The 72,089-nt window shown below is 42.1% G+C and overlaps 1 protein-coding gene across 4 annotated transcripts; it reads right to left on the minus strand.

The window, feature by feature from the left end:
- Positions 1 to 14,163: 14,163 nt before the first annotated feature.
- Positions 14,164 to 37,655, minus strand: LOC308085871 (cytoskeleton-associated protein 5-like). 4 transcript variants are annotated; one of them, XM_080429185.1, is made up of 43 exons: positions 37,583 to 37,655; positions 36,688 to 36,760; positions 35,784 to 35,977; positions 35,206 to 35,412; positions 34,743 to 34,914; positions 34,443 to 34,581; positions 34,246 to 34,343; positions 34,052 to 34,165; positions 33,852 to 33,956; positions 33,389 to 33,478; positions 32,643 to 32,807; positions 32,357 to 32,485; positions 31,059 to 31,190; positions 30,768 to 30,884; positions 29,747 to 29,857; positions 29,542 to 29,634; positions 28,986 to 29,171; positions 28,653 to 28,747; positions 28,494 to 28,551; positions 28,188 to 28,313; positions 27,573 to 27,709; positions 26,780 to 26,954; positions 26,558 to 26,671; positions 26,237 to 26,365; positions 25,383 to 25,577; positions 24,957 to 25,107; positions 24,465 to 24,547; positions 24,110 to 24,232; positions 22,749 to 22,898; positions 22,252 to 22,455; positions 21,826 to 21,961; positions 20,889 to 21,082; positions 20,455 to 20,597; positions 19,569 to 19,727; positions 19,200 to 19,320; positions 18,882 to 19,061; positions 18,352 to 18,539; positions 18,164 to 18,239; positions 17,495 to 17,683; positions 16,395 to 16,505; positions 15,531 to 15,593; positions 14,729 to 14,803; positions 14,164 to 14,433 (listed from the first exon to the last, which is right to left on the minus strand). In XM_080429185.1, exons 2-43 carry the CDS (start codon positions 36,742 to 36,744, stop codon positions 14,290 to 14,292), a joined length of 5,628 nt encoding a protein of 1,875 aa, XP_080285311.1. In that variant the 5' UTR covers positions 36,745 to 36,760; positions 37,583 to 37,655; the 3' UTR covers positions 14,164 to 14,289. The 4 variants fall into 4 exon arrangements, with proteins under 4 accessions (XP_080285311.1, XP_080285312.1, XP_080285309.1 ...); XM_080429186.1 differs by having other exon boundaries at positions 19,569 to 19,724; positions 24,465 to 24,550; XM_080429183.1 differs by having other exon boundaries at positions 24,465 to 24,550.
- Positions 37,656 to 72,089: the final 34,434 nt, after the last annotated feature.

Raw genomic sequence — 72,089 nt, forward strand, 5'->3', positions numbered from 1 at the left:
CATGCAACACAGAGACACAGTGACTGAAGTTCATTATTAATACACAGAACTAAGACATTTAGAGCATACTGTTGAACATGAACAGATAATGAGACTGTTCTGATTCCATAAGATACAGTTAAATTCAATATGGTAGTATCTACTGTAGCACATGCATCTACTGCACAAGACTGTATTCTGCTATATAACAGACAGTAAATAGTAAAAAGAGAGAGAGACAGTCAATTACTGTATACAACTGTACAACTAGTAGATTAGAGCCAGAGAAAGACTATAGTAACTAGTCAACTTTGTTGGCTTTTTAATACTTTACTACTTACTGAGCATGTTATTACTGATTAATTACTTAACTCATAATATTTTAATTAAGTAATGTAAGAAATGCAATATAACTATTTCCTTCATTATAATAGAACATGCAATACAGTTATACTTTATTATTTCAAATCAAATAAGAACATTCTATCATCTAATTAACAAGTCAGCTTTTGTTCACACTGGTGATACTACACTATTACTATTCAAGTAAGTAAATCATATATATATATATATATATATATATATATATATATGTGTGTATATATATATGTATATATATACACTTCGTATAGTTAGACTGCAAGTCATGAATTTCATCCCAATTTTCTTCACAAACAATATATTAATAGATTAACTTTTGGAACAAATTCCTTCAGTCACACTTTTAGAACACAACCTAACACAGGTCACATAAAGAAACTATGAAGTTAAATGCAACAGAATAAATCAGTACTTACTTTTGATGTCGAGTCTGGTGCCTCCACCGAAAGTCCACCACAGTGATCCATTCTGGTTAAACCATCGTACAAAAACCTCCTTTCCACATGAATGACTTCACTCAGTCACTCTCATGTAGTGAACGGCCCACAGTACTGTAACAGCACTGGAAATGACTTAATAACACTTTAATAAGGAACTATACCTGTGATTTATATGACTTAATATGATCTATTACTTTGTAAATACATATGACTGTTCACACTGTCAGTGAAATACTTCATAATGTAAAAGATCATGGCTCGTGTCATTTCTATGTAGCCTATTCATAACACACAGCAAACATACAGAGTTATAAACACTCCACAACTTGAGAACCAGGATTTCCTTGTGGAGAATGTTCATTGAGAATATTGTTGTAATGAATTTGTGTTCCAAGATCTAAATAAAAAAAATGTGAATTCAAGGAGCTCAGGCCTTCGCAGCATGTTGTCCATCAATCAGTTGGTTCACAAAACTGCTTTAGGGTTCCTCAACTGTTTTATCCGGACATCCAAATTCAGTCTCATCCAGGAACACAGACTGGTTAAAACACCACAGCACTCTCATCATCAAACCAAATGGGAAAAATCTGGGTTCCTGGTCCATTCTCCATCCTGAATAAACGTTCTTATAGACAGGCAGCTCTAAAGAAGCTGGCACCAGCCAGGCTATTATGGACAAACTCCATCCATATTGGCTCCTATAGATCCAATAACATCCCAAACCCTCTGCTGATCCATGCCTGGTGCGTCAGCAAAGAGAACTGGGTCCTGGTTCCAACAGTAAGTAGCTTTGATAAATCCAGTGTAGAATCCAATCCAAGGTTCAGATAGACACCTTTCCTTCAGCTCTCCATCAAAATGAAATCTGTAAAACCTCATCATCCTTGTTTTACCAGTTGCGATTGCTCTTCAAAAGGTTGGTTGTGATGTCAATTGTCAAACATGCTGTTACGTTCCCCCTTGTTGAGTTGTTCAAGTCACTTCTGCTTTTATTGAGGGAGGTTTTTGTACGACTCTGTATCACTGTGTGAACACATATGGGCTCTCATGATAACTCTGACAGTAGTAAACACCTTTGTCTTCAGCCTGGACTCCACTGATGGTCAGGGTGAAGTCAGTCCCAGATCCACGACCACTAAACCTGGATGGGGTTCCTGACTGAAGGGTCGTTGTGTAATAAATTAGGAGTTTAGGAGCTTCTCCATGTTTCTGTTGGTACCAGGACAAACAAGGTCCTGGAGACCCGCAGGATGCAGGAGCACTACTTGGTCTGCATGCTAGACTCACTGAGTCTCCTACTTTAACAGATTTCACTGAAGGAGTCTGAGTCACAGTAACCTGGCCCCATGTTTCTGCAAACAAACAAACATATATACAGTATAAGCAGACAGTATAGAAATGTCTTCTAGCTAAAGCCAAACCCTTTAGATCAGGGTATAGGAGATGTATAAATGTTTCAGCGTTACCTTGAATGCAGACAGCACATGTCAAGATGAAGATGATGGTCAAACACATGATTTTGATAGGTATTGTCACGAGGAACAAGCTTCAGTCATGAAGGACTCAACTTACAGAACTATAAAGCCTCCCTGAGCACTGAAGTGTGTCCCTCAAACATAGTCTCCTCTCTATGCAAATCATCTTCCCGACAAACCTCATCCTCTATTACCTACATTACTACTAAATGTCTTTAATGGTCTTCAAGAAAACAGTTTATTACGTGAGGTATATGTTAACTATGCTAACATTACTCAACTAAACTTTCTCTGTTTCTTCTGCATACATTTAACAGCAGTAAGTGTTCATAACGAGGAAAATGCAACAGCTTTAAAATAAACCATAATTGATATCACAAGCAGTAACAAACGTTAAAGATAAACGTAAAAATCCTTCTCACCACCACCGTCTTTCAAGGCTCTGGATAACTTACCTATCCCACCTACTCCAGCAGCTCCCCTCATCTTCATCTGTTGACATTAATTCTGTAATTAATTTGTACTCATCATAGTCACCCATGTAAAGCATCCTTGAGTGTTTAGAAAAGCGCTACATAACTTTCCTGTGTTAGTATCATTTGTTACAATCTACAGTATAGCACTTCAGTGATACCCTCTCTCTCCATCTGTCTACCCATCTTTCTATGTATCAGTCTAATAATGTGGGATTAATTTTGGTCATTGTGTTTTTCTAATATATCATCAATGTTATGAGAAGACAGTAAATAAAACCTCAAGGTTTTGAAATGTATTGCATTAGGTCTATTAGTTTCTAAAATTAAGATTACATTCCATTTCAATTTAATTAGACAACATATTTTATTCTTCTTTCAGTCAAAGATATAGGTGTAAGGTATCACGTGGCAGCTAACCACGTACCACATAGTAATGGAATGGAGGTACTGTAATAGCAGTTAAGTTTCTTCAGGAAGTGGATTTGCATAAAGGAGACTTTATGTTTCAACACACTTCAGTGCTCAGGGAGAGTTTATAGTCCTGCAAGTTGAATCCTTCATGACTGAAGCGTGTTCTTTGTAACAATATCTCCCAAAACCATGTCTTTGACCAGCATCTTCATCTTGACATGTGTTATCTGCATTCAAGGTAAGACTAACACATTTATAGATCTCCTAACCCGAATCCGATTTAAACGTTGTTTTTTGCTAGCTGGTTTTGTGATCTGAAAAATTCTATTAATATATTAAAATGATCTTCACATAATTCCATCAGATAGAATTCAACACTGTTTGGATCACTGACGTGAAGTTAAATATTAATAAAGGATAAAGGATATCATGCTTAAAAACACAATATGCAACTGGAATATAAAATAATAATAATAAATATTTTGTTTGTTTGCAGAAACATGTGGCCAGGTCAGTGTGACTCAGACTCCTTCAGTGAAATCTGTTAATGTAGGAGACTCAGTGAGTCTAGCATGCAGACCAAGTAGTGCTCCTCACAACGGCAATTTTTTGTCCTGGTACCAACAAAAGTCTGGAGAAGCTCCCAAACTCCTCATTTATTATGCAACGACCCTTCAGTCAGGAACCCCATCCAGGTTTAGTGGTAGTGGATCTGGGACTGACTTCACTCTGACCATCAGTGGAGTCCAGGCTGAAGACAAAGGTGTTTACTACTGTCAGAGTTATCACAATAGCCCAGTAGTGTTCACACAGTGAAACAGAGTCGTACAAAAACCTCCCTCAATAAAAGAGGAAGTGACTTGAACCACTCAATGGAATCTGCCATATGGTCATAATCAAAATAATTATGTTGAAACATTAGAGAATGAAGGACTCACTGGACTCATAATCATGATAACTGAATGTTAAATAAGGTAAGAAATTACTAACATAATCTTGATAACGTGTTTTGATTATCTTGCTCTTGCAGTGAATATTTGAATATAATGATAATATAATGATATAATATAATACTAAATAATATGGTAATACTTTTTTTCTTTGAATAGCCCTTATTATTTTGTTATTCAACTGTTACAATCTGTTTTTATTACTTATCTTTAATGATCAAAATCTCAATATTAAGAAATTTAAAAAAATCCTTAATATTTATAATTTAATTGGTTTGTCTTTCCTCTTGTTAACAATATTATCAGATGGAGCTAATTGAACTCAGCAGACACTAATGTGACACAACCAAGCATATATATATATATATATATATATATATATATATATATATATATATATATATATATAAAGACATAAATAAACAGATACAAAATAAAGACTTTTTTTCACCTGAAGATGGAGTGCCTCAGTACTTTTCTCCCTACAGTCTGCATCACCAAAAGCACAACGTAATTTTTTTTCTTCAGTAGGTATTATTTAATATAATGGTGTTTACATATGTCCAAACATAAAGACGACACAGAAAGTCACACCTTGATCTATGGCAATGGTGCATAGGAGACCAGTGTGTGAGTTTTCTCCTGTGCTTCTGTCTGTGGACAATGGTGTGGTGTGGTGTGGTGTGGTCAAGCAGTAGCAACAAGCAGGCCCACTAATCTGATGCCAGTAATGACAGATTAAATGAGGGGGATCCCCCTCACAACCCCACACACACACTCAGAACAATCTGTCTATTGTGCTGCCGCCTCCAGTCAGCCACAAAGGGAAGTTAAATACGACATGTGACCAGAGACATGGAGGTAACTTGCCACTAGGCCCAATGCTGGTGGTACATTCTGAGTATGACTCGTCCATCTGCTCATTGCACCCACAGAAAGTAAGAAAGAAAGAACATAGTGAGATGAAGGAGATGACTGTAGAGGTAGGACATCAATGAGAGCAGTTAAGAGGATGTAATAAATGGAAGATAAAGACCAGACAAGAAATGGTACCAATCAACAACATTGACATCAGATGAAGCTAATTGAACTCAGCAGACACTAATGTGACTCAACACCAACCATATGGAAATGATAACAATATTTTATTGTATACTCTCCTCAGCCCTCAAACAGTTCAGAGAACAAAAATACATTTCAGATGTGTTTTATTTTTAAATTGTGATAGGGGGAAAATATTATACATTAGCAATGTCTTGCTGCCATCTTGTGTTAGGACACTAGACTGCAGTCATAGACACCAAATCCAGATGGCCTTTAATTAAAGGTAGGGTAACTTGTGATATTGTTTTGGGTTAAAACAAAACAAGTTAAAGCTCTATATTCTAATAGTAATCATTGCTATAGAGTGTTTGTTCAGTAACACTCTATAGGGCTTGATACCGTATCCTGTACCTTGGAGGGGGGTTATTTAATATAATTTTTTCTCCTTTCATAGGCTACACGTAGACTATAACGCCTGTTACTGTATATACGTTATAGATCATTTTGTATTTTATGAATTAATTATTTTGCTATGCATGCATGCATATTGTTCACTACTGTACATTAAAACACTGTTGTTGTTGCTTTTTTGTTTTACAAATTGTCCAATCCCTTCAATACGGCAAATATTATTATTATTATTATATTATTAATATTGTCCATGTATTCTCTCCCCTACGCCCTCCTTTGACCGATCTCAGGCAAGCTTCAAGTCCCTGCAAGTTGATTTTCATACCATACTGAAATGAATGGAAACCACTAGCTACCTTGAAGACCAAACAAACTACACTATGCGTTAGAAAGTGGTCTGCAGCAGGCCTCAAGTATAGGGTGAGTCATAATCAAGTTAAAACTATCACACTCCTTCCTCCCTCCACTAACCAACAGCTACACCTGCAGGTATTCAAGTTCCTTGGAACTTACCATCACCTGGTACCTTAAATGGGAGGCCAACATCAGCTCCACAGCTAGTGTAGTGGAGGGGGAGCATCCCATAGATATATATAAAGGCTAGATGGCTCAAGGGGGCAGCGCAAGCGTAGCTCAACCGCGGCCATCTTGAAACAGTCATTCATAACATTATGTCTATGGTGCATATACTTTGAAATAACCATAGCGTGCTCAATTTTCATCCGATTTTCAAACGGTTTGGTGTGTTGTAAACACCAAATATGTAGTTATGATACTGCATACTTATAATTATAATCATGTTTTTTTTTTTAAATAATTTTAAGTATGCAGTATCATAACTACATCTTTGGTGTTTACAACACACCAAACCGTTTGAAAATCGGATGAAAATTGAGCACGCTATGGTTATTTTAAAGTATATGCAACATAGACATAATGTTATGAATGACTGTTTCAAGATGGCCGCCATGTGGCACCGTCGTACTCCATTGGCCAGCAGCGCGGGTGAGTCATCTAGCCTTTATATATATCTATGGAGCATCCTCCTATAATTTGACAATGCTCTGTACTAGTAGGTAGGGTGGTGAGACCATCGCCATGGTTACGGGCGATGGTTAGCTACTCTGAGCTCAGGAAAAACAAAAGTGAGCAGCTACTTGAAAAGTGCAGAAATCTACGAAATGTAGTTACTAAATTGATCAGAAATGCCAAAAAGAATTTCTTAAATGAGAACATAGAGGCAAACAAAAGCCACCCACAAAAACTGTGGGAGGCACTAAAACAATTAGGCTGCAACGGAAAAATTCAGACTAAATCTACAAACATTTGCATTATTTCAAGTGGCTCACTCACTACCGACAAGCAATTGGTAGCGGACTGTTTTAACAGTTTCTTCACCACAGTTGCAACCCAGTTGGTAAGCAAACTCCCTCAGCATTCAGGTCTGTACGGCCCCGACCACATTCAAGCTCACTATGAGAAACTAGGGGCTAAAAAAGATTCCTTTTTTTCAAACCTGTATTGACTGAGGATGTGCAAAACAAACTCCTCGCCCTACAGCCAAACAAGGCCACCGGCCTTGACAACATCCCCACCAGATTCCTCAGAGACGCAGCGGTCTCCATTGCTCCCATAGTAGCCCACATTACAAACTTATCCATCAGTCAGTGTCACGTCCCACAAGAATTCAAGTTGGCAAGAGTAATCCCTCTATTTAAAAAAGGAAGCAAACTAGATCCTGGCAACTATAGGCCTGTTTCCATCCTTTGTTCCATCTCAAAGGTTATAGAGCGATCAATCCAAGAACAAATCAACAGCTACCTCAGCGAGCGTAAACTGTTGTTTGAATTCCAATCAGGCTTCAGAACATCCCACTCCACTGACACATGCCTACTATATTTGACCGACTACATCAAACGTGAGGTAGACTCGGGCAAATACTGTGGCATGGTCATGCTGGACCTCCAAAAGGCGTTTGACACTGTAAACCACGCAATTCTACTTGATAAGCTGAGGGCGATTGGTTTTGATTGCACATCACTAAATTGGATGAGATCTTACCTGGAGGGTAGAGAACAAGTGGTTGACATCAACGGAACCATGTCCTCATCCCTCCCGGTGAGCTGCGGGGTTCCTCAAGGCAGCATTCTAGGGCCGTTACTGTTCCTTCTATACATTAACGACATGAATGCTGCATGTAACTGCAAACTGTTCCTGTTCGCTGATGACTCGGCACTCCTGATCTCGGGTGAGGACAAGTTGCAAGTTGAGGAAGCTCTCAGCTCTGAACTCTCAAAAATCCGTACCTGGCTGACCGATAACAAACTGTCTCTACACCTTGGGAAAACTGAATCCATCCTATTTGGGACCAGACATTCCCTCAGTAAAATGAAGGTAAATGACTTCAAGGTCAAAGTCGATGACACAATCATCACTAGCAAAGAAGAGATTACCTATTTGGGATGTATTCTTGACAAATACCTGACAGGTGAAAGCATGGCAACAAAGGTGGTCAAAGGAGTAAACCAGAGAACCAGATTTATGGGCAGAGTTTCCTCTTTTGTCAACCCTTAAGCCCTCTCCAGACCAATCTGAGTCGGCCCGATTTTGGGCCGAATTGGCTTCGGGAAGCGTCGGCCAGTCGGTTAGGGGTCCGTCGGGGGGTCCGTCGGGACCTTTTCGGCCGACCCAGAGCCGACCGAACATGTTCAGCTTTTTAGCCGACTGGTAGCGCAGTGACAACAGAGGGCTGTCGGTGTTGCCAGATTATGTGAGAGAAACAAGCGACCATGTCTATGAAAACCTACATTCACTGTTTCTTGTTGTTGCTCCCAGAGAGAGAGAGATTGATTGATTTGCCCTACTTTTGCGCTGTGGTGATTGGGAGCAGGTGTGTAAATTTGTCCAGTGACGGAGTCACATGCATCTGTGTTTATGTATAAATATGTAATGCGCAAGTAATGTAAACATATCCTTCTGAGTGGGAGTTCAAGCATTGCATGAATAGGCTCGTAAAGCAGGGAGATAGTGACAGAGGAAGAGTGGTAGAGGGGGAGAGAAAGAGGGGGGAGAAAGAGAGAGAGAGAGGGAAAGAGAGAGAGGAAGGGAGAGAGGGGAGAGAAAGAGAAAGAGAGAGGGGAGGAAGACAGAGAGAAAGTGGGTGAGAGAGAGGGAGATACCAGAAGCGAGGGAGAGAGAGGAACGGAGAAAGCGGGAGGGAGAAAGAAAGGGAGAGAGACGGAGAGAGAAACGGAGGGAGGGAGAAAGAGGGAGGTAAAAAGCGGCAGAGAGAGAAGGAAAGAAAGAGAGAGGGAGAGACACAGGGAGAGAAAAAAGGGAGAGTGAAAGATTGAGAGAGAAAGAGCGAGCGAGAGATTGAGGAGACGGAAAGAGGGAGAGAGAACGAGCAATTAAGTGAATTGCTTTCACCTGCTGCTGCTGCTGCTGTGCGGAGTGTGCTACATGGCATATCTCCGCCAAGCCAGGGTGACCTACCCAGGCTCATGAAATTCATATTCAGGCATAGTAGCCAATTAGAATGAAATCTTCAAAAACGGACTCATATACTGATACAGAACCATATATTGGCTATATATTATGGCTGTCGGGTGGAAATCTTGTATGTTCCTTTTTTATTATTATTTAAAAACAATTTAAAATCGTGAAAATAGCCAATCTACAAGCTGTAATTATTAATAATTAAGAATTACTATATTTTAAAGAGTGAAAAATCAACTAAAGTCATTATTAGTGCAAGTTCATTCACATTTCATTTGAATGAAAATAACTTGTGGGTAAAATACATTCTGTGAATCTAATGTGATTAATGTGACCCCTACTTCAGTCAGTGAAGTCCAGGGCTGAATGTGACATATTGAGACCTATATAACTAAATATTGGTCATTTGCCAACACATTATTTTGTGAAATAAATGGGTAATATTTCACAGATAGGTGAATGACTTCAAGGTCAAAGTCGATGACACAATCATCACTAGCAAAGAAGAGATTACCTATTTGGGATGTATTCTTGACAAATACCTGACAGGTGAAAGCATGGCAACAAAGGTGGTCAAAGGAGTAAACCAGAGAACCAGATTTATGGGCAGAGTTTCCTCTTTTGTCAACCCTTAAGCCCTCTCCAGACCAATCTGAGTCGGCCCGATTTTGGGCCGAATTGGCTTCGGGAAGCGTCGGCCAGTCGGTTAGGGGTCCGTCGGGGGGTCCGTCGGGACCTTTTCGGCCGACCCAGAGCCGACCGAACATGTTCAGCTTTTTAGCCGACTGGTAGCGCAGTGACAACAGAGGGCTGTCGGTGTTGCCAGATTATGTGAGAGAAACAAGCGACCATGTCTATGAAAACCTACATTCACTGTTTCTTGTTGTTGCTCCCAGAGAGAGAGAGATTGATTGATTTGCCCTACTTTTGCGCTGTGGTGATTGGGAGCAGGTGTGTAAATTTGTCCAGTGACGGAGTCACATGCATCTGTGTTTATGTATAAATATGTAATGCGCAAGTAATGTAAACATATCCTTCTGAGTGGGAGTTCAAGCATTGCATGAATAGGCTCGTAAAGCAGGGAGATAGTGACAGAGGAAGAGTGGTAGAGGGGGAGAGAAAGAGGGGGGAGAAAGAGAGAGAGAGAGGGAAAGAGAGAGAGGAAGGGAGAGAGGGGAGAGAAAGAGAAAGAGAGAGGGGAGGAAGACAGAGAGAAAGTGGGTGAGAGAGAGGGAGATACCAGAAGCGAGGGAGAGAGAGGAACGGAGAAAGCGGGAGGGAGAAAGAAAGGGAGAGAGACGGAGAGAGAAACGGAGGGAGGGAGAAAGAGGGAGGTAAAAAGCGGCAGAGAGAGAAGGAAAGAAAGAGAGAGGGAGAGACACAGGGAGAGAAAAAAGGGAGAGTGAAAGATTGAGAGAGAAAGAGCGAGCGAGAGATTGAGGAGACGGAAAGAGGGAGAGAGAACGAGCAATTAAGTGAATTGCTTTCACCTGCTGCTGCTGCTGCTGTGCGGAGTGTGCTACATGGCATATCTCCGCCAAGCCAGGGTGACCTACCCAGGCTCATGAAATTCATATTCAGGCATAGTAGCCAATTAGAATGAAATCTTCAAAAACGGACTCATATACTGATACAGAACCATATATTGGCTATATATTATGGCTGTCGGGTGGAAATCTTGTATGTTCCTTTTTTATTATTATTTAAAAACAATTTAAAATCGTGAAAATAGCCAATCTACAAGCTGTAATTATTAATAATTAAGAATTACTATATTTTAAAGAGTGAAAAATCAACTAAAGTCATTATTAGTGCAAGTTCATTCACATTTCATTTGAATGAAAATAACTTGTGGGTAAAATACATTCTGTGAATCTAATGTGATTAATGTGACCCCTACTTCAGTCAGTGAAGTCCAGGGCTGAATGTGACATATTGAGACCTATATAACTAAATATTGGTCATTTGCCAACACATTATTTTGTGAAATAAATGGGTAATATTTCACAGATAGTTATACTATTCTTATAATATATTAAAATACAATCATCCTTAACCTTCAAGTTAAATGCATTATTTCCGTGGACTTAAAAATCATTTTTGGACTTAAAAATCTTTATTATTTTTTTGGATGGCCTTCCTGCCCTGGCAGGAAGGCCGGGCAGGGCCTTTGTGCCCTCCAAAAAATTACAACACCAAAGGCCAAGTGGCCTTGCCCCTAAAATGACGAAATTCCAGGCTTGAATGCAATAGATGTACTCTGAGTCTGTTACAAGTAAAAGTCCGGAATTCAACATTTACTTGAGTAAAAGTACTAAAGTATTGGTATAAAAATGTACTTAAAGTACCAAAAGTAAAAGTACAAAAATGTTTGAAAATAGCAGATCTACAAGCTCAGAACGCGTGCATCGCAACACGTTGTGAGCTTGTAGATCTGCTATTTTCAAATAGCTTATAGGTATAAAATAGGGCTAAAGTGGTTAATGTATGTTTCATAATGATTTATATCTGCAAAGTAACTAGTAACTAAACATTTCAAATAATTGTTGTGGAGTACAAGTATAGACAATTGGAAATACTCCAGTAAAGTAAAAGTACCTCAAAATTGTACTTAAGTACAGTACTTGAGTAAATGTACTAGTTACTTTACACCACTGCACGTCAGTGAAGAAAAAACGCTGGGAACATCCCTAAGTGGCTTTGCAGGGAAACAAGCCCAAAGTCGCTTATAATAAGCAGACCTGGCAACGCTGGCACGCTAAAAGTCAAATTAGCACATGAATGGCCAGTCGGCTGACAGACTTAAATGGCAACTTTTGCCAACCGAATACCAGTCTGTTGCAGTCTGGAGTAGTCTGCAATAGTCTGGACGAGTCTGTTTGGTGCGGAGTTGCCTTTAGGCCCTCAGGACCCTCTCAGGGGCCCTGATACAGCCCCTTTTTGACTATGCTAGCTCCTCTTGGTACTCCAACACCTCAGTGTCACTGCAGACTAAGCTTCAAACCTCCCAAAACAAACTGATCCGACTACTTCTCAGACTGGGGCCCATGACCCACCTCTCTCCCACTCACTTTGCCAGCCTAGGCTGGCTCAGGGTGGAAGACAGGGTTAAACAACTAAAAATGGGTCTGGTCTTCAAAATTGTAAATGCAGATTTGCCCGATATGCCCCCTATACCCGCATATCTGTATAAATACCTCGAAAAAGTTAGTGACACCCACAGCCACGAAACTAGAGGGAGCGTAAACAACAATCTGGTACCACCCACCCATAAAACAAACATGGGCAAATTCTCCTTCTATAGCACAGCCACTAAGGAATGGAATAGTCTAACCCCATCCCTCAAAAAATGCAGTTCGCTGGGCTCATTCAAAACAGCCCTAAAAACCCATCTTTCTGGAGGCCGAAAGAGGAGCTAGTACCAGTTTCCCTGTAGACAGACGACCCCCCCCCTCCTCTTTTTGTACATATTTTGTATTTCCTCATGCTTTTTTTGTATATAATTTTTATTTTTCCATGCTTCCCCCCCCCCCTTTTTTTTTTTGTACATATATTTTTTAAATGCTTTTTTTGTACATAGTGGTATTTTTTTTAATGTATTATCTGTATTTTCATGTTGATATTGAACTGTTTGGTTGCTACTATATATGTCTATGAAATTAACTCAAGGACCCCAACGGAAACAAGTCCGCAAGGACTTTTTTGGCCGGACCTTTTAGACAAAAGCATTATAAATGTAACTGTGTTGTTTTACATTCTTTTGCCTAATAATTTCAATCAATTCAATCAAAACGGGGCTGCCCAGCTGTGGGATGGCCCCGCGAGCTATGGGACGAAGTGCCTCCCGGGTTGCCAGATCATGTGCACATATCCCCCCACAGATGCGTCGACCGGGTTGGACTAGTAATTCTAAATTATAAAAATAAGTTGTACAAATAAATGTTGGCTAGTTCTGGACATATTGAAGTTTATTGAGGACTTTGGTGGCGGTGCCATGGAGGGTACTGTTGCAATAGTCAAGCATGGATGAGCGTTTCAGCTGCAGAGAATGACAGAGACAAGAGGGCCGGAGACGGGCAATGTTCTTGTGGAAGAAGGCAATTTGTGACCTGGTTTACATGGGGGAGGAAAGGGTGGGGTCAAGAATGATGCCCAGTTTGCGGACATGGGTGGAGGGTGTGACAGTGGAGCCATCAATAGAGTGAAAAGTCTTGGGTAGAGCGGGTGAGGGGCGAACAGGCTTTTTGCATGTAGTTTAAGTGCAAGGGGGCGGGGCCGCGGGTGGTGGGTGGGGAGAGAGCCTGGCGACGCGAGCTATGTTAGTGCACTGAGTGGCAGTTGGGGCAAACGCAGTCCCCACAACATCATTTACGATTCTGTGCCTATCGGTACATAACTCGGACGGCGCTTAGTCGACTAGCAGACCATCGGCCGGTCGTCGCGGGCACTCGCGCCTGGAGGCGCTCGGGCGCGACTCCTCGGCCTCAAGGTCTGCTGAGTCGGCGCGCCTCCGTCATGGTCCAAAACTATACTTTATCGGCGAAAAAAGTAGTCTGCGGTTGTTTGAAAAATCGTAAATGATGTTGTGGGGACTGCGTTTGCCCCAACTGCCACTAACATAGCTCGCATCGCCAGGCTCTCTCCCCAACCACCACCCGCGGCCCCGCCCCCTTGCGCTTAAACTACATGCAAAAAGCCTGTTCGCGGGTGAGGGAGCTGGGACCAATGATAAATTCAGATTTTTTTTTTGCAGTCGAGTTGAAAATCTACACACTTGTCCAGAGCCCGTCTAAATTGGTCCGTCAACAATAAATAAAACCCAAGGCATATCCTACCAATGACCAAGTTGCTCAGTTTCAATTACTTTTTCATTATGTTTAATATTTCTGTTAATGCAGCTAATAGAAAAATTATGTGCTGCACATGAATTAGGACAACAACAGTCACCAAAGAGTATGTGGGTTTTCAATGAATTTTACGTGGCGTTTGATGCTGAATGGGCTTATATACACACAAATTGTAAGGAGGGGGGCGTGTCAGATATTTCATAGTCATTTGATCACTAAACTGATACTTAAAATGATTTAATTGGACTGGATTGGTTAAAAGGTTCTGTCATCTTTATTAAAAAAGTAAAATAATAAAAAACAAACATTATATACATGTACATATACATATACACAAAAAAACAAAACTAATTAGATACAGGTCAAAGCGGGCCTATTTAGCGCCCCTGCCTTAAAATCTGAAGCCTCCTCTTGATGTCCTCCAAGGTGGCAGTGGAGACAGAGCTAGTTGGGCGGGCAGGGCTCTGGGAACAGGCCACTGGTCCAGAGGTGTGTGAGGATGGTTTGTCTGCCTCCTCTTGCTGTAGTAGAGAACATGAATGTGAGATCGATTCAGTCATTGCCAACATCTCAAATCAATTTCACATTAGTCTGAGAAAATGCTACAATCCGCAAAAGGTTTCCAATTCTCCAACATGAACTGAAATTGTGACCGAGTCATTAAATTGATTTGTTCTATTAGTGGTAACATTTCATTGTTTTATTCAGTGCACCTTTTTCTTCCATTTTAACTTAGAAAAGATCTATATGCGTAAGCCATTTTACAGAACACTGCTGCAGCAGTTTTATCACAATGCAGTGAGAAGCCCAACATACCTTCATGTTGTTAGTCAGTCCATGATGTTCTTGCAACACTTGCCGTTTCTCAGGGTTGCAACCGGAGCCAGAGACCTTAAAGGGAGAGACTATTGTTAGTTTGAAATTCTTACGTGTACACAGGAATAGTCTCCAATATTATTGTGTATTAATGTTATCGAGAGTGCAAGCTACTTTAATATATATTTGATTTCAAACAAGTTGATCCCCATATTTACTTCCTCAATTTAATACAGAATTAATTGTTCCCTACTTAATTACCATCATTACCATGCACGCGTGTTTATGCACCATTTACAAACATGTCATTTAAACAATTGTATACCAAAAATGCACAGCTCTAAACAAAACTTTTATTGTAGCTTGGGAATTCTTACCTCGTCTTGTCAAACATAAAATAAATAATGACTGTAGTCTACTTTGTCCCGTCCTCAATACCCCTTTTCACTCATTAACCTGCTACTTAATAATCGGTTGCCCTTGTGTTGTGGTGACATATTACTACATTTACATTAGCATTATCAAGCTATTGGTTCTGAGGATACAGCTCCCTAAAAATCTATGCATGTTATCGACACAATGGCTTTGTTTTCTTTTTCAATGTGTCATTTTCCCTTTTTATAGCCATCATCAACTACGACTTGGCCAATAAAAATTATAATTAATCATGACTTTATTGTTTATTCCATGCACCTCATTGGATTGTAGCTTAGGTTTGAAAGTTCTATGTAGATACTACGGTTATTTATTTAGCCTGCTGCTGCAGCAGTTTAATAGGAATGCACTTCGAGCCCCAACACACCTTAACATTGGTCAGTCCATGATGTTCTTGTTGCTTTTCAGGGTTGCAGCTGGAGCCAGAGACCTTACAGTGAGAAAAGACTATGGTTAGTTGAATATTACACACACACACACACACACACACACACCACTACAGTCCGTGTCAAAAATGCGTAGTTCGCCACGGCTCCTTTCTGGGGCATCTTCTGTTCAAACTCTAGATGCTCCCACTGGCTCAGATAATGGAAAATATCAAAATATGTTACGTTATATGTATAATTATGTAGACGACACAAATTTACATAACCAGGTCCAACACAAGCACTGAGAAAATGTACGAAACACAGCAAGAAAGCACGCAGTGGCTCCGCCTTTGACTAGTTCAAATTCAAAACAGTGGGTTGCGCACATCCAGTTCGTTGCTGGTATTGGATACAAAATCGCAAGTTTAAAAGAATAAAAGTCTGCACAACAGCATTGCTCCTCACGGTTTCGTTTACTGAAAACACAGAAATTACATGGTACACAACATTTCGGCCACAGTTGGCATTCAACAGGTCTGCCAGTGTGCAACTGGGTACAGGACTTCCTAACGGCCAGACCCCAAGTGGTCAGGGTGGGCAATCACATCTCTCCAATGTAAAATAATGTTTTATGGTATGATACATGGACCGTCCAGATTTCTCAGTTTGTCTGATACAGTTCTGGTTTCTGAACCAATTGTGAAGAAGCAGCTTAAGCACTTTGAAATCCTTATTGAGACACACACACACACACACACAGGATCAACAGCACACTATATTTGATTTAATTGTACAAATAAAATGGGATATTTAAACATTTTGAAAGTGCAAATAACTTGGTGCAAATGTTTGTGTATACATACCACATTTTCTTTTGCTGTTGCAGGCGTAAAAACTTGGGACTTCAACACGTTCTTAAGATTTGCCTCCAGAGTTGAGGACTCCTCTGTCACTAGGGTCATATGTTCCATGATCTACACAGACACACACACACACACACACACGGGTACTTTTAACACTTGCGACAAATGTTGTGAAAAAAATTGTTTCACATCTTTAGATTAGCAGAAATTGTCAAATTCTTCCTCACCTTTCAACCCTAGTGTTTTTGTTACACCAAATGCTGTCTAAAATACCAGAAGATCTTGATAACCGATACATAAAAAATGGCAGCACTAGCAGCTAAACCTTATTTGGAACATCTAAATACTGTGTTCTTGACTGCTGCGAAGACTGGATTAAAGTTGAAGTGTAATAAGTTGTCCCCTAAACTTTGGCATAACCTTCATTCAGGAATACAATACATTAATTAACCTGCCTACTGACATTGGGTTATGAACTGTCCACAGCTTACCTTTGAGACACAGTAGACAGAAATGGTACCATCTTATAATGAATGACCTTCCTTTTTCTTGACCACAACGTTAATATAATTTAGATGTTATTTAAACAGATGCCAGGTCCATTGTTTACCTTGTATCCTATAGTTCAATGTACAGATCGTTTTTTTTTTAAATAGTAGATAGTTTAAACAGATGCTAGGTTCTTGGTTTACCAGTGATCCTAGTTTCCAGAGGTACTACACTGTCTCTCTGCATTATATGTATGCGATTACCTTGCTTATTGTAAGTCACGCCACATAAGAGCGTCTTATTAAGTCCAAGTGAGCTAGCAGTAAAGCCCTCACTTTGTTACAAAACAATATTTCATTATTCCATTTGAAAATCAATATATTTCAAGTATTCAAGACATTGCATTCATGGCTGAGTGGATAAAATGAGAAAACCAGCACCAGCCAGGTTGTGACAATTGGTCAATGGTTGGTCAGATCAACCCGAGGGGTCATCAGATGTCATACTCTGTCCTTTTATCACAACCCCTCACCCAGGGCAAATGTTGGGCTGGGTATTTGATGAATATAGAATTATCTCACATTGATACACTGCATCATTCATACACTGACCTTTGGCCCTGTGAGTCGACACAGTGTGATGATCAGGGTCTTGAGCGTGCGTTGAGGTAGGGTGTTGGGAAACTGGCGAAGCTTATCTTTGGTATACACCGTCATGAAGTTGTGAATGTCCAACAAGACCCTGTCCAAGTTTAGAGTAGCGATGATGTCCGGAAGGAACCTGGTCACCCTCCATATACACTGAGCAAACACACAAATCATTAAACAATTAGGAATCTTCTCTTAATTTCAACAGTATGCAACAGGAAGTACAGTGAAATAAAATAATGAGTCACAACAGAAACTCTCAGTTCCTCCAACATGCCTAAAAACTAAAAGTGATCAGGCAATCTTCGTTGCTTGCATTTTTTTCTCCTTCGCTTTTAACCTAGTCTGAGGGCTGTTTGGAAACGTTTTCTTTTTCCTTTTTGGTTTTAATCTGTCCGTTTGCTTTTGATAATAGTTTGCTTTCATTATAGAGTTCAATTTTATTTATTTTTTGCTATTTTGAGCTCTTTGAACTCGTCATTGATACGTCTTCTCTCGACTGGAAAGCACTTTGGATCAACTCTTGTTTTTAAGCTTGCTATACAAAAAAGGTGACTTGGCCTCAGCTCATAATTATGTGCTGTACAATAAGTCAAAAGGGGAAAATAAAAAAGTGGAAATCAAGTCCGTTACCTTCATCACCAAGTCTGAGAACTCGGAGGAGAGAGTGTAGTTCGGGAGGGCATCTTGTAAAAGCACCAGCAGAGCACTGAAAAGGAAAGAAACGGTAGAGCTTAAGTGAATGCTACCTTTGTCCCCAACGTTGGGTGCGAATTCAAACTAAAATATCAAATAAGGGGACTAATTGAATGCACACATACCCGAGTACATTCGTCTGATCAGCCTTCAAGAGAAGCTGTCCCATAAGTTTATTAACAGAGCGGGTGACCTGCGCTCCATCTGAAAGCTCATTCACTCTGTTGTCTGACAGCGCAGTCACCATGCCCTCTATCAGGTCTTTCAGGATACCTGAAGAGACTTGCTGCGCCAGCACCTCTGCCTCAAATACCTGGGGAAAGGATATCATCATTTCAATTCTAAACGCAGAGCCATCCTTTTTAAGCATTACCCTGGGGCTACAGCAGCGCAAGCTCATGGCACAATGCATTAGGAACTGTCATATTTTCACATATCCTCACAACAGAATTATAGGATGTGCATTAAATATCAGCCACATTCCCGTTAAAATATCAAATCCATAAGATATCCCACCTAGAAACAAATACTATTCCAGAGAGGTTTTATGTAGGCATCATCGAAGTGACAGTGTGAGTGAATTGAAAGAATAACAGCGTTATTATGAGTCATTTTGGCCATCTAGCACCCATTACTCACAATACCCCATACTCACAGACAAGATACTCATGGTAATGCAGCTGTACAACTTTGAGATGTCTCTTCTAGATACACGCTGATTGGCCAGGTGAGAGCTGTGGATGAGGCGCAGCTGGAACAGGGCAGCATTTAGAAAGGGGTTCACAATTTTGACCACAACCTCTGAAGTGCTATTCTTGCGGAACTCCTCATCCATCTGTGTAACAAAGGGCAAATTAAGTAAAGTTATTTTTTAAATCCTGCTTTGCCTCCCACTGATTTTAGGGCTATATTTCTCCCTGTACATTTCTGAAGGTGTTAGCAGGAGAGTGATGGAAATAGTTTGTGTTCATACTTGGATTAGGGCTTCCATGCTGGTGTGAATGTCTTCAAATGCAATTTTGGACAAGAGCATGTTAATGCGGACAGTGGCACCTGCATTGACATTGTACACTGGAGCAAAACGTGGATTTGACCTACCAAAAAAAAAAGACGAGATAATTGAAGATAAATGTGTGGACAATATTGTTCCCTTGTGCATTTCAAGCAAAGAATGGGTTAATTATAGAAGTGTCAGGGGCAGCATGTGATGCTTGTGGTACACCTACTAATACGCTCAATCTTTTGTGAACACAACATACAAAAATGACAGCATTGCAGAATCCTGAGGAACAATCATTGTGGAGCACACACAAACACCTTGAATCCTGAGAATGCATCTTACTTGAACTCAGGGATGTCTAGAGGCTCCAAGTTATCCAAATTGTAATCCTCCAGCTCGGGTAGCTCCTTTGCAACAGAGAGGTTACTTTCGAGCTCCTCTGGAAGGTCCAGGCTGAATTCCTGGTGGGATGCCTGGGCAATCTGGGGTTGACGCTGACTGCTGACATTGGACAAAACATTTTGAACACATGCTCTCTCAACGTCTCACCACGGTTCAAAGCATCATGACCACATGCACTCATGGTACACCACTGTTCAATGCATAAGTCTTATAACTACAAATAATGATTGATGATAGTATAAATATACAAATAATGACTGAATGCCACATGATCTTCCTCATCATAGTATATATAAAATGACTGAAAGGCTTTAAAGGACAACTTTGTTTTTTTACAACCAAGGTTTATGTTTTAGATTGTAATTAAAGCAAATAAGTTTTTTTTAAATTTACTGCTTTCTATAGTTTTAGCAATTTTCGCGATCTTTTTTACAGTGGGCGGGGGCATTCTGTCCGGTGGCTAAATATGTATTTTTTTTACACAATAACCCGGCGTTTTCTTCATTATTATTTACACTAGCTCTTCTAGCCCCCAAAACTCACATCTGGCCATCAAAGACCACAGGACCTTTTTTATTGTGTAAAAAAAGGCATATTTAGCCACCGGACAGAATGCCCCCGCCCAAAATATCGCTAAAATTGCTAAAACTATAGAAAGCAGTAAATGAAAAAAATAACACTCATCTTTTATTTACTTTAATTACAAGCTAAAATATAAACCTTGGTTGTAAAAAAAACAAAGTTGTCCTTTAAGCCACATCTTCCTCATCATAGCATAATACAAATGACTGAAAGCCACATCTTCCTCATCATAGCTTAAGTGTACCTGAGTTTAGTGGGTTTGTCAACGGCTGGTTTGCACAGCAGGCTGGCGTTGGGACCGGGTGCTTTGTCGATCAAGGACGGAGCACTCTCCTTGGCCGAGCGCTTGATCCTCTCCTCCAACATGCTCATGTCCTTGTCTGGCAACTAGTGACAAAGCAACAGGATGACACGCTCTTATTGTGGCTGCAGGCATCTAGAATCTCTGTTTCTTCTGATAGCAGGAGGCGAAGGGCAAAACTGGCACCTGCAGTAATTCTATTTCCCCATTTAAAATCGTCCAGGTTAGTATCGGTTAGTTTTCAGGGGCAACTCTGGCCAATAGAATAAAAACAAATATTCATGAAACATACAATTACTAAAACGAAAAACATTTAAGAACCATGGACATAACCTACACATTTAATTTCAGTAGGAAAGGGACAGCAAGGTACGTACATTGCCAACGAGTTTGTAAACCTGCTCTCCAGATATGTTGTACACCACAACTATGGTTTTCAGAGCTGCATTGCGCACCGAGGCGTCTCTGTCTCCGATGTGAACAGCAATGGCCTTGAGTGCTTTTGCTGCCGTGGGCTGGCAGACGGACACACCACACAGCTCAATAAGACAGCCTAGTTCCTCCAGACACTCTGGATGGAGAGGGGAAAAGTTCCCATTTCAAATCATGAGCAGTAAATCAAGAAAACATGAAATACCATTAATACCGTCGAGATGCACTAGAGCAATGTGCTTAAAAGGCCATACTGCAGGCAGTCTGGGATTTCTTACCAAATGACTACAACTCGGGTGTATTTTATGTTACAGCATACCATTTTCAAAATCATTCATCGACTTGCTTGATTTTAGAAGCCGCTTGATTTGATTCAGTCACAATTGGCTTTCAATACAATGTTGTGTGAAGGAATTTGTGAAAACAAAACCTATTCAAATAAAGTTTATTATTTATATGGTATGAAAATCAACTTGCAGAGGCATGAACACTAAATGTTATTCAATGGTTATAGTTTTGTCAAAGTTACCCCGTCATTAAATTCACAAATGAAATTCAAACATCCATGATTTATTAACTATGATATGATATTTGGCCAACTCAATTACTCAGGCAAGTTGGGCAACATTATGACAGGAGAAAATGCAAATATGCGAAATTCAAAAGCAACGACACAAACGTGAAATGATCTATGTTTATGTAAGATGTATGGCTGTGTGAATATAGACAATATCATATAATCACAGCAGTATGGTCCTTTAACCCTAAAATGTCCCAGTGCCTGGTGGTTAAAAGCATGAATAATAAAGTGCTATGTTTACCAATTTGTCTGGATGTGGATGATAACAGATAACATACCAGTTATTATATTTAACCACTCACCAGTTCTCTGCTTGGAGTTCTTAGACTTGGTTCCATCCATGACAAAGGGAAAGATTTTGCTGGAAGGGTAAACCTTGCAAAGCATGCTCATGATGGCGCGCGCATCCTTCCTCACCACATCCTTGGATTCACCCATCTTCCAAAGAAAAAAATAAAAGATGTATACGTTGCATAGAGAAAGAATATAGAGTAGATCAGGTACTGATGCAGAACATATAAGGTAGTGCCTTTCTGCTGTGTGTGATGGGGGTGACTCAGATGGCCCCTGTGCACATGGGGTGTGTCAACAAAGATATTCTGGACAGGCCACTGTCGCCACTGCAACCAGCAACCTGACTAAATAGTGCAACTCATCACTGTCACAACCCGCCCCCACACACACACACGACACATTTTATACACTATAAGCCTGATGCAAACACAAACCTTGAGGATGAGGTAAGGAATGAAGGAGCTGGCCTCCAGATCACTGAGGTGGTATTTCTGCTCGCTGAGCGAGAGGAAGAGGAGCTTGAGGAACTCCAGGGCCTTCATCAGCACACTGGTGTTGGTGTCAAAGAAGCGTAGTGTGAACCACTTGAGGATCAGGTCAAGGCAGGACACTATGGCATCGTTTTCAGCTTCCAGGCGCTGGAGCAGGCAAGAGCCAGTGGGACAAAAAGGTTACAAAATAAAATGTCATTAAAGCATATTCGAAGAATGAGTATGAAATGCATTATACAGATTAAGATGGTTTGAAACCACTTCTGAGTGAGTCAGATGGCCCCTGTGCACATTGGCGTGTCCCCAGGATGGTGTCGGAATGGAGCGCGGGGTGCCACTTGCAACCTGACGCCCCATCCAATAGTGCAACTCATCACTCTCACCCCACTCCCTCCATTATGAATGCGACGCTGAATTGACCATACTGTGCTGGTTCTAACCTCAATCATGGCTGCTATTGCTTTGATGTGGTGGTGAAAGTCGTGGTGGAAGAGTTCCTCTTGCAGCCATTTGGTAACGCACGGCACCATCTGAGCCTTCAACTGCTCCACATACTCCTCTTGGGGAGAGCCGAAGTTCCACTTCAAAATCTTAAAACACATTTATAAAAACACTGTAAGCAACATGTATTATAAAATAATTACTGCCATGCTTGTGTTGCTGAGATGTTTACAGGATTAAATCGGGCAGCTAAGTGAGTTTGCTTGGTTCTCACCCCTTTAACACCACCCCCCCCCCTTGATTACAGCCGTTTATACCATGGAGAATATTATATTCTGAGTTGCTGTAGGCCAGGGTGTGCCTCATTTTAGATTTTCTGCAGTATCATAGTTCTAAACTAGAAAAAGTGCTCCTCGGAGCACAGGTCTCCGCCAGGTCAGGTACGTTATTGTGGGGCAGCAATGTTCGGAATTAGCCAATCAGGATGGAATATGAACATTTTTACTATAGAGATCATGTGTACCGATGTGCGTGAAATTTGGATAAATTCTGAAGGCTTAATATCAAAAAATTTGTTTTACATAAGTCGGCCTCCTGGTGGCGCTATGAAAGACAAATGTGAAAAATACAGGGCACTTGTTTTTCCTTGGCCTCTAGGGAGTGTGCGTGCAAAGTTTCATGCAGATCGGTGCAGTTAGTTAAAAACACAAATCGTCCATTTATAGCGCCACCATGAGGCTGATTTGAAAATGTTCAAGTGGCATTTCTTCCTCGGCCTAGTGGGAATGTGCGTGTGAAATCTCATGATTTGAGGCATTTTGTTGAAAACGGAGCAATCCTGCAAACTTTGGAAGCCAACCTTAGCCAATCAGGATGAAATATGGAATATTGGACAGATCTGTGTTGATCACATGACTATAGAGATACTGTGTACTGATTTGCGTGATGTTTGGATAAAATCTGTAGGAGTACTGTCAAGAAATGTGTTTTGCAAAAAGCGGCCTCCTGGTGGCGCTATAAAAGGCTAATTTGAAAAATTTGGAGCAGAGGTTCTGCTCTGGCATCCAGGGAGTGTGTGTGCACAGTTTCGCTGCGATCAAGCCAACGGTGCCGGAGATTAGCTGTACACAAAATGACAGAATGACGGACACACGGACGGACGGACACACACGGACGGACGGACAGGGGGCAAAACATACTCTCTCGCCATGCCTTTCGGCCTGGCGGAGACAATTACATGCATAATTCAAATGGCATCAATTTGATATTAAAGCAATTAGCTGCAAAATCGTCAAATTATTTTTCAATACAACTTTCAAAACATATTGAAAAGTATTAGATGCAAATACTGGTAAAACACCTTTAAGCTCTTTTCCTCTTTGACACGCAGCTCTTTTTTGTTTGGTATCAGGATAAAGATTGGGCCGGATTTGTCCTCTTCATCTTTTCCCTTCCCTGAAGGCTTTTTCAGCACCACTCCGCTCTGGAGGGGAGGAAATGAGGAAAACAAATTGTGATTCAGTCAAAGTTAAAGCAGAAGGACATGGTAATGACCAGGGAGTTATCAGAAACAGTAAAAGATCTTCCATTTCAGCTCAACAATTTAACATGGAAACTCAAAATAAAATATGTGTGTTTGTGTAACCCTATTGGACAAGGTAATTAACAAAGCATGCAAAACCCCATGAAAATAAACAAAACGTTTAATGACTCACTTTTCCTTTTTGTGCCTCTTCTGTTGTTTTAGTATTCTTGGGAGGACATTTATCAGCGGCTTCTGAATCCAACTGGGCAGTTGCTGCTTTGATGGAGAGGAGAATACATATAATGATCAAATATGCTTACACTTTAGTTCAAAGGAGACTATATCCATCTTAGAACCCTTAGCTCAAATTGACTGGGCGAATCTTACAATTTAATTTTATTGCATTAACCTTACAAAATGACAAGCATACAGGTTATAAATCCTTTGCTCAAATTGACTGGCCTAATCATCTTAGATCAACTCTGCCTCTGCCAAGCACAGTTTAAAATTCAAGCCAGTGGAAAAAGGCACACGCCATCATGCCACAAATAGTTGGTTAGGACCCAGACTGAGACACATAATGCAAACGATTAAACACATTTCCCCCTTGCTGGGAGGATAAACGAAACAAACCTGCGATAAAAAACATTTCCCTTCGCTGGGAGAGGATAAACGAACAAACCTGGGGAACTCTTGGCAGGCTCACTGGTTTCCAGTTTGGCAGTCGGACCACTGGCAGCAGGTTTAGAAGTGGGACCACTTGCATTGGGTTTGGCTGGCATGATTGATCTGGCTTTTTCCAGCAGCACTAAAACCTGGTCCTTAGATGCAGGCTATAGACGGAAGAACAATTTCACCATTAATTATAAAGCTGCTTAACAGTATAGCAAAATGTAATATATTTCAAGAAACCCAGATGCAAGCTTTCTCCTGTGAGCAGTGCACACACAATGTAGAACAATATTTTCCTTAGTTTAATTCAAAGATCTATGAGAAACATGAAAAAAAAATTGTGTAATTTCTGGAAGAAACATTGTGCAGTAGTACATCCTTTTCCTCTCACACAACAGTGTCTACAACAAAAGCCAGCTTTTACAATCTGGTCTACCTTGAGCTTCCCTGCAGCCTTTTTCATCTTCTCAAAGCCCAGGTGGGTCATGAAAACAGGCAGGGCATCCTGGGCCTTCTTTCTCACATCAGCATTGCGGTCTTCCAGGCAGGCATACAATGGGCCCACGCAAAGCAGCGTATCTGCAGGCACTGAGCGAAGGGTGGCCAGGTGGCCTGTGAGCCAGCCGAGCAGCTGATGGAGGGGAACAGAATAAGACAATAACCAATCAATGAATGTTTATATAGATATTCAGACAATGAAGTTAAGGTAGGGTAAGTGAATTTTTTTTTGTTAAAAAAGGTTAAAGTACTATATTCTGATGGTAATCATTTCTACAGAGCGAACAGGGGTCTCTCCAGCGCTTTAGTAAACAGAACATATAGTACATTTTTAGGTAGGTGACAATTTAAGCCAATCAGGAGAGAGCACTGAAAATGCATTTTCTGTTTAATAAAGAGCTGGAGAGACATGGGAGACTCCTTTTACTGAACAAACACTCTATAGCAATGAGTACTATCAGAATATAGCGCTACTTAACACTTATTTTAACCAAAGTAAATCACTTACCCTACCTTTAAATTAATTGTTTAGTCATGGCCGCTATATTGATATCTGATTTATGAACCGCTTGGCCCATTTCAACGTACAAACCCTGCCTACAACATCATCTCTTGTACTACTGCAGGTCTCGATTGTCACCTTGACCTTTGAGTCCCAAAACTCAAATCATCCCTTTAGTTGAATCCTCTTGATCATTCCCACCAAGTTTCATGAAAATCCACCCATAGGTTGTCTATTTATCTATTTTTAAACCATGGACAGATACTGTATAGACTCAGAAGACATATCACCTCCTGTCTAAGGAAGGGGTTCTCCTTCCTCAACTCCTCGGACAACTCCTCCCCCTCCAGCCATTTCTTAATACCGGTCTGTTCCACCCAGGCATTCAGGGTGGCCAGGGCTGCAGCACGGACCATGTTCTGGAGGAATACACGAAAGAAACATCGTAAAACAGTAATCCATGTCAAAGCACAGGACAACCGTCACTTTAATCAGCAAATTAACCCAAATAGGGAGCATAGTAGATAACAGGTAGGTATGTTTAATGCATCTAGTAAAATAATATGGCAAAAGCCATTTAGTGCAGTTAGAAATAATCGATCTTCCTGTACCTTGCCGTCACCAAGGACAGTGATTACAGGTATTCCAAGAGGCTTGATTTGCTGCTGGATGCCAGGACCCATGGCAACGGCCATCTGCTGAAGGATGGATAGGGTCTGCTGGACCTGAATGAGACATATAGAAGCCTCAGATCAACATCTCTGTACATTTCCATTTTGTTGGTTGGCCTGGTAGGCCAACATTAAGGCTGGTTGTGAGACACTACTACGCACCAGGATCTTGTTGGAGTCGTTGAGGCGTGCTTTAAGTGCAATGGGCAAGTCTCCCACTGTGGGCTTGATGAACTTAGCTTCCGAGATGACCGCAGCGACTTGGTCCAGCCCTTCCTTGCGGACCTTCCAGTTTTTGTCCCCGATCTTTTCAACCATTTCCCCAGTTATCTTGTCACTGAAAGAGACATACAATATCAGATTGTTACCACCCATTGTTTTACTTCAGTGCAGTGCACACCATGGGCAGAGTGGCACAATGGACAGCTTGTGTAATTTCAGGATCTAGTTTACTCTTTAATCCATACTTTTATGTTGTTATGCATATGCCATCTTGTATCCAACTGTATGTTACTGGTATCGTGAACTACTGGTTTGTTTACTCTGTGTCCTATGTTGGCACTTTGGCAACCAGTGTACCACCTTCTTGTGTAGAAATTTGGTATACCAACAAATACTATTGTTTAAATTAAAACTAAAATAACTAATTGCTAAGCATTTAACCGACTATCCCCCTTAGGTCCCATGGCCATTACATGACAAATATGCAAGCACTGTATACTAACCATAGGTAGAGAATGTACACGCACAGTCCAGCGACAGTGATAATCAGATCCTTCCATGAGAACGTACATAAAGTCCAATGACTGTTGGATTAACCTTTAGTATTATTTTTGGTTACTTTGGCTACAGCAATCTTTGGCTACATCAACACTTACATTTCCCGCTGGTAATCAAATCTACTGCCATTACTTCTCATTGGACAAACTTGTTCTGAAATTGTTCAGAGACTAACCTGATGTCCGTGCGTGGCAGCATGTCGGTGATGTCTCCCTCTTCCTCATCTTGCTTCTCAGCCTCCTCTCCTTCCACCTGGCTCTCACGCCCCTTAGCAGAGCCCCTGATAGGTGCAGGAGGGGCCTGTCCTTGAATCTATGGGACAGCACATAACATGAGCAAGATTAATCTCAGTGCAGAAGACACATAATTGGCATACTGCTGTTGATAGGATACCAGTGAACTGATCAGTGAATATTCCACTCTATGTAAACAGTTGTGCTAGGGATACTGCATGTGTAATTAGTCGACTAGCGCATTTACGCATAGTTTTACACATTTACATTCAAATTACTGTCATGTCTTAATACAATGTAACATGTTTTGGGGCAGCAGTGGCTCAGGATGTGAAGTTGCTGCTTGGGAATCATAAGGGTTCCCAGTTCAATCCCTGGCTACCCCTGGGTTAGTGTTGAAGTTTGCACTGAACCCCTACTGCTCAAGATGAGCAAGACGGTGACTTGCATGTTTTCCTCTGCCATCGGTGTGTGAATGTGTGCATGAATGGGTCAATGTAATGCACATTGTAAAGCACTTTGGATTAAGTTGCACCATTTGTGGTTTAACACACTACCTTCTGAAACTCTGCATCAATCTGGGTTACTAAGGCGGCCTTCTCATCCTCGAAGAACATCCGCAGCGGAGATCCCATGTAGAGGTACATGACGCCCAGGAGACAAATGGCTGCTGTGCGAATGGCCTGCAACAAACAACCACACATTTAAAAAATGACAAACAATATTTCTGCTTCATATTTCTATGTCGTCAAATTTGATTCTCAAAGTAGCTACACCTTACTCTGGCAAATGAGTTTGTGCCTTCACCTCGTAAGATTATAAAGAGCAAACAAACACCATGCAATGAGATGTGAAACACTCACAGGATTTGAGGCTTGCAAAGCAGTCTTCACATGGCTGATGAAAGCTTTCACATTCATTCTGGAAGGACAAAAGCGATTGAAACCCGATTGAAAATACAACAGAAAGGCATTTAGACTCTGTAAATCCAAAACCTGTCAACTGTCACAGAGTGCGCTTACCCTGCGAAACCAAATTCTTTTATGGCATTAGCCAGCCAGCTCAGTGTCTCAGCTTGATTCTTTGGATTCTTCTGGGTGAAGGCTATTGAAACAACCTAAGTGAGGAGTTAGTTTCAAGTTAGTTACGTTTCAAGTTGCAATAATAGAAATGCTGAATACACAGACCTCCACAAATATTGGCTCCCATAATAAAAATTAACTCATGATACATATCTTAATCTAACATGTCAACAGTGAACTTTACAAACAGAATCAAAAAAATATCAAAATGCAGGGGTAGGTTTAATCTTTCCAAAATACTGTAGAAAAAAAAAAGAATGCCATCTTTGTCACCTGCTCAGCTATCCAAGGCAGGGTACAGGACTCCCCGATAGCAGTCAGGGCTTCCTTGGCTTTTCCGCCACACTTGACGTCTCCCACTTTGTCCACCAGAGCTTCCAGCACTGCAGAGGCTGACGTCTTAGAGAAGTTACCTCTCTGGGCCACCACAGCTACCACCTGCAGTTTTAACTGCATCACCTGGAAAAACAAAAGACAAATTGTCTTCTTGAATCAAATGAAGACGGTGCACACTTTAACCCATTAAGACCTGAGGCAGATTTTAAAAACGCCTTTTCTGAAAAACTTCAAATATTTATTCAAAAATTACCAAAAAGAATATCTCGCTATATACTGTACATAGCAATAAGAACCCCAAAAGGGGTTCCCAGCTTGAAAGGTATAGTTACTTGTTGTTCCAGGTCTACTCTAAATGGGTTAATAACTCCTTCCTTCAATGTGTGTCAGTAGTAGACAGAAGCTGATTTCAATTGGGCTGTCCTGCAGTCTGTCAAACTTAATTCACTCATAGCAAGGGCTATAAGTATATAAGCGCAGTAAGGGGAGGTACCTGAAAGTTGGTCTCCTTCCAGCCTGGTTTCCTGGACAGCATGCGGACCAGAGCCTGACAGGGCATCTCAGTGCGTTCGATCTGCTCCACGGTCTGCACACAAAACACAGCCACGGTTAAAGCTAGTCTTTTGCATACTACTGAAGAACAGCAAAAATGTTTATATAACATTACAGACCTAGAGTCAAATCATTTAGATACTGACCTGAAGGAACTCCTCCATGCCAGCCAGCCTCTCCTTCCAGTTGGTACTGTCCAACTGCTGCACGCAGGAGGCTGGAAGGACAGCAGCAGCTTTCTCTTGGCACACCTCCATCTGAGGACAGAAGAACCATCGCAAAAAGGTCAATGCTGCCCTCTCTCACTCCCTCTCTCCCACACACGTGCCACGTGCAGTGGCTATTGTGAGCTCCGGAGAAACTACAAGCTCACAAAGTGTTAAAGTTCAGCTCATTAAAGCCTTCTTTCCCAGTCCCAACTTTGCAACTATTTAACCTTACTGCGGGAGGGCGTGTCGTGTGTGTGAGATGAGCACGGCTGCATACATCCCACTCGCAATATATATATATATATAATAATATATATATATAAAATAAACACCCGCAGACTTTTGTTGCGGTTCCTTAGTACTTAACCAACGTGTTGAAATACAAGAATGCATCGATGAAGCAAGCAGCTTATAAAGCCTTAATTGTCAGATTCAAAACAGCAGTGCCAGCCAGTAGCCTACTGACTGTTTGTTTATTGAACGGTCAAAGCTTAGCACGTGTGGAATGTAAAATAAGAGCACTGTGCTGTTTTCACTGTTGCAACACTTAACCCATTAAGACCTGAGGCGATTCTTAAAAATGTTTTCTAAATCCTAACTGTTTTTTGAAAAAAATCAAAAAAAAGAAATCTCCAAATTTTTCAATAATAGCAGATCTACAAGCCCATAGCACGGCACTCGCTATGAGCACTTGGGTTAAAATGAAATAACAAGTGTGAACCCATAGTCATAGCTATTTGGCATAAATATTGGAGGTACAACATTTTTTTATTGTTTTTATAAGTAAAAATAAAATTGTTAAATTGAACTTTATAATTGACGATTTACTTTTTGGGCAAGTAGAACATGACCTGTACTTGCCCGATGGGCAAGTGCCTCTGAGACCTTAAGTGTCAACCCCTGACCATAAAACCAAGAGAACTTGCTGCATGGTCATTTACAGTATATGATCACTCACAGAGAGTTCCGTTTCCAGCACTTCTTTAGCCTCTGCCACATTTTTGCTTTTTCCTGCCTGGGATCGTGCTCCAGCTGCTGCGGTCGTCTTGGTTTTCTTGGTAGCCACATCAGCCTTCTAAAAAATAAATTATATATACACAAATATAATATGCTGCTCATTGTCACCTTTTTAATTAAATGATATATAGACATATATAATATGCTGCTCATTGTCACCTTTTTAATTACAATATATTTTCTAAAACTCAGTGGTGGACAGAAGGAAATCTAAAATCGCTATGATCCTTACTTTAGGTAGAGGGGTCTTTTTGGGAGGTCCAGGGACCACAGGTGCTGGTTTCAAGGTGGATGCAGAACTCTGCGTCTGTGCTGCTTTTTTCTTTCCCCCAACAACCTCTACCTTGTCAGCAATCTCCTTAATCTGAAGAAACAAACAGCGATATGGAAATGAGAAACTGGTCATTTAAGATGCATGGAAACAATGTCCGCTGAAAATAATCCCTTGTTGGTTGGTTGTCACAGGGTTCCAACACATTTTCCATTTTGAAATGTCATACTTTAACTATTTTTCACACCATATTTGACATCCGCGTACAAATCGCTGGATGAACCGTTTTATGTTCCATTCTGACTATGTAGGCTAATGTTTTCAAATAAAAAGATTGTAGCCAGGTACTGTAGCTCATACAAAATTTACGTCAACTTAACCAACGCCTTTGTCATAGTGTCACATGGCAAAAATAGCCAATCTACAAGCAGATTGTTTTTTTTTTATTGCCGCCAATGATGTCATGCTCAAAATAGGGACGCCAGGTTGAAAGTGATTAACGCCAAATACAGGCAACGTTAAAATGTGCAATGCTATTGGTGTGTCCCCCCCCCCCCCCCCCCATGTAAATTAGTATAGGGTATACCATCAACCACCACAATGTAGCCTCTTGGCTTATGTAGCCAAGACAAGTTGTGATTTGGCACTATAATTATTTGACTATCTAATTGGCCATCAGTGTAGGTTATATTATTGCCATGATTATCAACAGCAGCTGATGTTTTTAAAATGCTGCTGCAAGAGCTTTTATTCCTCTGGTAGTTCCCATCTTATAACGGATAGTTCACCCCCAAAATGACTTTTTTTTCCTATCGAGTAGTCTCCCCATGGAGACTTGAATTCATGGATATATATATATATTTTTGTCGCATTCCTAAGCCAATAATCTGATGAACGGCAGCGGTTCCGGAACAGCTGCCTACCGGTCCACTGGTGATTAAATTATTGGCTTAATGCGACAAAAACTAAAAAGATATCCATCAATTCAAGTCTCCATGTTCTTTGGGTGAACTATCCCTTTAAAATTCAACCATTTGCTCATTGGCTTGAACTGAATTACACATACAGAGCAGATGACTCAATGCATGGGATCCATGTTATCTGCCAATTATCACGAACTGCATTGACAAAAGCAAGTCACACAAAACCGTAGGGATCACTTTCCCAGCATCTCAGACTATTCAGTATACACTCCATTCATCGTGTGAGCACCTATATTAGTGGGCACCTATATTAGTGGGCATTTCAATGCAGCTTACCTTATCGAGCTTGGTTTTATCAAGGTCAGCCAAGAAGGGGTTAACGGCCTTCTCTCCCGCTACCTTCATCATAGTTGCCAGAACGTCGAAGGCAGCATCACGCACCTCAGGAGCTGAATCATTGACTTGCTGCCAGGACAGAAGGGAAAACCAAAACCTTAATATGCTACAGCTAATGTGATGTCTTTGATGTAACAGTTGTACACAAACAAGATCATTGAATAGTATGACAGAAGTCAAGTATTATGTGGTAATTTTCAGAAATGTTGAGGTGCGTGTATTGAACCTTGAGGGCAGCAGTACAGAATGACTTGACCAGCGGCTTGGGCACGATGTCAGGGCTGGTGACACGAATACTCCTGGCCAGAAACAAGGACGCCTGTTGCTTCACTGAAGGGTTTTTATTGTCCATCACGGCAAGAACATCTTCACTCACATTTTGTAGAGTCGTCTGAGGACAAAAAGTACATCAGTTATATATCATAGCCAGAGCAAGCACCAGGAGGGACTTGACACTGGCTGCCCAGCACTTTTAAACGTCTTGAGTGGACACGTTCAAGTTACAAGGCATGTTATAAGCATGTTATAATACAAATACAATCCGTTTAACAGTGTTTTATTGAACATCCTCACTCAGTTGTTTGAGGGCAATCACAACTAATGATATAGAGTACACTCCAAAAACTGCAAAGAGTGTGGGAGTGTGGTAGATTGTGGTAGATTGGCTTAAACATACTCTTAATTAGCAAGCCAACTAAGCAAGTCTTTATACAAGGAAAAAAATCTTTAAAGCAGATGCACACAATAGGCACTAGAAAAGTTATTTCTCAATGTCAACAAAACAAACACCATTAGACATTTGAAAAGAAAAATGAGCAATGTTAAAACAATCAGAGCCATTAGGGTTCAACAGCCAATTAGCAATAGCATTCAAACCCATAAGTACAAATATCAGTCCTGTCATTCAAGAACATATTATACGTAACATGGCACTATGGCTATGGGAGATGAGCTAGAGGGCTACCAACTCACACAGAGGAAAACAGCATCAATAGCTTCTTGCAGAGCTTGGATCACCAGAGCCTTCTTTTCCTTGAACTTCTCCAAAATGGTTGGCACCACCTAGATAGAAAGATTGCAGAGTTAGGATTCACACATTTCACAGGCTTCCCATTCTAAATGTGTGGCTCTATTGTCTGACACTCCCCCATAACCATAAAGCCTTACATAAACTTTTATTCGCACAGACCATCGAGACCCTGAGGATGTTATTTGAAAATGGTGGGAGACATTAAGTAAGTAGCCTTGGGAACCAACTGTTCCATTCTAACCACAAGGCATTGGTCAATGGGGACACTGAGCAACATTAGAACGTTTATGATATTCAATTACTCTGTAAAGACTTGCACGGTCTGACAGATTTCTAAATTCCATGGCAGGCCATAAATCACACGATCCGTCTCAATCCTGAATTCAAAGCTTTCAGTGCTCTTACCTGGCCTGCGTAGTTGCCAAACTTCTTTCTCAAACCAGATGCCAAAGCAGCTAGGCATTTAGCTGCCAGAGCTACCAGTAAAACATTGCTGTCTTTTCCAATGACCTACAACCAGAAGAAGAAAAAAAAATTGTTGTCCAGTACACATCTTTACCATGGATCAATTGAAACCCTGTCAAGTGGCTAACGGACGACAGTACCTTTTTCAATGCCCGTACCAAATCCCCGTAGTCCCCCTGTTCTAGCTTGGGGTTTTTAGCTAGTGGCTCCAAGGCTTCCAGCGCCTCTTTTCTCTCCTGCCATTTCTTTGCCTCCTGCAAAGACAGATTGATTTAACACTTGCCAGAGCTGCTCTAAGAAAATATTTCCCAAACTGTAAATGGATAGAGCTTACGATCTTCTCATAGAAATCCTTTGGCAGTTTAGAGAGGATCTCCACTGGCTCGAGGAACTCGTAGGCATCAACTTGCTGGGGCACGTCATCGGTTTCATCTAAGACAGAGAGAAAATTTATCTCAGCTAAAGCATGTTGTATACCATGATCCATGCTGCCGGAGAGAACGGAAAGTGAGTGGGCTTGTGTGTACGTACCGTCATCCTGGTCCCCTGCTGGTTCAATCTGTTCTTGCTGTTCATACTTGGCCCTCAGATCCTGTTGGGATCGAAGGAAGCGGCTCTGTCTGGGGGCTCCTTGAGGCACTTTAGCCCATTCCTCCTCCAGCTCCTTCAACTGAGAATACACACATTAGCAAGTATTATTATAAGTAATTAATAAGCACTACAGTGAGCAGATACTCATACAGGAAACATTTTTTAACTGCATTGAGTAATTCCAATAATATAAGTATAATAGATATGAGCATCCTTGATATACAGTAAGGCTTGGTTCACCTGTACAGCGTTTAAGTTCTGAAGCGAGGGCCGGAGCGCATCTCTGATCCATTTGTATATTTCTACAGCCAACAACCTCGCTTCATCCCTCACAGTTTTGTCTCTGGACTCGAAGAGCTTTGGCAAAATTTTAACAATTGGCTTCACGGGAAAAGTCTTGAGTCCAAACTCACTAGGAGAAAAGCAAGGATACAGAAATCAGTCAGCTATATGGGAACAAGGGTGCAAAAAAAAATAAATTTGAAAGTACTTTGTGCCAGCCCATGTTAGCTGGATAAGGGCTATATAAAGCTCTTATTTCCTGGGTATTAAATAAATTACATTCATCATAGCATTAATGAGACATAAATAATTTCATTTCACTACTAAACAGCCATCAACTCGGCACATATGCAGAAAAAAATAAAACTGTTACAAGAAGTCCTGTTCATAACAGAATAGCCATTTCATGTCCCTGTAGTACCTCAGAGCTCTTCGTATGACTTCCACACAGGCTAGAACAATCTTTGGGTTCTTGTTGTCGACGCCCTTGATGAGCTCTTCCTGGACAACATCAGCCTTTTCTATCTCAATATACATGAGGCAGATGTCAGAGCCCAACTCCTTGGCCCTCGCCTTGGGCTGGTTAAAGACCTTAGAGACGACGCCACTCACTACCTCACCCACTGACCTGCAGATGGCACAAAAGGGCAAAAGATAAAGATATATGGATTAAAAAACATCACACTTATTAATGGTTAATTACTCAATGAGAAAATGCAATATTTAACAGGACAAATGTATACATGAACCATTACATTCCAATAAAACAAATTTTGTATTCCATAAGGTTTAATGTGCAATAGCAGCATAAACGAAAGGATTAACTTCACACATTTTAGGCTACTGTAATCAATAAAATACACAATTGGCCTACATGAAAGATATAGAACATAAATGGTGTTTAGCAAATAGTAGTCTCATTTACCTGACTTCTAATAAAGAAGAAAACAAATATTGATTTTTTTTTAGCCCATCTGCATGGTACATTGATCTACCTACCTGGTAGCAACATGAGCATTTCCTATGAAAGCGAGGGCAGCTTCGAGGCCCCTCAGCTGGGCAACTGCATTGGACTCTTTCACAAAGTTCTTGATGAGCCCAAGGAACTTCCCCCATTCTGGGCTTTTATCATCACCAATCCTCTGAAATACCTTCAGAGCATCCTCATAGCCCTCTAACCTGGCCTTCCACACCTTGGGAAAAAGACAAAGGTTCATGACAAAGCTATTTTACCATGCTGGTCAGATTAACGGAGCATTACTCATGCATGCTCATGGCACCACTAATCGAGAAATTAAGATCATTTGCAAACCACAAGTAGCCGCAAGCAACTTAGATGCTATAATGCAAAGATTCTTGCGGCTAGTGTGCTAGTATCTATCACTGATACATATCATATACCTAGCTTTGCAGATCATATACCTAGATTTTGCTTTGATGACCCCCTATCTTCAATAGGGGGTCCGGGGACCCCTAGGGGTCCTCAGTTACCACAGGGGGCCACCAAATCTTTGTGTGATAATGTAGTTTTTTTTGGTTCGTTTTTTACATTAACCACTGGAACCCTGGCATCCCTATTCTTCTAAAAAATACAAAAAATGTCTTAAGTAATGTAAGGTATAAATGATCAGAAAATGTTTAAACATTCGAAAATTAAGGTCTAATATTTCTACAATCGCCACAAGTTGCTACAAAACCTGTAGATCCAGTCATTTTGGCACATAAACAAGGAAAAACTTAAGTCTGATAATGATGTACCGTGCATGATCACATTATGTATACTTTATTTTAATTATTTGTCAAATATCAAAGTGAACATTTTGGACAAAATAGCCAATTTTACATCGAGGTGCCCAGATAAACAGTTGTCAGTTGCATAAAATTGTGTGCTGTTCGCGTTTACCTTGTGTTCACATTTCTGCTCCACTGGTAATTTGGCCCAATCACTTTCGTCAGTCATGTTCCTCTTTGATTATCTGTGAAATTAATGCAACATAGGCCCTGTAAACAGACATGTCATCAACCAAGCAACAAAAAAAAAGAACGACGGTGTAGAATAGAAACATTATGGTGACAAACTCAGAGTTAGTTAGATATAAACCTTACCTAACCGCCAAACAATATACAGAGACGTAAATGAACACACGTGAACGAACATGGCTGTTAACAACAACAGCGTTGCTACCAGATCAGTGTTGCCAGCTTTTGCGAGAGAAACAAGCAACATAGGTCTATGAAAAATGGGCCACATGAGCACTTTAAACGGCTATTTTAAAAAGAGCCGATCTACAAGCTCAAAACAAACCACGACACGTTGTGCGCTTGTAGATCTGCTATTTTCAAAAGAATTCTTGACAAATGTGAAAAATGTTTAATATTTTTGAAACACACATCTTGTATAGGGCATTTTTTTTCCTGGTATACAATATTTATGGGGGTGCACAGACAAACAGATACATAGTAATTTGGGGGGGGGGTCCTTGACACAAAATGTTTGAGAATCACTGGTTTAAACAACCCCAAAATAAGCCCAAAGAGAGCAACAACTACACTTTAGAAACAAGCCCCAAAAAACGTCCGCAACCACCAATATTTACAAACAACTTTACAGAAAAACAAGCCCAAATTCGCTTATAATAAGCAAACCTGACAACAACACTGTACCGTACCAGACGTTAGCTGAAGCAAAAACGACTTTGAATAATAGCTTTAACACCAAGTGCTAATGTCAGCAGTAATTCTGCCAAATAACGCCAAAGCGAGTCACTAATAATCACCAAAACGCGAACAAGACTTACCAAAAACACAAGCACAATTATAAAAGCAGCGAGCTTCTGTCTTCCGTCAGTCTACGCTTCTCTCGGTCTGACGTCTTCTGCAGCTCACAAACACATAAACAGTCAAAGTACATTTGAAAGCTATATCTTGTCGCTGATTGGTTCAATACAATGTTGCCAGGTTTTGCGAGAGAAACAAGCAACCAGGTCTAGGAAAACAAGCCCAAAAGAAGCAACTTAGGTCACATGAGCACTTTATAAAGCTATATGCCTCTATAAACTCACACAACACGTCGCATCTGTAGATCTGCTATTTTCAAAAACTCTTGAAATAAAATGTGGAATATTTGGAATATCTTTTGAAACATCCCAACAACAAATGCTCCCCAGGGCACAACACATTTATGAAAATATTTGAGAACCACTGGTTTGAAAAAATATTAAAACAACTAGGAAGCAAGCCTAAATAAGCAAGAACACGTTGCCTTAAACCAGCCTAAAAAAAGCGTTATCCGCAAGGCCGCAACTAACCAATTTTTACAAGCAACTTAAGTCGCTTATAATAAGCCGACATGGCAACATTGGTTCAATCGGATTCGGATGTAGTGTTTCATTGGACAGTTTAAACAGCATGATTCCCACTTCCTGTTCATCCTCCAATGGGTGCAGCCACACATGATGGGATTCCCGTCGTAACACGGGCGGAAGTCCCATACACACCCATGTTAAGTTTAAAACCGGAAGAACGGTCGCGATAACATGGGTGTGTATGGGACTTCCGCCCGTCTATCCCATCCCATCCCATCATGTGTGGCTGCACCCAGTGACAGTTGCACAGTACCGGTTTCAGGGTTGCCATGTCCGCTTATTATAAGTGACTTTGGGCTTGTTTTTCTGTAAAGACGCTTTAAATGATTGGTAGTTGCGGTTTGCGTTTTTTTTTCGGCTTGTTTCTAAAGTGTAGTTGCTTATTTGGGCTCTTTAACTAATGGTTGTTTAAACCAGTGGTTCTCAAACATTTTAATGTCAAGGAACCCCCTCAGCAACTTGCAACAAAAGGAGAGACCACGGTTTATTTTGATTTTTATTGTGCTCTCAAAGTCAAACTGCTGTTTATTTTCTGTTATAGAATTTACATGATTGTTTTTGTGCATTTTACACACAACTAAATCTATTTGTTTATGTTATTGTTACAACATGTCAAAAGTCCAGTGCTGAAATAGATGATTTCCCACAAAAAGAAGAAGATTTAAGTATGTTTTCTTGTCTGTCTGTCTGATTGATTGATTGATGTACTTTATTTAGTAAGACATGAGAACAGTACATGACTGTACATAACAGTACATGGAAGTACAAATTCACAATACAAGGTCTACTAAACTGGAAATCTCATTAAGCACGCAGCTTGTTTAAGATGAGAACCCCATGCACACAAATCATGATGACATATAAGAGACAGACAGATATACACACTACTATACAGAATGTCATACAATCAGCTTTCAGGTTACTGGTATGAAGAGAGAAAAAAATATATATACAAAAGAAGAAAATGAAAGAGGGGGGGGGGGTAGGTTAAGACTTAGACAGGGGCCATTTTCGAATTGCAGCCTCCTGAAGGTGTATCTTTAGGGCAGTTTTGAAAGTGAGTAGGGTTTTACACTCCTTTACTCCTTTTGGTAGGGCATTCCACATTTTTGATGAATAGCATGAGAACGAGTTCATTCCCTTAGTTGAGCCAAATCTGGGTTGAACATGATTTGTGGAGCTGCCTCTGGTGTTATGATCATGGACTTCATTAACATTTTGGAAGTATTTTGACAAATACAGGGGGATCCCAATGTTGTGGTGTATCTTGAAGACCAGGCCCATAGCAAGTTGCTGTACTGTCCTCAACCCTAAGCCATCCAATCCTAGCAAAATGAGCAGGGGTTAGATGGGTTTTGTAATTTCAAATTTCCACACTATTAGGTTCAGTAGCCTACTCCACAATCAACCGGTGAGATGCAGTTGCAGTAAGGTGCTTGTTAAAAGAGTGCAATTTCTGTATGCTATGCAATATGCCTTTTAATGCACTCGGTTTTTCATTTTCATTTCATATCAATTCTTATGTGAAGCACTGTGCATGTTATTTTGTTGATGTAAAGCACTGCATTTTCTGTATGAAAGTATAATGTTTATTATTATTATTTTTATATCAGACCATTTACTTTTTGTATTACTAAACTCCATAATAGGAACCTTAACTGTAACTGTGTGGTATAAATGTACTGTGGACCACATCCAATAGTAGAACCATCACCCAAGCTACTCATGAGGATCTGATGTATTGTCAGATGTCCAGGACAACATCACGTAGCCATGCCCTCATCTCTGGTCCTACGTCGAAGAGGCAGGCTTATGAGGGTGATCCGTAGGAAACAGGTGGGAATTATATGTTTAGCAGTCAGCTCAGGCTCGCCACACTGGCATGCTGCGCTGTTTGCCAAGCCCCACTTCTTCATTGATGATTTCAAGCATTCGAACCCAGTCTGTAGGTGGTTCAGGAGGGTCCATTGCCAGCCTGGTGGGTCTTCAACTTTGACGACATCCCCTGGGTCCTGGATGTAGTGCTGGATTTGTGTGGGCCCGGCCGGCTCCCACTCCTGCTTCCAAGATCTCGCCAGCCATGCGTTGATAGACAGGTCCTCAGGGATAGAACGGAGCATCTGTGCTGCATTATTGTAGGGATGGCGGGACTTGAGTCTGCTTGGAAGAGCTGCTGTCGTTGTGGTGTGATGTAGGATGTGTCAGTCATATGTCTGGGCTTTCCTTGCCAGGGCTAGGGTAGCAGCCTCCTGTCGATGGCTGACCCGGGTCATTCCTGTGAGGACTGGCAGGTAGAACACAGTGGTGGACTTCAGGCAACCAGCTATGATCCGGGGGGAGCTGTTGATGAAAACATCAACCTTTTTGATGTGTGGGCTTCAGCACCAGGATAGGGTTGGCTGCAGAGAAGACCAGGGCTTGTATGGATATTTGCAGTGTCTTATTGGCGGAGGCTCGCCAGGTCATGCCAGTGAGACCGTTGATAACATCTTGGCCTTCACTTCTTCTAGGTGTTTCTTGAAGGACAGTGTCCTAACCAGATGTACGCTGAGGAGGGGCTTGCTCGAATTCCAGGCGCTTGTTGTCAATGAACATGCCTGGTTCCCTTTTTGCCTCTCTGATAGGATGGTATGCCGCCGACACTGTCTTGCCAATGCTGAGCTACAGACGCCACCTCCGGAGGTAGGCTACCAGCGTGCCCATGTCTTGGTTGAGACCGTCTTCCATCACCTTCAATAATAATTAGACCTATTTGATTTGATCCCGTGGGAGAAATTCAGTTTTCAGTTAGGTGTTAAGTGTATTGCATAGGGATACCGGGAATCAATCCTAGGACATTCTGCTTCTGAGGTGGGCTCCCTACCCATTCAGCTATATGGCCACCCTGTCGGTCTTTGCTTCCATGTTGGTCACTGCAGCATGATGGCTAGGTCGTCCACATAACTGTATTTTCGAGTTGCTGTATCCGGTAGGGTAGGTCATAGATGTAGATGTTGAACAGCATTGGGGAGAGAACAGATCCGTACGGGTCACCTCACCATTCTTCTGAGCCGGCTGCGCTGGCCATCCCTGGTCTGTGGTTTGACAGCATCTCCATGACGTTTACCATATACCAATCAGGGATTGTCATCATGCAACTTCAGTATTTTGGGGTTTAGTAATACAAAAGAAATACATTTTCTGATATCAAAAACATTTTTGATCCACTTAATAATAATAAACTTTATTTCACTTTCATACATAAAATGAATATATATATATATATATATATATATATATATATATATATATATATATATATATACAGTATATACACATACTGTACATACATACATATCTATGTGTGTATATATGTTACAGGGAAATTGGCATTCCAGGGTGTGTGTCGTCGTAGACACTGGATAGTAACCATAGACTGTAACCCATGAAAAGATCTATTCTCCCCCTATCGGTTCACAACTCGGACGGCGCTGATTCGACTAGCAGACCTTCGGCCGGTCGGCGCGGGCACTCGCGCGCGCGCCTCCTCGGCCTCAAGCTCTGCTGAGTCGGCGCGCCTCAGTCATGGATAATAACTATTATCACGCGTGCGTGTGAATGCGTGTTCAGCGTTCCCCTAGCGTAGCTTCCTGGTTGCTATGTGGGGGGGAACAACAAAAGCCAGGTCGGCCTCGCATCAAAGCCCCACCTCGCGCCTCCTCCTCCTACTCGCCCCGCCTCGTATCAAAGCCCCGCTTCGCGCCTCCTCCTCCTCCTCGTGCCGCCTCGTATCAAAGCCCCGCCTCGCGTAAAAAACCCTGTCTCGAAAAGCCCCGCCTCGCGCCGAAGCCCCGCACCTAAAAGCGAGCGCTCCTCTTTCAATTTCCCTGTGACATATATATATATATATATATATATATATATATATATATATATATATATATACACACACAGACACACACACACACACACACACACATATGTGTGTGTTCTGTGTGGCTCCGCACCGCGACGACGGGATGCACGCGTGCGTGACCAGGCATATGCCCGGTGGGCATATCCCCTGGCAAAATGCCAGGGCCGAATTTTGGTCCCAGTCCGGCCCTGGTGTGTGTGTGTGTTGCAGGTACCAAGTACAAAGTCACTCAGCCACTCATGAGAGCCTCATGACTGGCATAAAGGACCGTCCAAGTCACTTAGTTTCGTGTTAGACAATAGTCTGTGGCTGAATGTGCGGGGGAAGATGAGTTCAAGATCGTCCAGTTTAACTCAAACTGCAAAAGCTATTTTTGACCACTGCAAATCCTCTTATCTAGAATTAAACTGCTCTCAAATGTCCTATAAAGTATCCTAAATATTTCAATAATGTACTGCAAAAGTAGTTTTTGTTTAGGAAGAAACTATTTTGTGGATATGTAACTCCACTGGTGGTGAAAAGGAAAAGTTGAAAAGTTGGCGAATACTTGTCAAACCTATAGTAATCAGCTCATGCTGTGATAAAAACAAAACAAAAAAACAATTAGACTGGTTCCATTCAGCTGCACATTTACATTACTGTATGAGTATAAAGCAGGGCATCGCTGTAAAACTATACAAGTAAACATATAAACCTAAAACAGAAACACCACTGCATCAATCTGTTAGTTGCTTCCTACTACAGAAGTTTGCTAGTAAAAGTACTTCTACATGGCTGTGGTTCACACACTACAGTGGCTCAACAGCTCTTGTAAATATTCATCAACTCGCGTTCCAACCCCAACCAAACCCTTATTTATTTATTTGTATTTATTTATTTATAAAGCTAGCATTAGTAGACAGACAGGTGTGAATTATTTCCTCTGCTCTCCTTCTGTAATTAACAACTTAGCCCAGCAGGTGGCAGTTGAACATCACTCTTCTTCCTCTTCTCCATAACCATTGATTTTGACAACACACTGAGGGGTTCATTATGGAATTTTAACTAAATTGAATATATAACAGAGTAAAGGTTGGAGTGTGGTCACTGTGGTGAGAGAGAGAGAGAGATAGAGATAGAGAGAGAGAGAGAGAGAGAGAGAGAGAGAGAGAGAGAGAGAGAGAGAGAGAGGCAGCAGGGGTTAGGGAATCACTAGAACCAGGTGTTCCCAATTTAGTCCATGGGTGACTCCCTGCTCAACCTATCATCAGGCACCTGCCAACAGACAAGAGCGAAAAGCATGCCCTGCCAGGCACAGCAGGGGGGCTTAACACTTATCATCATAAGCTGCTGAAGCAACCCAAAACACCCAGCAAGAGGTGTCTATTACTTTCTTATAGTGCGTGTGCGTGTGCGTCTATGTTTATGGTTCAGCAATAAACTACTTGACAATATGAATTGTAAAAAGTAGTTATAGTTTAATGATTTTTATTGACATGGTCAGGCAGCATAATGTCTTTCAAAGTATGAGATTAATTATATTACACTTGTGAACAAAAATCTAGCTGTTTGTAGTAGAGAGGGTTAACGTTATACAGCTTGTTAAGACATTTCATTTTTCACTGCATTTAATTTGAAACTGTTCAAGAGCACCATGCAGTGATAAAAATAGCCTTCCACATCTTCACTATGGCTCTAAATTTGTATCTGTGGTTGAGCAAAAGTGTGAATTTAGCAATAAAGCGTGAATTCATTTGATCAAAATAAAAGACAATTAATGCAACATTCTCTTTCATATTGATACTTCAGTGGGTGTGGGACTGTGACCGACTGTGTGGTTTATAGAGAACGTTGTTGAGTTTTTGGGATGTGTACATGTGGAGTAATTTGTGTTATTTGTTACTATTAGCTTATCTCAGAGCTCTCATTGTTTTTTAAGAGAAGCAAGCATCCAGTTAATTGTGTTTGTTTGTAATACTGAAGTTGAATAATGTCCTGCTTTTAAGAGCTTTCCCTGTTAAAATGATCCCAACTCTGTAAAACTGTGGCTTAGGAATTGGGGTGTTGGCCGGTGTTGGCCGGCAACACCCCAGGAGAGGTGTTGCCAGCCAAGGTGTAAAACTTTGCTTAAAAATGTATGCTGTCTCCATTAAAACTCTGAACCTTGTGACACACAGTGCTGTGATGTATTTTTAGTTTGTTTATGGTATAGTGGGACAAATACGTGATCAAATACAAATACAATCACTGAAAATGAAGATAACACAATTAACTTTCAGTCCTGTCCTCCCTACAGTATGGCTGCCTGGGCCTCATTGCCCATCTACTTTCAATAATTTCCTTTCCTCTCCTGTCCTGTCCACATGCACTCCCATCCCCTCATCCTACCGATACTGTGTATACTCTCAGCTGTGTCTGGTTGGATGAGGACTGAATTAACTTAATATGGTTTCACACAGAGGAGACAATAACATTGTATATTGTAGAGGTTCATAGGTTCGGGATTTGTAGAGCGCCCCCACTCCAGTTAATGCACTGGCGCAGGGCGCAGTCCGAAGAAAGAGAAAAGAAAGACAAAAGAGAAAAACATAAGACAAGACTAGGACAACAAGAACTCAGTCATACTGTCAGTCACAACAGGACTCGGAGGGAGTAGAAACTAGCACGCACGCACGCACACACAAAACAAGTTAACCTAGGAGTCCTCTACAGTGAAAAGGTGGGTCTTTGTGAGGGGAAAACTGGCTCATACCGTGGTTAACGGCTGTGTTGAGAAAGGTCATTGTGGAAGAACATGGTTTTAACAGGCAAACAAATTGTTTACAGCTCATAATACGAAACATGAGGTCAAGTGAGTTCAGCTGAGTCGGTTCTGCTAACGGAAAGGAAATAGTTTTAGTGAAATGAAATGTATGTGTTTATGGCACTCTCTGTAATGAACAGTGTCTGCTTGTATGGGCTTATGTGCATTGCTCAACATGTATATGTGTATGTTACAGAATAGGCCTTAAGACCAGTAGCCTAATATCTGCTGTGGACAAATAGCAGTAGATGGGGGGGCGTCTGGGTGGAGAAAAGGGTAAAGTTCCTGCCCACAACCGCGGACACCAGGGGTTTGAATCCTATACAGTGCCTGCGGCTTGGCAAGTGCTCCAACAAACACAATTGTCCATGTTCAAGGGTGGGAAGCCAGGCGGGGGGGGTGATCTCTGTCTCTGCACTAGTGACTCCTAAGGCGCCTAATCAGTGGGGAGCTGGACTGAAGAATATAGTGTGTTCCTCTGCATGTGTTACGCCCTCCTGGTGAAACTCCTCACTCACTGTCAGGTGAAAAGTGGCGGTGGCACATGTACCAGAGGAGACATGTGCTTGTCTACACCCTCCCTAATGAACCAACCATTAGGGGTCAGCGGTGACAAGGGACTGCAGTTACAAGGGGGAATTGGGAAATTGCCTAAATTGGCAGAAAAAGGGGTGGGGGGGTGTTGATTATCCTGCTTACACCATACTAACAGGTATATTTCAACCTTTTGTATTATTACCACTATTTATTCATATTCAGTCAGGTAGGGGGTAATTCACAAAGCTGGCTATCTTACTAAGCTGGACTTGTGCACTATTTAACCCGGAAGCCCCTCAAATATGGCTAAAGTAAAAATAGCTGTTCTGAGTTTTACTTTGTAAGTCTCGCTTACTCAGTTTGCCAGCTCGCATGCGTCCAGGATTTTTGCAGGACCGAAGTGGCACGCACGCACGCACGCACGCACGCACGCACGCACGCACGCACGCACGCACGCACGCACGCACGCACGCACGCACACACACACACACACACACACACACACACACACACACACACAATGCTAACATACATTAAAAGGGTGGCAAATGTCAAATGTGCTTCTTAGACAAAGAGGGCTAGGGTTACTGTATGCAAACAGCCCAAACTCTCATTCTCCCCATGCTTCATGCTCTGATGAAGCAACAAAGACAGGTGCTTGTCGGTAAGCTCCCCTCTGAAGTCGACTTACTAGCATGGCTAGATGGGAGGGGGGAGCTGGACGGCCACGGAAGTTGTGCCTCTGTCATGATGGCAGGGTATTCCTGTCAGACTCAGTGATGGTGCAGACACACTGGATCCATAGACGATGCATCTAGATCGGTCCACTAAACACTCCAGCCAGTGTACTAGACAATGCAGTAACAGAACCTTAATTCATATTAGATCAGCACTGTCTAGTCTGATAGTTTGATCTGAGTTTCGTGAGCCAACCATGTTGCACTGGACGGACTTAATTTGCATAAGATTTGCATGAGGTACAGTCATGATTATGCAAATTCAGATACAGCGGTTGGTCCATCGACTCACCGTGTCATATCCATCATGCCCCGTGCGACCAGATCTCCTGCTCTCTATTGAAAATTAATTCGATCCGTTGACTGATGTCAAGTCGAGTGTGTCTGCACAGGTTAGGGCCGTGGTGGCTGATTAGAAGGCAGCAGACCCCGTGCAGCTATGTGCATGAATATGCAAACTCATCAATTGCACACGACCGCATCGACATACATTAACAGTGAGAAGCGAGGTCTCAAAGAAATAATACATAGATAGGGATGCAGCGGCTCAAACTTAGTCCAATGTTCCTCAATATTCTGTCTCAGTTAATCTGTTTTCATTACTCATCATTCAGAGCCCTATCTCACCATGTCACTATGGCTGCACATCCTGTACCCAAGTCAGTATTGTAAGCCGTTGCTGTTCTCCCTTCAGACAGATACAATTTCAAGGTTTTCAGTGTCATCATAAATGTCTCTCTCCCTGCATCTCACTCTACATTTTCACTTCATTGTGGCACTGTGGCAGTGATGCTATTTTAGTCAGATGAATATTCTGACGGTGTATACAGTGCCTACATTTCTCTATATAGATGTAAATGTCTGAAAATATAGACAAGAACACATTTAAATGTTAATGTTCCAAGCTGTTCCCAGCCGTTTCACTTGTCTGCAACACATTCCTTGTGTGTTTGTAACAACTGTGTGTGTGTGTGTGTGTGTGTGTGTGTGTGTGTGTGTGTGTGTGTGTGTGTGTGTGTGTGTGTGTGTGTGTGTGTGTGTGTGTGTGTGTGTGTGTGTGAGTGAGTGTGTATGTGCGTGTGTGTATTCAGATATTGGCACAAAGGATGAAGATACACAAAGAAACAATGATGCATTTAATTGAAAATACATACCACTGCATTGTTCAGGCAAATGAAAAATGTTTCTGGTCTGTCATTGGCTGTCACTCAGATTAGAAATAACACTCCTGCTTATAAAGATAAAAAGATTCTGATTCTAGAGTACTAAAATCTGACTATGCACAGAATCTCTGGTACATGTTCGGCGTTTCCGCATGTCCGTGTTTTCCCTGCATATCCATCCGAGAACCATCTGACTGATTAGCTTCAAATTTGGCGTGTGTAGCTGAGGACCCGACGGCGTGCTGTGCCCTGTGTGAAGACGGTCGGATCAGCGGATATCCACAAATATCTATAAATCCACAGATATCCATATGTGGAGATCCCTAACATAATCAATATGATGTCATAGTACTGACCTCGCACGGAATCTCTGTCCAAGTGTCCGCTGCATATCTCGATAACCATCTGACCAATCGACCTCAAACTTGGCATGCGTATCACCTAGGATCCTTTGATGTCCTTTTATGCCCATATATGGAGATCTCTGTATCTGTCTGTGTGGCTGCCTGATAGACGCACCTCAGACAGCTCGGGCAACGTTCAGGACCAAAGCCTTGGGATGACGTGGGTGGGACAAGAAGACCCTCAAGTAGGTGGGGCAGGGAGAGGAAGTGGCCAGCAGGCCATCACAGAGACATGCACGTCAACACGGTGCAGAGGGTAAATGCTAGCTTGGTCCAACCGAATCTGCCTTTGCAAAATCGCATCGCACTTTAGCCCTCGGCAGATTAGGTCTGGCCCCCCTCCATAGAGATTCCATTTCTCTCCCTCCGCAGTGGTGTAGAGCCAACCAGGGCCCAGTATCCAAATGTGGGCGGGCTTATCACCTTATTTGGAGCAATGACGTACAAGGAAGCACTGCTCTGATTAGTTCGTGAACAAGGAAGCACTGCTCTGATTGGTTTAGGTCTAACCAATAGAGTCCGTTTGGATCTTTTTGTAACCGCCCCTTGGAATTTTTTTTATCGTTGATAGGGACCAGACTAATATCCACGCAGTGTGTCGTGTGATATTGTCTGGCCACGCGAGGCTAGGTAAATGCTGGTTTGATTGATTGATTGAATACTTTATTAGACAGAAATGTAAACAGTACAAGGTACAGTCAGACATTTGAGCTAAAAGGACAACACAAAAAAGTCCTGGGGACTTGTTTCCATTGTGGTCCTATGTGTGATACATAGATAATACATCATCAAGGGAGGGAGGACATCAGATAAAACGGGCTCCGGCGCGGGTCATCATCAAGACGAATCGACGCGGAGCAAAGGGCACAAGCTGGTCGTCAGGGTAGGGCCCTGCACAGGCTGGCCTCCCAGTCAGCGCAGGCAGGAACACATGAACAACTTCGACAGGACAGGAGCAGGAGGAAGTCATGGCAAGTCATGGGAAGGTCACTTGGGCAGCACAGGGAGAGGATGACCAATGTGTGCTCTGTTATTTGATGACCAGCTGAGTCTCCGGTATGAAGACTCTTTGAATATCCTATTGGAGACTCCGCCGGTCATCAAATTGTAATTGGCTTAGGAATGGGACAAAAATAAAAAATCTTCATGAATTCAAGGCTTCATGGGGTGTGTAATTGATAGAAAATAAGTATTTTTTTGGGTGAACTACTCCTTTAATGTCTGACTGTACCTTGTGCTGTTTACATTTCTGACTAATAAAGTATTCAATCAATCAATCAAGATGCAATACATCTGCTTCTGCATGTGATCTCACCATGTCAAGGTACTGCGTTTGCATTGCTCCGGAAAGCCTGACAATCTTAATACAATCCTGTTGTGTGTGATGAACCCTTATTTTAATCTTGTGTGTGCATGTGTAATAATCTTGTGAGAAAATTTTCAATTACCCTGTTGTGTGTGATGCTACCAGATTTCCAAATCATTTAAGATTTTAAAACTCCTGCCGTCTGAACCCAGCCTTAGTGCCTTTCATAAGACAATGAAAGCAGCAGGCATTGCAATCTGAAGCCATAGAAAACATGCTCAGATAAATGGTGCCTGCAGCGCCCTGTCACTCTGAAATCACATCATGCCAGATGTTTTTGTTTTATCCCTAGATCTCGAAAAGTATGTTTTATCTTTTCCTGCTCAGATTTTCATGAATACATCATGAGAGTCATGTGTGCCACTGCAGGCAGGTGACACAACAGGAGGAGGCTCACAGTAAATTGTTTTCTATGGGTGAGATGGCGGTTTGCATAATTTCTGTGAGCAAACCCACATCTGAAATCTGCTCTATTTTACTGGTAACTGTGTGTTATAACAGAATTCAAGTGTAGATCATCCTCCTGATGACTCTTGCCTTCTTTCTCCGGGAAAAAAAGATAAATAACTAGAAAAAGTGCTCCTCGGAGCACAGGTCTCCGTCAGGTCAGGTAGGTTATTGTGGGCCAACAATGTTCGGAATTTGCCAATCAGGATGGAATATGAAAAATCGGACAGAACCATCTTGATCACTTGACTATAGAGATAATGGGTACCGATTTGCATGATGATTGGACAACATTTGTAGGAGTAATACAACAAAGAAAAGTTTTGAAAAAATCGGCCTCCTGGTGGCGCTATAATAGGGCAATGTTAAAGGGTGGCATTTGTTCTTCAACTTAGTGTGAATGTGCTTGTAAAGTGTCACCTCAATCGGACGCTGCGTTCATGATTTGTGGCATTTTGTTCAAAACGGGCCACTTCTGCAAACTTTAGATGTCATTGTTAGCCAATCAGGATGAAATATGAAAAATCAAACAGTTCCATCTTGATCACATGACTATAGCTATCATGTGTACCGATTTGTGTGAAATTTGGATAAAATGTGAAGGCTTAATATCCAAAAATGTGTTTTACATAAGTCGGCCTCTTGGTGGCGCTATAAAAGGCAAATGTGAAAAATGCAGGGCGGATGTTTTTCCTTGGCCTCTAGGGAGTGTGCGTGCAAAGTTTCACGCAGATCGGTGCAGTTATAGTTAAAAACACAAATCAGCCTTTATAGCGCCACCATGAGGCTGATGTGAAAAATGTCAGGTGGCATTTCTTCCTCTGCCTAGTGGGAATGTGTTTGTGAAATTTCACGGAAATCACAAGCTGCGTTCATGATTTGAGGCATTTTGTTCAAAACGGACCAATCCTGCAAATTTTGGAAGGCAACCTTAGCCAATGAGGATGGAATATGGGAAATCGGACAGATCCGTGTTGATCACATGACTATAGAGATACTGTGTACCGATTTGCATGACGTTTGGATAAAATCTGTAGGAGTAATATTTAAAAAATGGTTTTGCACAAATTGGCCTCCAGGTGGCGCTATAACAGGCCCATGTGAACATTTTGAGGCAGAGGTTCTGAATTGGCATCCAGGGAGTGTGTGTGCACAGTTTCGCAGCAACCGGGCCAACGGTGCCGGAGATTAGCTGGTAACACACGGACAGGACACACACACGGACACACGGACGGACGGACGGAAGGACGGACAGGGGGTAAAACATACTCTCTCGCCATGCCTTTCGGCCTGGCGGAGACAATAAAAAGCAGTGTTTGCTCTGTTTTGAGCAGAGCTACTTACAGGTTTTGCAGCTTTTGACATTTGACCTCGTGTCCTTGTTCACGGCTCTAGTCTGAGGGTAGTGGCCATGTGACAACGCAGGCCCTTGCCTGACTGTAGCTGCACAAACAGTCCATTATTGGGGTGATGTTTGTCCGTCGGAATCTGCTTAGCTCTGGGTCCTCTGCCATCGCGTACAGAAGTCCAGGATCATGTCCTTGGTTTTATGTTTAAGAAGAGGCGGTTGTCCTGGCACCACAGTGACAGCTCTGCCACCTCCTCGTTGTGCGTGATCGGGCCAACCACCGCTTTGTTGTCATCAGCAGACTTGATGATGGTGCTGAAGCAATCCCTGCCCCAAGGTGGGAGAGGGTGGCATGCATAACCTGTCATGTGAAATGACATGCTTTGCACCCCCGCTTCTCTTTCCTATCTCTCTTCCTGTACACTCTATAGCTAGAGAGGTCTTAAACAATAATCTTTCTAACATGTTCCTGTCGGTGCTTGTAGCAGAAGTGCAGATGCAAGCGGATGTACTGGGCCATAGTAAATTTGATGTTGAATAGCCGGGGGGCCTCAGTAGGAGGATACTGACTGACATTAACCTTCCCTCTTGTCCCCAAGCCTTCTCTGGGGTGCAACCATGATAGACGACCTTTCTTTCTCTCACTCCCTCTCTCCCTCCCCTACACACACACACGTACGCACACACATGCACACAGTCACACACACACACACACACACACACACACACACACACACACACACACACACACACACACACACACACACACACACACACACACACACACACACACACGCACACGCCCATTAAGAGCATATTCTTATAAACGGATTAGGAGGCCGGTAATGGGAAGTCAGGGAACTTGGTCTCATAATCTCCTGCCTGATACCTCTCCCTCTGATCAATCTTGTTTTGGATGCCTCTGAGGTGGAGTTATTTGAAATGTCATTGTTTGTTGGGGGAGGGGGGGGGTGAATGGGGTCTTTGGGCGGAGGCAAGGGGTCATTGGCGGGCAGATTCATTTGTCTGACTTGTTGGGTGCAAAATACGCCTGGTCCCTGGGTGGTGCAGAAGGTGGGGGTGAGCGATGAGGAGGCATTAGTTATTATCTGTGAAGAGGGCTGAATCCGTGATTTACCCTGCGCTGTGGTAGAGATCGCGTCTGCACATTATACAGTCATTACAGCTCCGGGCGTGACCCCATTTCTTTTCTCCCGTTCCTGTGCTGTCTTTACCCTCCTCCTCTCATCTTCTCCCATTCCACTGCGAACAGGCGGGGTGGTATGGAACAGCATTGCACTATGAACAGGCAGGGTGCGATGGAACAGCCTTCCACTATGAACAGGCAGGGTGCTATGGAACAGCCTTCCACTGTGAACAGGCAGGGTGGAACAGCCTTCCACTGTGAACAGGCGGGGTGGTATGGAACAGCCTTGTCATGAATGGTCTTAGCCTTTGACAGTGTGGCTGATAGAGTGAAAATGCATCAACAGGCTGCAGAGGAAGGGAGAGAGAGAAAGAGAGAAGCCAGGACAATAGACATTTGTATAGTAAAATATATTCTATGTCTTCTTCAGGAATGCCATCTCTCCTAATAATTACCTATACTAACGTGCAGTATTTTTTTTCCTTTTCTTTTATGTATAATGGCACTGCTGGTTGATATAATTTCATCAATTGCTTCCATTCTTGGGTGGCCATAGCTGAGTGGGTAGAGAAGCCGCCTGCGAACAAAAGGTTCCCGGTTTGCGTCCCAGCCCTGGTCTAGGTGTCCCTGAGCATGACACTTAACCCCTATAACTGCTGCCCGAGGCACAACCCCCGTAGCGCCCATTGCCCTGTCTTAGGATGGGTTAAGTGCGGACCAAAATATTCGCATTTTTGGGAGGTGAAACCGCCCCTATATGTGAGGTTTGGACATCGACACCCATTGCACCCCCCCAACCCTGCGCTGTGATTGGCCACCAGTGTACCCCCCTAACCCTGCACCGTGATTGGCCAATCACAGTCTATTCAGGACTGTGATTGGCTAGTGAAACATGACACATGTGCATAGCCCTATAAATAGGACTATGCACTTAAAAAAAACACATCTATGTTTTTTTTAAGTTAGGGGTGTACAATGGTTGGTCCACAATATTACTTTTCTTTAAGTGAACTTCCATCACTGTGATGACCACTGTGACCACACCGCCCACTTCACACTGGGTGTGATGATTTTTTCTTATACCGATAGCGCCAGCAATCCCCCCCATGTTGAGATGTGTCTGACATCTCAACATGGTTTCATGCAAATTCCCAGACTATCTCTGTCTGCTTCACCAGCAGCTTCCCCTTCCACTGTCTCAAGGTGAGAGAGAAATCAAGATTGAATCCTGATGGCAAGCTTCAAGAGTGTTAAGCCTCAGACACGTCTGGTCAGAAGACGGCAGGCAGGATCTTAGACTAGTTGGATTTGAGTTCACTTCCCTCTCATTGATTAGAGTGCTCCACGCAGGGGCTGAAAGAGGAAGTCATTTGTTGATGTATTTCCTTCTCCGGTGTCCATCTGTCTCGCTCACTTTCTCGGACCTTTCACGGGTTTCAATGCTGCTATTCTTTAAGCTCTTCCCTGAGCTCGATGACTCATGGCCTCTGGGAGGGAATCCACTTTGCGGACCACTCATCATTCTAATCAAACCTCCGCAGGGGGTCTGTACCTCTTGCAAATCACTGTGGGAAACCGCATGGTGCATTTCCTGCTAACGGAAAGGAAGGAATTAAAGAAAAGAATGCAGACTTTGAAGTTCTTTCATTTTTAAGAATAATAATTTATTTTTCTCCAAGCAGGAGACTTCTTAAGGGACAGATATGAAAATGGTGCTTTGTGCTTGAATTTGGAGCATTGTGTTGGGATTTGGAACACCCACTATACGTCTCTCAGAGGACGTGGCAGCGTCATTGTTATTTCTGCTGACCATATAGCAGGCTAATAACTTTCCCCGAGTTATAAAGTCCAGCGTCTTGTTCCGTTTGGAGGGGAGCATGGTGCCTGTCTGCCCTTCTAGCTAGCCTCAGCATACTGAGCAGGTGATTCAGAGTCGGTGGCTGACAAAGGCAAGCGCTCAGCGGGCAGAGGAAGGCAGGAGACCATAGGGGCAGCAGCTGCGATATTAAAGTGAATGATGACTTTAAGCAGTATATTTGATGCCATCTGTGCTGCATTGCCAAAACTGAGAGAAGGGATGCTCTCAGACACAGCTGCCCTGACTGTCGATGAGAAGCTCGCCGAGATCTTGTCCACTCCACATATCATGGCCTTCAGTTTGCTGTGTGTACTGGGAGGGATTAGGAGGAAAAAATAGAATTGAAAAAACAAAACAAAAAACATTTTTGTTAACTCTTTCACTGCCAGACTTATTTCTGGCTGCGTGCACCCACTGCCAGCGATTTTCTTACCTTTTGAAGTAGTCACAGAATATTTATCTCCAGTATGATCGATCCCCTGATGGTTGCTAATCACAAAGGGTTTTACTGTGCTTCCGTGAAGAAAAAAAAAACATTTCATCGCAACCTCCCGTTTTTATACGCCTTTGTCTCGGCCAAAAAAACATAGTAAAAAAAAAAAGTACACAGGAGCCGAGATACAGGATTTTTAAGTAATACGTTAATCAATCAAACTATTTAGGAAGTCCTAACTTCAGCAGAAGCTGTTTGAAGTTGTATGCATTCATTCTTCCCCTTCTTCAGCTGAAGATCAATCCAGCTGCACTAAAAGCCTTTCACAGGCCCGATATAGGGCTGTATTTAACTTGAGTGACATGTTGATTACAGCTAGGTAAGATGTAGAAATGTCCACACTTCCAGCTGTAAAGGACAGGTATATGCATCCATCACCATTACTGACTGCTGGGTAATGCTGGCAGCGTACATACAGTCCAAATGAAGTAACATTTGTCTGGCTTCGGCAGGGCTTGCTGAAACGAACAAAGTTGTCCGAGGATGAAAAGTGTTTTATAATTGCTGCTCTAAATTCTGAACGTTACACCTACCCACTGCGTACGAGGCCTGGAAAGTGGAAAGTGATTATTTTTTACCACAGATCAGAGCTGCTGTTTGTTTGTCAAGATCCACTTTGTCTCTGACATTTTACCTGTTCTGGTGACAGACACCGTGGACAAAGTCTGTGCTATCTCTCTCAATTAATTAATTGAGATCACTTTGTGTTTGTAGTACCTCAGAGAGAGAGTATAGTGGTTTGCAGTACCACCTAACCTCCTCGAACAACCTTTCTTCAAAACTGTCCATATGGTACGTTGCTGACAGCAAATAAAACAATGTGAATCACAAGCGCATTGAGTGTCTGAACAAGCACAAGGGATGTTCGCACTGGTGACTCTGTGGGGATGTAGCCTATATTCGGCTAGTTATAAAATGAACTTCGGCAAGGCAATGCATTTGTTTGTCTTCTCCGCAATGGTGTAATTGTTCTCATATTGACCTGCTGAAGCTGACAAAAGTTAGGAGCATGCTGCATGATTTAGTTGCTTAACTCTTTGACTGCGGACGACGCGATAACGCGTCAAGTGCTACTTTGTCCAGTTGGCCGTCGACGCGCTCGACGCGCTCGACGCGCGTTCATTGTTTAATCTCTGATTGCGCTATGCTGCTTAATATTCAATATTATTCTCGAGTTCCACTTACTTCACGGACATCTGCATCCGGTTTCATGACCTGGATTCCGTTTCCGGTTTTTGATTCTTTTCCCCAGTCATTTTCGTCCAAAATAGGTAAATAAACGGTCTTTCACACGGTATGACGGACAAACGGACAGTTTCTCTTCTATAATCTATGGTCTGGGTGACGATCAGTCATCGCCGTCGTATATCACAACGTAATTTTCGCCGATCAAAACAATGGGGGGGACGTCACATCCGTTTTCATGTTTTTCCTTGTCTAATCTATGAAGAAGGGTGAGAGAGACCCAACGACATGATCAAAGCTGTCATGTGCTGCGCTCTAGTGGCGGAATTGTGCTGGGTCTTTACATTATGTGTCCTTAAATTATTTTCATGAGAAAAATTCAAAATATAAAAATAAAAAAACACGAAAATTGCTGGCACTGGGGGAGTACTTTATGAAAATACTCTGGCAGTCAAAGAGTTAAGTTGAGAGTGGATACTGTGACTGTTTTCCTTCTGTGAGGGACACATTCCATCACATTTTAGAAACAGCTGACTTCACAGCTATGCTAAAAAGTAACAAGTAGCGACAACCTTCACGTAGTGTCGTAAAAGTCATACATTTAAAGAAAATGCTAAAACAGAGATAATGAAAAGATTGTTCTTGAGAAGTACAGTACTCAAGTACATCTTCTTCATCCATCAATGTGGGTACTGGTAGTTATAAATAGTTTTTCATAGCTTGGTAAATTTGAATCTGAATAGCTGTGAAAAAAATTAAGAGATTGACATAAGCAGTGGGGGCTCTCAGCAAGTTGCTGAACTCCTAGTGGCTGGTTCGATCTCTGTTTGTTTATGCTCAACTTGCTGTGCCTTGAGAAGGTGGCGTGTGGGTGAGGCAGCGAAGCCTCTGATGTCAGCCGTTTGGTTTGGTTGAAGCATATCGTATTTGTGGTAACAGAATGACGCAATGTAGTTCGCCAAGCTTTCATGGATTACTTTGACTTCCACAACTTGGCTTCTACTGTCTACGAAAGTATTTAGCAGACAAACATGTTGTGGCCATTTAGACTGTGACTACATAAAAAAAAAGCGAAAACAAATAGTGAAACTGACGCACCTTTTCCAACAACTCCGAATTGAAGATATGTAATCCACTAACCAGCCATGAAAGGTTTTCCATTGAACTGACCTCCCCATTTGTCCATTTCAGAATAACAGAACTACTGTACAGTTCTGTGCTATGGTTCCATAAATTACAAGGTGGACACTCAGGTTAGCTAAGCTGTGCAATAAAATGTATTATTTTATTTTCCAACAGTAGTGAGTAACCTTGTGCTGATGTTGTCAGCGTGGGTGAGGGGCCCCTGATAGCTGTCCTGTGGAATCTTTGTTTACAAAGCCTAAAACCCCAAAAAAGAAAAAAAAAGTTTTAATATGTTCCAGTGTTCAATGCCAAAAACACAATTAAATAGTTAATCGTGATTATTTGTATGACAATTAATGACCATGACAGCCCTAGTTGATGCTTCTTACATGGGTGTAGCACGGGTGCTCTTGTCTCAACTATTTCCCCATGGATCAGAAACTTCATCCATGTACCTTCTTTTCTGTAGTCCGAGTCTGTGTTTTCACTTGTCTTTGCACAGTCTTCATTTCTGCTGTCTTGGTTATTTTGAGTCATGAGTGCACTATTTTCAGCTATTTCGTCCATCTGTGTTTTTTGACACTTGGCAGCCTGACTTTGTATTTCTTGCCTGCAGCTTCAAGTAAAGTCTGCCTCACAGTTTTTGGCTGGACCGCGGGCCCAGCTCTAGACTGAGTTACGGAATGATTAAGTTACAACATTGGCCTAACAACCAACAAGTCAATCAGCACAATCATCCCTTCAGGCTATGGGATGTAGTATATCCCGCCAATGTTTTATCTATTCCAGGGCTCTAGTCCTCTCAAGTACGAGTATTTCACTCCAATTGCCTTTAAGAATAGAGGCGCAAACCATTATGCAAGATGGTGACCTACAGTAAGGCAGGTGCTGTCTCTCTCGACACCATCCAGCTTTCAAACTCGCTATTTAACACATTGACTGCCAGAGTTTATTCATAATGTACTCACCCCTGTGCCAGCAATTTGCGTGTTTAAAAAAAAATGTTTTGTACTTTTTCATTCAAATAAATTCTCTGATTGTGGTGTCAAGCACGTACGACAGTTCCACCAGTAGAGAGCAGCAAATCCACACATTGATCACCTCGCTCGCCCCCTCCCAAACAGGCCCACGTCATATCCTGTCATTCACCGGATGTTATGTTTTCGACAATCCCTGGTCCACTGATCGGCCTGAAAACGATGTGATACACGAAGACGATGACTGTTAGTCACCCGGACCAAAGAAAATAGAAGTTGAGCTGTCCGTTCGTTTTTTATACCGTGTGAAAAACCGTGTTTTTCCCTATTCTGGACGAAAATGACCGGAGAAAAACAATGTGAACCGGATTTTTTTTTTTTTTTTTACATCCGGCTCCGGGTGAGTGTGACGTAAGTGGAAAACGAAAGTGCTGATGAGAAATAAACACAGCCGTGCAATCACAGATTAAACAATGAAAATTCAAAAGAACGCATCAATGCGTTCTTTTGAATGCTGGCACTCAAGCGATGGATTTGAAAGAACGCATCGATGCGATCTTGGCAATCAATGTGTTAAAAACACAATGCCAAAATACAAGGGGTAATGTTATAAAAAGAGAAACTTTCATTACTAAACTGATCACCATCTATGCTGTGGCGCTTGTCGTGAATTCAGTACAGCTGTGATATAGATGATACGCCCAACTAAGCTCGGTATGCAAACAACGTTCAACAACTGCTTTATTCTGTAGATATAAGGATATAAGGCTGCCTGTACAATTTGCTGTACAATGTTCTCATCGAGACTGGGACAAAATCCCAATTAACAGCATGGCGACTTATGTGGATCTCTGACTTCATGTTGATGACGTCATTTTGATAGGGTAGTAAATAAGTGTCTATAATGAAAAATCCTGGATATAGAATTTTCTGTAGTGGTCTCAGAAATATGTTATTAACCACATGAACTATTCTCATGTCATAATAGGCAAACCTTTGGTACAAATAAGTGAACAATCAGCGATAATATAGCTGATCTACATGCTCACAATGCTTGGTGGTGACTAAATCTGTCTCAGTGGTGCGCAGAGACTAAATTGATAGTCTGATGAAATCCCTGAAGATACTTACGGATACACTTTTGCACAGCAGCCAGTTCTCTTGAATTCTTCTGGCCATTAAAGCTTTCTTTTGTAATATGTGTAATAATCCTTTAACAAATTGCTTGTTGGCGACTGGTGATCAATGATGAGGATGCAGTTAAACTGAATCCATCAAATAAGTGTGCACATTTGTGTTTGTTCAACCATACCTCTATTGTTAACACTGTATCAAATATCATTGGAAAGCCTGTCCATTTCTCTTTACAATGAGAAATAATCTGAAACCATTTACCATTTGAAATAATCTATGCATTTGTGGTATGAACAACATCAGAGCTATAAACACAATCTTTTATTTTTTATGGTGGGGGGGGGGGTTGCAATCTGCACACACATACAGTACGGTCACTGTGCGTACAACATGGCCTAATTATATGTCAACGCAATGTATTAATGAGGATCTGTGGACAGCGGACGTGATGTGGTTGTGATTATTCTGCAATATGTGTCTGCACTCTGCAGATGACAAGGGGTGGCGCCGCTCTGCGGTGTGCATAGGATCAGATATGGACTTCCCAGCATGCCTCCGAGTGCACACGTTTAGTTTTGTATTACTCTGTTAGTGTGTTTGCTATGGGGAATGCATTGGGGGGATTTGTGTTGTTCGTGATTGATGTCATTGGGTTGCGTTCATTTTATTATTATTGGATTAATTTGTTCAGCAAAAAGGGTAATTCCTCTGTGTTTGAGAGTTGGTTTGGTGTTGTATGCATGACTGCCACAAAGAGTGTTCCTGTGAGAAGTTGCCAGCGTGCTTGAATTCCATCTGTCTTTACAGTATTTAATAATGAAAAATGTGTTATTGTGTCCGCCAGGCCGAATAGAAAAGGGCTGACAAACTACGACTTATCTTTCTTGACCAGCAATCTCATATCACAGCGGTATATTTGTGAGGAACATGGCTATTCTACATTTCTATCCTTATCCGAGACTGGAGATGACACTTTTTCTCAGAGGATCTGCAAACTGTCACATAAAGCTTTATTAAAAGGTATGATTTATCAAACGCGTGGGGGAAAAGCGATGGTGTATGAAACCACTGCGGGAATGAGAGATGATTAAACCTCTCCCATGTCAAGGAGATGGTCTTTGTCACATCTTGCTAAACCACAGATGCAATTTAAGACCCTGGCCAGCACCGCAGCAACCTGGCATCCTCTCAAATCTGCTTTGACTTTTCTCCCCTCGCCTTTTTTCATTATTTGTTCTTCCATCAGAGGCAATGAGGCACTGCACATTTAGGTTTGTAATGTGGCGCCTGGCCTCCTCACCGTGGGTGAAAGAGTGAACTGGAATCATATGGCGTAAGCGTTCTGTTGTCATGAAATCTCATCTGAGACAGTATCAGCGCTGTTTCTGTTTTGCAGCATGCCAGATATACAGTACTTTAAGTTATATTCAGAGGTCACTGGCACATTAATTAGTTTATGTGCATGCATGCATGCCTCTTCTTGTGTGTGTGTGTGTGTGTATGTGTGTGTGTATGTATGTGTATGTGTGTGTATGTGCGTGCGTGCGTGCGTGCGTGCGTGCGTGCGTGCGTGCGTGCGTGTGTGCGTGTGTGTGTGTGCGTGTGTGTGGGTGTATATATGTGTGTAAATGTGTTGAATGAGGCAGGAGGAAGGAGGCAAGGTCTTCGTGTATAAATAATACAGAACAGCAAGATTTTCATTTTCTCCCTGATTGACTCTGAATTGGAAAAGCATCCTCTGGACACTGATGGCTGTCATCAGAGAGAGAGAGAAAGAGAGAGAGAGAGAGAGAAGGGGGGCGGGTGCACAAAAAGATAGATGGGGAGAGAGATAGAGGGAGAGGAGCACACAGAGAGATAGATACATAGAAAGAGAGAGATAGAGGGAGAGTAGCACAGAGAGATAAACGGAGAGAGAGAGAGACAGACAGACAGACAGACAGACAGACAGACAGACAGACAGACAGACAGACTCAATAATGAGTATTCATTGTAATCTTTCCCAAAAGCCCTTGGCGTCCGCCCACACAGTCGATAAGCTGAAAACCCGCAATCAATAACTGCCCTACAACATGTACTTGTTTTTCTGTACTTCAACATTAATTGAAGGAACATGGCAACACTTTGGCATAATTAGCAGACAAACAGGCAAATGCACGCACGCACACACGCACGCACTCATGCGCGTACACACACACACACACACACACACACACACACACACACACACACACACACACACACACACACACACACACACACACACACACACACACACACACACACACACCCTCTGATCAAAAGACTGTGAAAATCTTAGGCTTCTGACCCCAGAGACACTGTGCAAATGTAAAACAAATATGCCTCTGCTTTCAGATCTGATCAATATGAATTTAATTAGAGGAGTGTGCTCCTTACAAGGCGACAATATTGTGCTTTTGTTGTCACATGACACGAGGCGAGTCCGATGGACTGCAGAGCTGCTTCCCTGCACCCGGCCTGCACCCTTGAGTGTACAATGACAGTAGTTGAAGAGGTTTAGTGAAACATTCAGATAAGTATATCCAATAAATGTCCAGGCAAGTGTAATAACAGGCTTTATTTGTACACCCAGAGGGTGTATTTTGTGCATTTTGACCAGAAATTGTTTATGGGTGCCTTCACACCTGGATGTTTTAGTGCGATTAAGACGAACCCTGGAGCGTATAGTCGGAAAGTGTGGTTCTTTTGCGCTGGTGTGAAAGCTCATTCGAACTCTGGTGCGGACCAAACAAACGAACCCTGGTTCGCCAAAAAACGGGTCTCGGTTCGCTTCCAAGTGCACCAGAGTTTGGTTCTCTGTAGGTGTGAATGCAATCCGAACCGAAAATAGCAAGTGAACCAAAAGTCAAAAGATAATGATTATACAGTGCACATAACGTTAATTTAATTAACATTATGTGCACTGTTGAAGTTATCATCTGTTATAGAATAACTAATTCAAATAAATGAATTATTCTTATTAACGGATGATAACTTCCGAACAAATTTTAATCCTTAACTTATTATAACAGTATTAAACAAATAGGAATAATTTAAAAATAGGGAAGCCAGTTGCAGTTGCCAAATGCATGCAAAAATAATTTGCTTACTTTGTGAATGCGTAAATAACATTTATTAATCAATATTTTGTTTTGTTGTGTAGATAGGCTACAATCAGTGAGACTGCTGCTGCGTTCAATAGCCCACTTGTATTATTCGGGCAAAATTAAAAAACCTGACACCTGAATCTCCGCATGAGGATTCAATTATGCTTGTCTTGATAACGCATTGATCATTAATTTTAATCAGCTGTGTGCATGGAGGGATCTGCAAAACATGTAGGATAAGTCGTAATTCTGCTTACATTACTAACCTTCCAAATAATTGCAGCTGCATGATGACTACAGGAGCGTCCTCCTGTTGGTATAGAACCCATGTCTTGTGTGATACGTGGCCCCGTTTTAACGTTATCTTCACAACCACCAATCGTGGAAGGTAACGGCAGACTAATGACCCTTTTCGATTTCTGCCAGGTTGTGTTCCCACATTATTTGACACGGATCACTCAAATGAATTGAATGAATGACAGTCGGTCCATAATTAGCGCAAGACGTCATGGGACGCAGGAAACTACTCTAAAAGTGCTTCAACTTCTGCCCATAGGGGGTGCCACAAATGTGGAAAGTTGAACCGTATGTCATAGAAATAGAAACACTATTCCCCTCACAGATTCCTTGCATCCTGCCGGTTCCAACCTATGACTGACACAGCCCTGGAGAAGCTGTGTCGTTGCTTAGGGCTCAGTGGGTTTTCAATAGCAGTGCATTTTATAGTTTTAAGTGATTACTTTCAAGGCGTTCCTGCTTTATTAGTAGATGTGGGGGATACGGAGGGTGGGTTGAGAGGAGGGGGTGAAGCATAACGCTGAGAGCCAGGGCATTAGGTCTGGGCCTACAGCATGCACATAAAGTGGGTGCCTGCCACCTAGGAAAAACAGAACGAACGCGCACGGGTGCACACATGCACACACGCACACACTCGAGTGTAATGGGTTAAGAGATAATGAATGCATGAACAGCTCCTAGATTATCCTATATCGATTTATGCTGAAGATTTTGACTTTGTTGTCTTTAGGGCTCTTTTATTTCCACTAGCTGATGAAGGGGCTCATGCATTTGACCTTTAACTCACAGTCTGTCCTTATCTGTATACGACGTTATATTTGCATCTTTCTCTTTCTCTAATTCAGTTCCATTCCATTCAACCTCTTTCCACCCCTTGTGTGTGTGTGTGTCTATGGTTGCTTTTAGTTCTGCCCCTGGACAGTAGATGTTTTTGGGTGTTGTGTATTCAGCTCTTGTACCCAGCCCCTCCTGAATGCAATGAACCTCTGCATTATCAATAATCTGTCTGTCCTCTCTTTCTCTCTCTTTCTCCACATCATCCATTAAATACAGCGACACTTACAATAGATCCATCTGCTATTTAAGATTTTTGGAAGGGATTCCTCAATCCCTCGCGTTTGGGGCATCAATGAAGACTCGCTGTCAAGGGGAGGCTGTGGGACATTTTCAATCGTGGCCAAGAATGACATGATTGTGCAAAATGAGGGGATGTGGGCTCTTTGGGATGCGCTGCATCTGTTTCTGTCTCTCCCCTCTCTCCAATACAGGTAACGCTATTCCAGGTGGTTCATCATTTGTGCAGGTCCACAGTGCATACATAATTTGCCACCTTATCTTTGAGGGCAGAAAGGGCAGACCAGATGATGCCAGAGAAACATGTATCTGTACTTGATCGTGACATCGTTGCATCCTCAGGCCCCCGTGGAGATGCCACTGCTCCACTGGCCTGTCAGCCTCACTGGCAGCTAACTCCTGATAGTAGCCAGCTGGAGGTGTGTGGCCAGAGATAGCAATGGGGGGGGGGGGGGACGACGACACTGCTGGCGAGGAGGAGAAGAAATGAGAAGAGAAGAGAAGAGAACTGAAGTTCTGGGAGAAAGTCTGACCTTTGAATATTACACCAAAAAGATTAAAGTGTTCTTGCAGGAGGGAGAGAGAGAGATTGAAAGAGAGAGAGAGAGAGATTGAAAGAGAGAGATTGAAAGAGAGAGAGAGAGAGAGAGAGAGAGAGAGAGAGAGAAAGAGAAAGAGAGAGAGAGAGAGGATACGTGTCTGTCCAACTGTAATTATGCAAAGCTTTGCACTGAACCAGAAACTGCTGGCACCACCCTGAGTATCAATGCCCTCTCTCAACCCATACCTTCCCCCTGGCTTTAACCTAAATGTCATTATTGCATTGGAATACCGGTATACAGCATATCTCAAACACAGACATGCACACATCTATCTCCCTCTCTCTCTCTCACGCGCATGCACGCACGCACACACACACACACACACACGCGCGCACACGCACACACACACACACACACACACACACACACACACACACACACACACACACACACACACACACACACACACACACACACACACACACAGAATATATGCACACACAGTGAGTCGCTCCAGTTTTCTACCATCATGAATATGGATATCTTTCCCCAGATATTCCAGGGATGGGGATGATTTGTATTCCACTGTCCCCCATGGCGGCAAAGCACCGACTGGTCCCCAGTGTTTTTCTTTCCCCACAAGAACACCTTCTTACTTTCCCGCTTTAATTAGACCTTTATTCTCTTGTTCCCACTGTTTGCAGTCTTGTTGTTGATCACCTCTCGTCTCTCTCTTTGTTCAGTTTCTTTTGCATCTTAAATCTCCTCTTCCTGGGCTCCCCCAATTTCAAATGAAATGGATGTAACTTTCTGTGCGATTTATATAAGAGGCCTATAGTTTAAATGTTGGTGAAGTTGGCAATGGGAAGGTGATGTTGGATGCGTCAGTGTTGTCTATCAGAAAATGTCTCAGAAGAATGTCCCCATAATTGAATCCACTTATTAACCATTTAAAGGAGAGATCCAGTCATTTTAGGTGTTTGCTTTAATGTGTCGCTAATCACTCACCAACATACCAGGGGCAGTTGACTTTTTTCATAGAAGCCCATGTTGTCCATTGTGGAGACCCCCTGTGTATAAACGAAAATCGCCTATTTTAGCAGCTCCAAAGTTCGTGTTTTTTCCACTAATCCTCATTATGCAGTGTCCTGACACTCAAACATGCACTGAATGTCCCTCATGAGCTGCCGTTCATGCAGAACGACATGAAGCTGGTTGCTTGTTTCTCTCACAGAATCTGGCAACACCGAGGACTAGCTTCCACGTCGTTCTTAACCTCGGTCCCAGCCTCACTCATCTGCGAAAAGAAGAAATGTCGTTCTGCATGAACGGCAGCTCATAAGGGAGCTGCTAAAATAGGCGATTTTCGTTTATACACATTACTCCATTATGCCAGTGGAAGGGGTCTCCACAATGGACAACAGGGGCTTCTATGAAATATGTCAACTGCCCCTGGTATGTTGGTGAGTGATTAGCGACACATCAAAGCAAACACCTAAAATGACTGGATCTCTCCTTTAAACCCTATTTTATACTTATACTATAATCGTACAATAGTACACAATTTTGGGCACAGGCGAACAACGCATTGCGTTACAATGCAACACATTGTTCGCCTATGCCCAAAACACGGATGCCAGGTTGAAAATGGTTAATAACAGTAGTGTGTTCGCTTACAGCAACCACCCTAATTATGTCCTGCATGTGAAAATGTAACATAATCCGTTACAAACAATTTACAGTATTAGCCACTTAACATCTCCTATTCGAGTTATTTCATGAGCCATTAAGACCATGAGGCAGATTCTACAAATGCCTTCTAAATCAGTTGTTCTCACACTTTCAAGATTATTCAAAAATGTCCAAGAATAGCAGAGCACAAGCTCACAGTGCGACACGAAGTGACTCGCTGTGAGCTTGTGTAGCTGCTATTTTTTAATAACCAATGCAAAAAAATCTAAAATGACACAGATGCTTTCCCGGTTTTAATGGGTTAATACCGAAGTAATAATAATAAAAAACTTGAATAGGCAGTTGTTGCCAGTTAGAATTATGGATACTATCCTGTTTTGTTAATAAGAACACCAAACAGCAAGTGCAATCCCCTTCCTTTTCTTTAAGCTTCACATTGCTGACACAGCTTTAGTCCTTTATGAATTTTTATTGTATCTTTGTTAAATTTCATGGCTATTGGTCACTTACTCATCTTTAGACATATCCGGGTTTTACAGTATGTTCCATTTTCTATGTTTAATACTTCTGTCCCATAATACAGAGCCATTGGTTAAAGATAGGAGACAAGTTTTGCTCCAATAGAACTTATCATAGCATGGAATATAGGACTCTGAGTCATATTTTTTTAAGGGACAGACTTTTTATAAAAGCATTGAGAGAGCATCCCGCTTCATTACTTTCCGCTAGAGAAAAAAACTGCCATAGAAGAATTGACTTTCTGTCCAAGATGTGTATTTGTGTATTCTGTGTTTTTCTGGGCTCTTCACTTGACATTACACAAAGCATGACAATCTCTGGATACATTCAATGTTCCCCTGGGTCATGTACGGGACATTCTTCTTCCTACTTTTTATATATATACTGGATTTTGGGTCTAGCACTCCACTGAGAAAACCCATTGTTGATGCGCAACATCTTTTTCTTATTTATGACATACTCAGAATTAGCTCTTAATGCACAAAATGTTCTACTACATTAGGCACAGAATACAGAGGGATTGAATTAGAATTCTTAAAGCACTTCATTCCACTTAGCATGCATAGCTCTTGTGTGTAAATAATTAGGTTAAATTGGGCAACACAATCTAATCCTAATGGCCCAATGTTGCCCTCATCCTTGTACTAAAATGTTATTAATAACAAAAACATATGTTAATAATGACTGAGAATAAAGTGTCCAGTGGTTCTGGGGTTAGGGTTCATCATTCCGTCAGGCAGGTGATACCGACGTACCAGGGACAGTTTCCACAGCCAGGCCATCAGGCTGCTGAATAGTTGCTGAGCTCCGTCACCATGCCTCCCATTACATTGGTACTATGACTTTATGTATGACTGTAGATACGTATACGCATGTACTCCCATTCCATAAATCTTTGCCTATTGAGACTGAGGAACTCTGTCTTTATTACACACTTTATGTATAATTAATATTTATACTTACTCTTATTTAAATGTAACTGCAATTCATGAGTAGGTTGCACAAAAAAAAAATCACATACACAAAACATTATAAACATTATTATTAAAACATTATATTACATTTAAACTAGTGACATGACAATGAAGTAAAGTTGAAATTGAGTTTCTCTCAACATGTCCAACAATCCATTCAATAAAATAAGATTGAATTTGTTATGCCTCCATTTAGGCCTAATAAGGCTCCTCACACCGTTTTACAGGGGGATGAAACCATAGGTTGATTTTGTTAGTTTGTTTTTCCATTTCAGGTTAAAACCTACATAACGGTAAAACATGGTAGGCTGCACCGTAGAGCTAGCCTGACATTGGCCAGACTCATAACGAGGATCCACTCTCACGTTCCTCGTGGAGGAGGAACTTGTGAGTGAATCCACGTTATCAGTATGGAAATGCCAGGCTACCTCAGAGTAGTGGTTCCCAAGCGTTTTAGCTCGAGACCCAAAAGATAAATTATATGTCCCGAGACCCAAACTTGTGGAAATAGCAGATCTACAAGCCCAAATCATATGGTGATGCGTTGTGAGCTTGTAGATCTGCTATTTTCACTACTTCTTAATAGTAATAGTTGGGGGGAGAAAAAAAAGTTTGTACTTTGTACCCGTTGTCTGTGTACAACGGGTATTGCATAACCGGAGGGGCATGTGTTCACAATGGGCATCGTTCCCAGCAGAAATTGTTCCCAATGGGCATAGATCCCAACAGGCATCGGCCTAGTTTTAATAAAACTAGGGTGGGTGAGTACCCCAGTTAAAACCAGACTCTTAGAAGAAAAGTAAAATGCCAGCAGCATATTACAGTACTTGTCATCTTTCCAGGTGGCCAGGCCTCATTATGTCTGTGGGTTCTTTTGTAAAACAAGGGGGGTAATCTCATCCCGTTTTGGAACCCCCCCGTGAAGCATCATTCTCTCAGCAGAGACAGGGGGTAAATTATCTGCCTCTGTCCATACATGCCTCTGTAGGGATTGCTGGGTATTACCAGGGATTCAGTGCCACGGAAGGGCAGGATAATGAGTGAGTGTCAGTGGAGTCGCCACACTGTGGGGGGCCCAATATGAAGAGGGATCTCTGCGGCAGGGCCCTATGGAGGCATGCTTACACACACACACACACGCACTTGTGTGCCCCACGCGTGGCAGACAAATGTGCACATAAAAAGCCACAGGGTTAAATTGGGACTTGGGCGCCCACAGAGAATTTAATCATCTTTCGTGCTATTCTTTCAGAACTCTTCTACCCCAACACACACACACACACACACACACACACAAAACACCTGATTAGCATGTCTATCTCTCTCTGCTGGGTTTAGGGAAATCATCTTTTCATTTTTACAACACACACACACACACACACACACACACACACACACACACACACACACACACACACACACACACACACACACACACACACACACACGCACACACACACGCGCACGCACACACGCCTCCTGATTAGCATGTGTATCTCTTGCTGGGTTTAGGGATGCCGTCTTTTCATTTCCTCTGTGAGAGGCCTTCCCTCTTCGTTGATTCCTTGCTCACTGAGGCTTGCCTGCAGAGCTGCTGATAATGCAGCGAAAGGTCAGTAAATGTCAAACGATGTGGTCTGACACCCTGTCCTCATCCCTCACCCAGACCCCCCCAAAACACACACACACACACACACACACACACACACACACACACACACACACACACACACACACACACACACACACACACACACACACACACACACACACACACACACACATCACCGCGAGGTCCCTTCCACTGACCCTCTCTCGTCACAACAAGCTCTGTAAGTCGAAGATTGCACGCTGTCATGCCGTGATATCCTGTTCAACCGTTGCTACACAGTCGGGGTTTTGGAGCATACTGAGACCCAGATAACTAATGCTCCATTACAAAGGCAGATTGCACGTTCATTTTGCACGCCAGTTGCCTGAGCTGCAGCGCTTATCTTATTTACCAAGGATAAGTTTTCAAAGCCTGTAGCGAAAAACAAGCTACTGATTTGAGTTCTCTGTCAGCAAAGAGCGCTCGTAGTCATCAACTGCAATGGCAAATTTCATAATTCAACTTTAAGATTAATTAACAATGGCTGACAGCAAATGAAAGAATCAGCCACACTATAAAATTGGCCCACCAATTCAGTGCATCAGCTGGTTACATCAATGTTTTTTTCATGAGACCGTTTTGTATCTATGCTGTAGTATTTTATAAAGATTGCTGTCTCACTGGCAAATGTAAAATAAAAAAAATAAACTCAAGTACAAAACTGCTTCACAAAAACTCAGGAAATTAAAGTCATTGCCTAATCTACTGTATGCAAGTAATTTATTTTTCAGGTAATCTTACGCCAAAAAAGTTCTTGTGAAGCAGTTTTAGACTTTAGTATTTACAAAGATTGCTATGTCCATCCTATATTATAATTGCCTAATGGGTGGTGCAACCACACATATATGGAGTCAAATGCGCATATAGCCCCCGTCCAATGCACATAATGGAGTCATGCATGCACATATGTAGCCAAATGCAAATATATGGAGATCAACATGCACTGATTGTGTCAGACACAACATAAACCAATATATCACTTTTCGATAACAGCGTAAACCCTTGAGGCTGGTCCTGAATGCACAGAGAACACAATGATATGTCAAATACTGATATGCTAGAAAGAGCATTAGCACAAATAGCCAACAGCTCTTCGAGGAGCCCTGTTCCTGGGGGACTCACATTTTATGATACACCCTCACAAAACTCCAAGAAAGCTTTCCGATAAAAAACAACAAAGAAGCTCTCAGTTGAGTAACATTCCACCGGTGTGACATGATTTCTTATGTTCTCTGTTTTTGTTAAAGAACACTTCTTTGCAAGTTCACCTCTACAAAGTGGGGCTTGGTAATCGATGTGCTAAACAACCCACATGCGCACGCACACACATATCACATTTTGTTAACAGATCATGCACACACACTCCTGTTATGCGAGTGTGTGTGCGAGTGTGTGTGTGTGTGTGTGTGTGTGTGTGTGTGTGTGTGTGTGTGTGTGTGTGTGTGTGTGTGTGTGTGTGTGTGTGTGTGTGTGTGTGTGTGTGTGTGTGACAAGTATATTCTACAGTAACCTATGCTCAGTGTTGTACGCACGTTCCATGTGGAATGTTCTGCCTCATGATATATTGATGGTATTGCCTCGTACCAGGTTTTAGAGTTAAAGGCATACTAGGTAACGTTTTCAACAAAACTAAAGTTAAATTGTATATCTTTTGTGAGTGGCAAAAGTTTCACAACACCCACTCCATGAATTTCACCCCCGGAAGCCTTTTATTTATATATTTTCTATTGAACGTGGACGGGGGGGACTTTCCCGGGAAAATGACGTTCCTGGCCAACGTCATGACGTCGTGGCCGACATCCTGGCCGACGTCATGACGTCGGCCAGGAACACCGCAACGGTTTCCTGTTTGGCCAGGAACTACCGCGCTAATAACAAAAAGGAACCTCACGCTGATTTTAAGAGAATGTAGGATTGGAAGATCGAAAAAGAACAGAAAAAGAAAGCACAGCTCATGGTAACTAATGCTCCACTCCACTAAACAATTAAAAGATCGCTTTTTGAAACGCTTCCGGTGAAAACGAATGGAATTCTGGGTAATCGAGGACTACGGAAATTGTATGCAGTGACGGTAGTGACCAGCAGAGGTTGCTAAAAATCGTTATTTGTGATTCTGCATTGTACAACTTTAAGTTACTATTTGCATGTAGCACCCCATATCAATGTCATATATATATGTCATATATTCATAAACACTGTCTTTTTTACCAGCTTCTAGTTTTTGAATTGTATGTGATGATCAGGCTCCGGTCGGGCCAATCAATCCACGGGCGTCTGGGTAAATAAAGTTTGGGTAAATACTTTCAGGTCCATTGAGAACTCTAATCTGCTTTTCAGTTGGTGTGCCAACAACGTGCCTTGCCCCATGTTCATACAATGAGCCACACACTCTGAATAGCATCTGCTTTGCTTTTTTTGTGGTAATAAGATTAAGCTCTGTCTGGAGACCAAGAAAAACTTGTTGACACAAGTAATATATAACACCACCAAATATAAGATAATGAGTGTTCAGATTAGGGAGTAGTGACACGAGCTTCTTCATAAAATTTACATAATACCAGTTTGGCAGTTTGGGGCCTAAACACAAACTAGTGGAGTTTGAAAAAGCTTCCCAGTCACTATGACATACCCCCACCACCTTTTGTGCTGCCTGCAGAAGTCTAAAGAAACATTGCCAACAGCACATAAAAACAATAACCGCACACACACGCACACGTGCACGTGCACACACACACACACACACACACACACACACACACACACACACACACACACACACACACACACACACACACACACACACACACACACACACACACACACACACACACACACACACACACACACACACACACACACACAATGGTTAAAGTGTAACACAGCCATAGAGAGCAATTCATCTCCTGAGAGGCAAAGAATCACAGCTGGCACTGTTTGAACATTGGGGAGAATGTTGGCACTTTCTTTGAGCACCTCAGCATGCTTTTGCCAGACAGAGCAATGGTATGCTGTGCACCCTCTACAATCTTTTGGCCATTTGATGGCCGCTGCACTTGACGGAGATACGAAGAGACACAAGCATGATTTATTTTTAAACTGTTTCAGCTGGCGCTTGTTGAAGCCCTGCAGGGTCATGAATACATCATGAAAGCTGTGGAGTGATGCTTCTCTGTGGCCCCCGAAAGTCTCCGGGGGCCCTGTGGTCTAAGCCAGCTGACTCGTGATTGCAGTCTGATGCTGCGCTCAGTGTCTGACTCTCTAAACTAGGCCACGGCTGGGCTGTTGTGCTCGGAGCTCAGTTGAGGGGAGTAAGCCATAAATTATGTTTTTGGGGTGGACGTGGTGGGCTGCTAGCGGGTAAGCCGGCGATTGGTAGGAATGGGGTGGCATGTAGGGTGTGGTTTTGAGGCATCTGCTCTCCTACATTAGACAATGATTCCTTCCTGCCTTCCTGTCTGCTTTAAT

Source organism: Gymnoscopelus braueri (genome assembly GCF_963280865.1).
Source record: "Gymnoscopelus braueri genome assembly, chromosome: 1".
In the NCBI taxonomy this organism is placed as follows: domain Eukaryota; kingdom Metazoa; phylum Chordata; class Actinopteri; order Myctophiformes; family Myctophidae; genus Gymnoscopelus; species Gymnoscopelus braueri.

Bases quoted from the DNA above. Each gene is read 5' to 3' on its own strand.
- LOC308085871 (XM_080429183.1), bottom strand. From the start codon at position 36,744: ATGACTGACGAAAGTGATTGGGCCAAATTACCAGTGGAGCAGAAATGT. The intron at 34,166-34,245 runs GTAAGCTCTATC...CTGTCTTTGCAG, and splicing joins AGGATTTCTATGAGAAGATC to GAGGCAAAGAAATGGCAGGA. The intron at 28,748-28,985 runs GTGACAAAGATG...CTCCTCACTTAG, and splicing joins TGCCTTGGATAGCTGAGCAG to GTTGTTTCAATAGCCTTCAC.